At 31.7% G+C, this 72089-nt stretch overlaps 4 protein-coding genes across 16 annotated transcripts; 3 read left to right on the top strand and 1 right to left on the bottom strand.

Moving 5' to 3' along the window:
- Nucleotides 1-4291: 4291 nt before the first annotated feature.
- LOC139525161 (uncharacterized) lies at nt 4292-9758 on the top strand. The gene is made up of 5 exons (XM_071320349.1): nt 4292-4439; nt 5743-5819; nt 8028-8211; nt 8687-8760; nt 9628-9758. The coding sequence occupies exons 2-5, from the start codon at nt 5756-5758 to the stop codon at nt 9756-9758; spliced, it is 453 nt and encodes a 150-aa protein (XP_071176450.1). The 5' UTR covers nt 4292-4439; nt 5743-5755.
- A 10029-nt stretch (nt 9759-19787) lies between these two features.
- Nucleotides 19788-44764, top strand: LOC139524094 (GA-binding protein alpha chain-like). 11 transcript variants are annotated; one of them, XM_071318654.1, is made up of 13 exons: nt 19788-19887; nt 24206-24300; nt 25042-25225; nt 25638-25812; nt 29388-29472; nt 30251-30334; nt 30898-31059; nt 31399-31611; nt 35369-35455; nt 36830-36913; nt 37919-38142; nt 40028-40172; nt 41333-44764. In XM_071318654.1, the coding sequence occupies exons 2-13, from the start codon at nt 24225-24227 to the stop codon at nt 41356-41358; spliced, it is 1545 nt and encodes a 514-aa protein (XP_071174755.1). In that variant the 5' UTR covers nt 19788-19887; nt 24206-24224; the 3' UTR covers nt 41359-44764. The 11 variants fall into 11 exon arrangements, with proteins under 11 accessions (XP_071174755.1, XP_071174761.1, XP_071174758.1 ...); XM_071318660.1 differs by having other exon boundaries at nt 35369-35437; XM_071318657.1 differs by having other exon boundaries at nt 30260-30334.
- Nucleotides 44765-48442: 3678 nt separating this feature from the next.
- LOC139522597 (uncharacterized) lies at nt 48443-54904 on the bottom strand. The gene is made up of 7 exons (XM_071316063.1): nt 54783-54904; nt 54036-54117; nt 53055-53241; nt 50921-50994; nt 50080-50151; nt 49524-49529; nt 48443-48693 (listed from the first exon to the last, which is right to left on the bottom strand). Exons 2-7 carry the CDS (start codon nt 54097-54099, stop codon nt 48443-48445), a joined length of 654 nt encoding a protein of 217 aa, XP_071172164.1. The 5' UTR covers nt 54100-54117; nt 54783-54904.
- A 12340-nt stretch (nt 54905-67244) lies between these two features.
- Nucleotides 67245-70629, top strand: LOC139524059 (uncharacterized protein DDB_G0279899-like). 3 transcript variants are annotated; one of them, XM_071318612.1, is made up of 2 exons: nt 67245-67305; nt 68749-70629. In XM_071318612.1, exon 2 carries the CDS (start codon nt 68783-68785, stop codon nt 69800-69802), a length of 1020 nt encoding a protein of 339 aa, XP_071174713.1. In that variant the 5' UTR covers nt 67245-67305; nt 68749-68782; the 3' UTR covers nt 69803-70629. The 3 variants fall into 3 exon arrangements, with proteins under 3 accessions (XP_071174713.1, XP_071174715.1, XP_071174714.1); XM_071318614.1 differs by having other exon boundaries at nt 67252-67277; XM_071318613.1 differs by having other exon boundaries at nt 67282-67428.
- The last annotated feature ends 1460 nt before the right edge of the window (nt 70630-72089 follow it).

Below are 72089 nucleotides of genomic sequence, written 5' to 3' on the forward strand. Positions count from 1 at the left end.
CTAAGTGCATGCCTCTCGTACACAAAATTTAATTTTATTTCCCAAACAACAAGCCTTATGAAGTAAAAATTGCCAATATAAGAATAATTGCGTATGACAGTCGCATTAAATATCTTTTCTTATACAAGGTACACCTGAGTATGTAGATTATATATTAACAAAAATCACACATCAGTTTCTGAGTAATTTATAAATCAAAAGAAATAATTTGCTGAGCAATCTTCATGAAAATTTTAACATGTAAATAACTTGTTTTTTAAAAATACTTCGTCATCTGTCAATACTTGATGTACGTTAATATATTTACAAATACCACATTATACATAAATTATGTGCTCGGAAATTTTATCACAAGGTTCTTTGATTTTGATTACTGTGAATTAGATATTTACAAATAATAAAGAAACAAAAACATGCCTTATCATACATCATGTTTATGCATTATTTAATTTCAAAAAGGGTATAAATATATGGATTTCTGTCAAACTTCGGTATAATAAACAGATATTGATTAGTTATGAACGTATATCAAGTTTGTTGTCCTTTAGGACAAGTGTGCATGTATAGGATTTACATATTCATGTTTCCTTTTTTTAGAATAGTACAAGCTTGTGTGACAAGTGCACAAAAAACTGTAAAGTACTATTGACATTATAATGGTATAATAGGTATTTGTTTATGCTAACTATATCACGAGGAATATCTTAACTTGCCTTTTCTGTATCATGGAAAAGATCTGGGGCTCGAAATAATAGGCAATGACAACCCGTAACAGTGCAGCAACGTCACACTTAAAATTACTAATATAATGCACACAACTTCATCTATACAACCAAAGTACTATCACAATCTTTTCGATGAGAAAATATATCGTACTTAATTCTAAATTTTATTTCATATTCTCAAACAACAAACTGGTTTATAAAATTTACCAATATAAGAATAATGGCATTTCATTTGAGATACTGATTAAATCAGCGCAAATATCAGCCTGCCTTCAGTATCAAATTTTAATTTTGTATAAAATTAGAACATAGCAAATGTCAATATATATAACAGGTTTGTAATCTACTACGTCATCTGTCAATACTTGGTGTAAGTTAATATATTTACTGTTGCAAAACACCATACATAAGAAGTGAAATCACAAATATACTGAACTCCGAGGAAAATTCAATCGGAAAGTCCCGAATCAAATGGCAAAATCAAATGACAAAACACATCAAATGAATGGACAACAACTGTCATTTTCCTGACTTGGTACAGGCATTTTCAAATGTAGAAAGTGGTGGGTTGAACCTGGTTATATAGCGCTATGACAGTCGTATACAATTCCGTTATATTTACAACGATGAGTACACAGACATAATATATAAAATAGTCAAAATATGGATACAGTAGTCATCACTGTGTTACCATCTCAAAACAAACAATCAATTACAAAAAACACACAAAAGCATCTATCAAATTAAAAAAAAACGCGTTCATTGCTTCGTGTGTCTGACGTCATAAAAATGTAAACGTCAACTAGGAAAAAATTTTGTCGTTCAATGTGTATTCAAAACATTTATAATTTCACATGGAGAATGGTATACAGGGTTAACAAATCAAAAGTTGTGTTAGAATTAATTTCAGAAATAGACCGAGATTTAAAATTGTCCAGAAGATTTTTATATAATTTTTAAGAATCCACATATCGTTAAAACCACTACTCGAGACAATTATATGCTCGGATATTTTATCACAAGGTTCCTTGATTTTGATTAATTAGATTTTTACACGTAAAAAAGAAATAAAAACATTCCTTCTCATACGTCATGTTTATGTTTATTTTTAAGGATATATATTTAGATTTCTTCGGTATGATAAAACAATATATTGACTAGTTATGAAAGTATAGCAAGTTCTTCGAACTTTCGGAATAACGTGTACTTTTATGATTTTCATATTCAATTATTCTATTTTTAGAATAGCATCAGGTTGTTTGACAAGTTCCAAAAAAACATGTAACGTACTATTGACATTAAGCGATTAAAATTATTTAAATAAAAACATGTAAAATACTCCTACGTTTTATATATACTTATCGGATATCCAATATTCTAATTTGATTTCACTTTTAGTCGTTGTATGGTCACATGATGGTTTTAACACAACTTCAACGTCTGTTTATGATTTAGGATTTGCAAGTACCTTGGCCTTATAACCATCACCAAAGAACTACCTGTCGTCGAAATTCACATTTGGTGCAGTAAAATTAAAAAAACACAAAGAACGATTGCCAAAGTAAAAACAAAATAGGCGCGAAAAATACCATAGGGTCATTGTCATAGATCGAAAATAAACTGCCAACGCCATGGCTAAAAGAGAAAAGACAAAACACACAAATTATAGTACACAAAACACAGCATACAAAACTAAATACTAATCAACACGAACCCCACCAAAATCTGGGGGTAAACTCCGGTTTCCAGAAGAGTGAGCAGATCCAGCTCTGCATGTGGCACCCGTAGTGTTGCTTATAGTATTTTTCTAAATTTAAAAAGGGAAAGTCAATAAAAACTGACAAAACCAAACAAAATCAACTAATAATTTAATTTTGGTTGTAACGCGTCTTCTGATTACCTGAAGTTATTTTGGTATGAGCCCATAGACATAATTTAGTCATGTTTCCGTGACGTTATCATTGTTTTTTCATGGTTTTCTCCGGTTTAAAATGGAATTTAGAATTAAATTATAAGAGATGACTGTAATATTTTTTCTCCTTTTCGAAATAACATAAAAAAACTGGTGCACACTGTTAAATAACCCGCTACGCGCGTTATTCAGTGTGCACTAAATTTTTTATGTTATTTCTTCATAGACAGAAAAAAATATTACAGTCATTCCTTAATTGGTACGAGTGGAAAACAGCTGTCACATTCTTGATTTAGCACAGACATTTTTCGAAGAAAATGGCTTATTTAACACGGTTTTATAGCTAGATTAAATGCATATTTTTCTATTTCATAAGGTATAAATTTTCCTTACGCAGACTTTTTGCTTGTCTAAAATTCTGAAGACTGAATTCGGTAGGTGTAATCATATTTCCAGCACCATTGTGTACTCCTTCTCATTATTCATAAAACAAAACAAAAAGACGTTGTTTAGGATTTTTTCGTATATATATAGTAAATTATAACACTAAAAAGTGTTGGTCACTGTATTAGTCTGTATTGTTTTAATATAATAAAGAAGATGTGGTATGATTGCGAATGAGACAACTCTCCAAAAAAAGACAAAAATGACACAGAAATTAACAACTATAGGTCACCGTTCGGCCTTCAACAATAAGCAAAGCCAATACCGCATAGTCAGCTATAAAAGGCCCCGAAATGACAATGTAAAACCATTCAAGCGAGAAAACTTACGGTGTAAATTAAGTCTGTTATCTAATTAAAGTAACGTAGCAGGAGTAGTATTAAAAAGGCTAAACAATCTACATGAATATAGACATTGATATACAACTAATTCATAAAAGTACGGTATGATTCTAATGTCACTTTCCTAATCAGTCAAAACTCTGTGTATGTTGATATTCTTTATGTTCACTTCTGTTTTTAGTGAAATCCATTTTACATAGCTCTAATTTTGTAATTTTGTCTTTCATTTTTGCTTAATATATGCTTTTTCTATATACATTTTTGTACCTTAAAGCTTGTTGTGTTTCTTCGTTACATATGACGTGGCTTTGTACTTATACATTCCGTCATTGTGTTATTGTGTTACGGTCATTTTTTGTATCCTTGTCCTTATTTTTTGGTAAAATGGTTGTTTGCATTCCTTTTTTAATTTTTCTTTGTTACTCAATTGTTTGTTATTAAAGTGATTATTAAGATTAAAACTCAATGTTGAATGTTGTACCTCATTATTTTTAAATTTTTATCTATAATGCCTGTGTGTTGTGTTCACACATCGTTGTCAATCTAACGGAATTTTTATGCAACTGTAATACAAGTGAGACAGTTCGCGTGCTATATCAGAAAATTCCTGTCACAATTGTTATCCATTCAATGATGTGCCTGAGCTTTTAATTATTTTTTATTACGGACTCCTGGTTTGAATTTTCCTCAAGCTCGTTATTTTTTTTCTTTTTTTTTCTATCATATGCTTGTTAAATTTGATACAACGTGATTTTAGTAAAAAAAAATCAAGGACATATGTTTTTCCTACATCATATGCATGTTTAAACGATTAACTGTTTACCAAGTGCAAGTGTACTTTAATTTATTCTAAGACGGTACAACTTCCGTGTAGGCTGAATTAAAGTACGGCTGCTGTACGGCTGCTACTAAGAAACGCATAAAAAGAAAATTTCTTTTTATATTATTTATACATCTGTTTTCTAGGAGGAACTTCCTTTCGAGAGCGACGAAAACAGACTTGTTTGTAGTTTTAAGGTAACACAAAAATAATTTAGATGTTCTCGCTTGAGAGTTATTTTTTATCATCTTTTATAACAATTTTGAGAAAGTTTGGAGCCCATTCAGTCAATTGTTCATTCATATTTTGAATCAATTTCTGCCCTTGATATTGGTGACAAATTTGAAGAAAAACCAATATATATCTACTTTGTTACTACAAATGTACTGCTTTGTGAAACATTAGAAATACATCTTCAAAATGTAAAGAGGCATTTACTGTAAACCAACTTATTTTCGCGGATACTTTATTTCGCGTTAAGTCCTTTCATACCAATTCCGCAGCGATTTCATTTCGCTATTATTAAATTTACTTGATGAAGTTCAAAAGGGAAAGATCCAAGTTTAACAAATTCGCGACGATTTATATTCGCGTAATTTTTCGACTAGCGAAAGTCGCGAAAATTAGTTGGTTTACAGTATTTTGTGCAGTTTCATTTGATTATTGTTTGTCATCGGGTTGATACCACTGTTTGTAGTTTGTTTGTCTCCAAAGGGTATAACATGCCCAATGCTGAGTATGGCGATAAACATACCAACATTTGTCTATTGAAATTTCCATTGTAAAACTGCAGTCTTTATGTACTTGTCCTTAATCAGGAGCATTTTACAGCCACACGTACGTTACGGATTTTTCTTAATTTGAAAATAAACTTATCATAGATACCAGGACTAAATTTAGTATATACGCCAGACGTGCGTTTCGTCTACAAAAGACTCATCAGTGACGCTCGAATACAAAAAAGTTAGAAAAGCCAAATAAAGTACGAAGTTGATGAGCATTGACGACCAAAATTCCTAAAAGTTTAGCCAAATACAGCTAAGGTAATCTATGCCTGAGGTAGAAAAGCCTTAGTATATAAAGCCTGAAGACCGTGTGGTTGCTTTGAATTGTAATTGTTTACATCCATTTGGTTGAAAATCACACCCCATTTTCCTATTTTTTATATTAAGAAATCATTTGAATTTGCGGAATGTATCTTTCTTCTGTTCTCTTACTTAATTTCTAAGTATTGTATTGATTTTAGTCCATTTCGATTGATATTAGCTTTCCTACGTTTCTAATAGGTTTTGTATTGGCTGAAGTAAAATTTGTATCGTTTAATGTTTCGTAGTAAACTTGTGTTTTATACAATAGTATGCTCTAAGAGGATTGATCGGTAAGAATTGTGGAAATGAAAATAAGCGGAATATACACTTAGGTAAAGGTCTCAGCCACTTTTAAGTTGGTCATCGGAATCATTTTTACATCATGACAAAATTTCATTATGCATTTTTTCAGCTAAACAGTTGCAATGGGTTTCCAACTTCCTTTGATTTTGTTGGTCACGGCTGGTGTTGTTCTTACCCGTTATGCAGGTAGGTTCCTTTGTCCAAATGTTCACTACTTATTGTTTTATGATAATGTGTGAGATTAGGTATGATTGACACTAAGACAGCTGTCAACAAGAAACCAAAGTAAGTGTATGTAAGAAACTATCTGTCACATTTCGGTACAAACTTCAAGCCTTAAAATAATGATTTAAACATTATCTTAATATACTTAAATTGATCGACCAGTTATAAAGAACCTTCGATCAATTGTAATCCAATATAACCATTTGCACTATATACATAGATAAAGGAAGATGTGGTGTGAGTGCCAATGAGACAACTCTCCATCCAAATAACAATTTAAAAAAGTAAACCATTATAGGTTAAAGTACGGCCTTCAACACGGAGCCTTGGCTCACACCAAACAACAAGCTATAAAGGGCCCCAAAATTACTAGTATAAAACCATTCAAACGGGAAAACCAACGGTCTAATCTATATAAACAAAACGAGAAACGAGAAACACGTATATATTACATAAACAAACGACAACTACTGTACATCAGATTCCTGACTTAGGACAGGTGCAAACATTTGCAGCGGGATTAAACGTTTTAATGGATCCAAACCTTCTCCCTTTTTCCGAAACAATAGCATAACATCACAACATAGAAAAACATACGATAAAATATCAATTGGCAGACTTAACTCAATCATACCATACATATACATAAAATTTATTGATAAAAGAAAAGATGCAGCGTTGTCGGACAATACGAAATGTATTTTCTTTAGGATACCCAAAATGCACCTATTTTGACATTGTTTTCAACTACGTTTTTTTTTACGGTTCGGACAAAAGTAAACATTCTGTGGTTATTTTTTAGACGTATTCTTATTTACTATATAGTTGATTATTAGTTACCAATTTAATTTTGAACCATATTGAATCATAGAAAAATGGGTTTAATCGACCTCCAAATGAATCATGATCTATTCTGTAATGAGGAGTAAGCAAATTGTATCCATGCTGAAATTTACATCCCTATAAATCGAATAACAGATGTTCTATTTATTTAGTCAAAGATAAAGGACAATTAGACATTAATCCATGCTAAGTATTTATTCTTAAAGAGATAGATGCTTGTAACATATTTTATTTGCACATTTTTTTAAGATGACTTTTTGTGAACGTTGCATGGCGATGTTTCGATAGAGTTAACCTTTTCCAGTGTGCTTCATCTGTTGAAATATATACTGTGACCGTTTCTTTTGTATATTTAAATTTATCGCTATTTTACGAAATTTTCCTGTGATCTAGTTGACTGATAATTTCTTTTTTCATTGGAGTCGGATATTTTGAAAATTATTGCTAGAAATTAAGAGAGCACGTGGCGTGGCAAATGAAATTGACGAAATTGACAACGTCGTCAAAAGTAAAATAGCGATAAACAGAGTATCGTTGGTCATCGCAACGATAGTCTATAAAAATATACCTATAGTAAAACATTATGGTAAAAGACATGTTTAATGTCAAATCATTAATATACAAACGTTTTCGTCGCAAAAAAACTTTTGGCAGCTATTTTTGTTGAATATGTGCACATTAGATACTTTGACGTTACATACTTAACAAACGATTATTTTTCACCAAAAGTAGTTTGAGATTGTTCTTAACAGCCAGATTTTAGTCATAGAAAAAAATACACATACGTTTGCTCGTAAAGGTCATATATATTCATTAAGGAGTATTAATAAACAAAAATAAATGAGATATGTAGATACTGTTAAGCCAGGAATTATTAGCAATATACAATCTACAAATTTCCGGTATGATATATAAAAAAAATGGATTACTCATTGATTTTTGAGTGTTGTTAAAAAAGGTAAAACAAGAAAAGCGTTTCTGGCGCACAAAATATATTGCGTTATGTTTTTGTTTTCATTATAGGTTGATATTCCCTTCATTTTTATTTCATGTTGAAAACTGTCAGGCGCAAAAATCAACCTATGTAATATCAACCTTCTTGAAGACATATCGCCTTTTAATTCTTTCTACCTTCCAGTTTACTCCCTATCTACCAACACAAGCCAAACCTAACAACAGACTTACCTATATACTCCACATATCTTCGTTACATTGCTGTATTATGACATCAAATTGATGTCCTGTCATAGTGGAAGATATAAGCAAGCAAATTCGAGGGAATTGTGCAAATATCATAGACATATCAGGCGTTATTTTCATTCATAGATAAGATACCACGATGCAGATATCCGTGTGTATGGAGGAATAAACCACTATTGGATGAAAAGGATAGTGTATGGTTTATCAATACCCCTACCATAGGTTTTTACACAAACTTATCTAGACCAATAGGAGATCAGACATCACCTACTGAATGTATTATGAAACATGGACCTTTCTTTCTAGAAAGGTAAGTTTGAATCAAACAGAAAAGAAAGGGAAATGCCATTCTGATATTTGAAATACAGATCACTGTAGAAGGTAGAAAAAACATCGATATCTGTAAACCCTGGTCAGATGATAGGTACGCATTTGTATTCAAAATAATCTCAAAATATATATAAAAAAAGATATTAATAAAGGTATGATTTTATGTGAGTTATTATAAGCTATTTAAAGCAAAAAAAAATAAAAAAAATAACGGGTGGTTTTATGTACAATAAAGTAATCGAAAATCAATTATTATAGACAGCGACCTTCGAACACCAATCAATAACAGGCTTCTTACTTGGTACATACGTTTAAGAAATTGAATTTTATAGATACTTCATTTTATCAAATGTATAAGGCATTATGCCCTTGTGTTTTAAAATCTGTTCTATGAAATATTTGAAGATAAAGAATATACTGCAAAATAACACTTATTACAATTCTATTTCCGATAGAGAGTATGGAAAGTTCTCGTGCTTCAAATCTATGACAATATCGGATACTGAGTGGTACTTCTACTTCAGCGAAGGTAAAGGCTTATTTTGTCATAGTGTGCTCCTGTCACCAGATATTTGTCATACCGAAATTTTTTTTTAAATCGAATCTCTTTTGGGGGATTATACTAAGAATAAAGAATGAAAAAGCTGAATGTGTCAAAGAGACAAGAGCCTGACCAAAGTACAAGAAAAACCAACTCAATGCATCCAATGGGTCTTCAAAACAGCGAGAATATTCTGCATTAGCTAGCCACTAATCCCATAATGAAACTTTAGAAAAATGTATATTGTGTATACATCAATGATACAACATCAATACATGCTAAACAAAGCCACAGTAACAGCGCTTTCATTATTGGACTTTATCTTTATCCCAAAGTCACAGTGTGGCTTTCAGAAAGAAATCTCACTGCAATTCTTAGACGGCTCGTATTACTGGTTGAGCGGATGTCTTTAAACAATAATTCAGTTAGACTTTTAACACCAGAAAATTGAGAACGATAAAAACATACTGGAAAAAAGAACATATTTAGTTCCTACCAAATGATGTAATAACGTAAACTCAGTTGAGTATAAATCAGCGAGATGGACGCTTCAAACTCCAAAACTAACAATTGAACCATCATTTTTAAAATCAACATAAGACTAACAAAGGGCACTAAACAAAAGGACAATGATTAAGTGACTACTTGTGGTTACTGACATGCCAATCCTGGATCTCAATTAAATTGATCGAACAATTATGACTTTATCTTACGAAACTACCATCCCCCCTGCCTTAATCAGACGAAAAGAATACAAGTCGTATCATTTCAAAACAATATTGATATCACCATCTTAAATGATGAAACTCTTAGAAAACATCTGTTAATTAATTAGAATGAATCTTGATTTTGCAGAAAGCGACACTCTGAAGTCTTTTTGTGAGCTTTGTGATGGTTCAAAATTTGAAGGGCCATTTTATTCTTCAGGTAAGAAATTACGGTATCATAATAACTATTTATTTTTGGCTCTAAAACTTATTTATTAATAATTATTGCTGAGATATTATAAAAGTTTTCAAATTTGTCAAAGGCTACAATGGTTCTAAAACACAGCTTTTTTTAGTCTGTTTTCAACACAAGTCTTAAAATATGTAGGTAAAACAAATTAAACATTGCGAGCGCCACATCTAATAACTGCCATAATAAAACAGCCAAGCTCATGTAATTTAATCTTCGTTTGAATCAGTTTATGACATAAGCTTATCACATAAGCAACACGACGGGTGCCACATGAGGAGCAGGATCTGCTTACCCTTCCGGAGCACCTGAGATCACCCCTAGTTTGTGGTGGGGTTCGTGTTGTTTATTCTTTAGTTTTCTATGTTGTGTCATGTGTACTATTGTTTGTCTGTTTGTCTTTTTCATTTTTAGCCATGGCGTTGTCAGTTTGTTTTAGATTTATGAGTTTGGCTGTCCCTTTGGTATCTTTCGTCCCTCTTTTATGTATTTATAGTCTATACACTATAACTTAAAGTTTCTAATCAAAACGAACCTCATATTACATTTCAAATCAATAGAATTATCTAGCAAAGCTAGCATACAAGTATTAAGAAAATGATATGTTTGGTTGGTGGCGTTGCATCATTTGAATATGACCGTGCTAATACACTGACTACATGTATTGTGAAGAAAATAAAGTGCAAGGCTTTGGTCATCGCAAAAATAATGTACTTGTATTGATACACGTCTGCATCAATTCTAACAGGTAATTAATTTATATTTTATGCTCTGAAAACTTTGTATGAATGTATATATGTGACAAATGTTTCGAATAATCGTCTTTGTTATTTATCATAACAGCTCAAAGTGAGTATCCTTTATTCATATTAGCTTAATACATCATTTCTGGCTATTGCTGTTTATGATTTGCATTTGCTTAGTTTACTTTTACTTTTTGAAATGATGATGCATATACTATTCAAAGCGATAAAGGTTGTAGTAAATTAAGAAATGCTACTTTTTTTGTTTAAATACAAAAAGTTTCGTTAAAATTAGTATTACATAGTTATAAGTCTTTTGTATGTTTTCCAACTACTGGGCCGATGCCACATAATAGGAGAAATTACATTTTTTTTTTTAGAAATGTTGAATACAAAGGTTTTTTTCCAACAGGTATATAGTGTCTAATGTTCCTTTTGCACAAAATCAAGTCTGGTATTTGTTTTATATAAAATTGAGAATGGAAATGGGAAATGTGTAAAAAAGACAACAACCGGACCATAGAGCAAACAAAATTCAAAGCAAAAGATACTGACTGTGAGGAATGGTTTACTAGTTTATAAATTTTCTGTTGATTACTTCGTCTTTTTTTGTCTATGTTAGGGAGCTACTATTTCATTTAGGGAGTAAGGTGCTAGGATAAAATGAATTGTCCTGCATGTCTGTTAGTTATAATTTCTGCCTGCTTTTTAACACTCTATTCGGTCCTGCTTTTTTTTTTATAGTTTATACTGACTTTTCTTTTTACATAAATTGTTATCCTACATTTTGTTTACATAAATTGTCATCCTGCCAATTTTTTTACTCAAAAGTCCTGTCCTGCGTTCTTTCAAATTGCATCCTATCCCCCACATAAAATTCAAATTGTAGCTCCCTCATAGTAGAATTTTGGCGATAAAATTAATATGTTTCATGTCCCGTCAACGATTTTTATTTTTCATGTTTTAGATCAGCAGTCGAACCTTGACCGAACTCGACCAATAGGTTGCAACTTGCCGTCAATATGTCCAATAACCAACGAAAAACAAGTTAAATGTCCAGATTCTGAGCCATATGATAATGGGCGAAACTGCAAAGTACAAAGGTCAAACAGACGTTATAGGTATAACAGACAACAGCGATATGGCAAACATATGCAACTTGATAACTATGGATATAGGACAAGTGGAGCTTATTAACTATCTAAGAAATAAAGATATTATAGCATAGTTTTTTGTACTTTTTCCCCTCTTTTCAAACCAGACGGTAGTAGTTTCTAGAACCTTAACATAATCAGTGCGTTCGTGTTGATCAATCTTTAGTGTTCTATGTTGTGTTGGTGAATGGTTTGTCTTGAGTCGTTTTTGCCAGTCATTGCTAGTCTGTTCTCTAATTTTTAGTTTGAAATATCATTTGTATATTTGGCCGCTTTATTAGTCCTTATGTTCAGCCCCAACTTGTGTTGTTGTTGTCTGCATTTAATTATGAGAAGTTAAAAAAGAGGCAAAAATACCGAACTCGGAGTAAAATCTGTGTATTGGTTTCTTGGTCATTATTCGTCTGGTTGTCTTTTGGTCATGTGAAATTTTGCCATTGGTACTTACGATTAAACTAATGATGTAACACGGGCAAGAAGATATGAAGAAACATACACGTAATTCTAAAAATTATAAAAGTTTATGTCAAACGATCTCCGAGTACTGATATGTTTTAGGGAGAAATGAATTAACGGACGGAAGGTGATCATTATCACATATTGCTATTTTTGTACGTTCATTTAAAATTAATCAATCTGATGTAAAATAAAACATAATCAAATCAACTTCCATCCATCCCTTGTTTTCTTCGGAATTTTCTTAGAAACTTAGTTTCTTGAAATATTGTTGCAAGCTTTATGTTATAATGTAATACCGTTTGTTGAGTTATCCCATCCAGAGATCATCATCATGTATCAACCAACGAACGACCGAAAACAGCTGTTTTATTCTTTACAATTATATTCTAATATAAAGATGATGGGTAAAACTTGGTTGTTGAGCTCAGGCAGAATTATTGATTTTACGCATATATGACGGTTGATTTGATTTATATTTATTTTGAAGCAATTGTTGAAAAAAACCAAAAACTAGCATTATTAATAAACATTACAATAATAGTGGTCCAAATTCATGTAAACATCAAAAAATATGTTTATACAGTATATACAAAACAACTAAGTAAGATAACCAAAACACAAAAAATCATTTTTTTGTATTTAAATTAGGCCGTCAGTTTTCTCGATTAAATTGTTTAAAATTTGTCATGTAGGGGCCTTTTATAGCTGAATATGCGGTATGGACTTTGCTCATTATTGAAGGCCGTATGGTTACCTATAATTGTTAATTTATATGTCACCTGGGCTCTTGTGGAGGGTTCTCATTGGCACTCATGCCACATTAGGTTGAAGGGTCGGGATCTCTCTAACACGTTTAACCCCGCCTTATTCTGTATGTATGTGCCTGTCCCAAGTCAGGAGCCTGTAATTTAGTCATAGTCGTTTGTTTATGTGTTACATATTTGTTTTTCGAACATTTTTTGTGGATAAATTAGGCTTTAAGTTTTCTCGTTTGAATAGTTTTACATTTGTCATTTCGAGGCCTTTCATAGCTGACTATGCAGTATGGGCTTTGCTCATTGTTGATGGCCGCACGGTGACCTATAGTTGTTAATTTCTGTTTTATTTTAATCTCTTATGAAGAGTTGCCGCATTGGCAATTATACAAGATCTTCATTTTATATATATATACAAATAAACTAAATAAAGACGTCAACAACATATGTTGTAGGCACAGTAGAATACATTACATGTGCATAAGTTGTAATAAATTGTCTTGTCTTGTCTTGTCTTGACTATAAAATGATAAAATAGTCAAATAGTCAACAAATAGACAATTGTTCATTTTCGATAAAGTACAGTTTGAGAAAAATATAAAAGTATGTGACGTCATGATTCACACTGGTGTAAGATTTAAACACATTTATACCCACATGCAAGTTTACAGGTATTACATTTCATTTCATATTTCTTCCATAAATTATATGCTAGTCAATTTATTCAGAATATAAACACGGTAAACAATTTTATGAACTATTTCATGCTGCGTTCACACGTTAATTGATTTCGATTCGAATTATATCAGTATGTTTTTGATTTTACTTTTTGCACACATCTATTAAGTTAGGCAACTGAATTGTACAGCACTGTTTAAGGTCAGGAAGGGGGTTGAGCTCTCTTAAAAAATCTTTAACTTTTCCCCCATCTTTATGTGTTTGTTGAGGTGTTTCATGTTTGATACATTTAATTTGTTTTTCATAAATTGTTTAATTATGAATAAGAACGCTAGGTTTCTCGTTTGAATTATTTCATATTTTATTCATGTCTTAGCTATACTTCTATTTGGTATTGTTTTTCAATGTCGAAGGCCGTATGGTGACTTATAACTGCTGATATCTACGAATTCAAATTGGCTTATAGTTGTCCCATTGGCAATCATACCACATTTCCTTAACTTTAATATAATAAGTATTTTTGGTTTAGTTTGAACAAGCATGCTCCCGCCAAAGTTTCTTTATCAATATTAATATTTAATAGACAACACTTGTATTTTACCCATATAATATTGTTAGCTTTTATGATCGTGTTTGTCAGCAATATGGTTTACCGTATACATTTTTAACATGGTTAACAAGACATCTCAAAGATAATTCGGTCAAGTATTGTTCTAATTGATATAATAGTTTCAGAGTATTAGACTAAGTTCTGTTAAATTTAACGAACGACGGACGCCAAGTGATGATATGACTCACAACATAAAGCTATATGGACAAAGTGAGCTAAAAAAATGACAAAAAAAAAACACGGGTGTTACTTATGTTATTGTGTCTTTATTTCATAATGTATACATTAAGCTCTGTTTTTTCTATATCCGTGGCAATCGAGTCTACAATCCCGTTGCTGTCTGTTATAAAGTCTGATTGTGGACCTTAATATTTTGCAGTTTCTTCCAGTATCAAATGGTTCAGAATTTGGACAACGATTATGGTAGTTACTACGTCTTGGTCAAATAGACGGCAAATTACAACCAATTGGTCGAGACCTATCAAGTACCAACTGTTAATCTAAAAGCATTATAATATAGCACACGATTTGAGAAGAGTAAACACTGTATTGCAATATGTATAGAAATTGTAGTTTTCATTTGAATATGGTTGAAGCTATAAAATTATATCAGTAAGAAAATTTAAGATATTTAGGTAAAATACAAAGTATACCAATGTTAAGTACAATGTTATTGGTTACTTAAAATGTGTGTTCATGAATAGCTTGATATTCAAACTGAGCGGTACGAAAATGGTCCACAGTGTAAGAGTTACAACAACTTACTTTACATAATTAAAGGTGACGCTAAGATCATTATTAATTGAAGACAGTGTGTTTAGACGGAACAGTTGTCTATCAATGACAGTTGTATGATAAGTAATAAATATTTTTTTGTTATTGGTGTAGATGCGCCGTTGTCATTAAGATTTCAATTCTGAATCGTGCTTTTGTGCTTTTTGGTAAAATTGTTTCTTTTAAATTGTAATACAATGATGACTACTGTACCTATAATTTGACTATTTTATGTATTATGCCTGTTTTGTTCACGCATCGTTGTAAATATAACGAACTTGATAATACTGTCGTACAAGTGAGAGGTTTAGCGCTTTAAAACAAGGTTCAATCTACCATTTTCTACATTTGAAAATACCTGTACCAAGTCATGAATATGACAGTTGTTGTCCATTCGTTTTTGATGTGTTTTGTCATTTGATTTTGCCATGTGATTAGGGACTTTCCGATTGAATTTTCCTCTGACTTCAGTATTTTTGTGATTTTACTTTTCACTTATTGACAATGTATGTGCATTTTCATCCATCATTACACTCAAATCATATTTTTTCGTATATCTAACATGTTTTGCCCATTCCATGAATACCCAATTGCCATGGATCCCTTATATGTCTGAGCATGTTTTTTTACGTGCCGACAACATTCTACCCCTTTTTCAAAGGATCACATAAACGTCATTATTCCGACCATGAAACAGTTACGTGTTTGTAGATATGTTTACAGTTAAAGAACATTCATTGCTGGAACTATTTTTTTGTGGCTAGTTACACAACAATGAAATTTTAACATTGATTTGAATCTTAAACGGAAACAAATGTGCTGTATTTGTCAACATGAAACGCTTCACTGCGTTGAAATTGGCTGTTAGTATTTTTTTCCCTATAAAAATCACAGGATGATAACACTAGATCAATTAAAATTGTTAGTAAAAGCTATTTGAAATTGCATGTAATTTAGATATTTATATCACTAAAATTAATAAATATATAATACTCACTTCCAGCTGTAAGGATACAATACAATGAAATTAGTACAAATGTCCATACAAAAAAAAAATAAGTAGTATAAAGTTTTTTTCTATTGTGGACTCGGTTTTACAAAACAAATTAAGATTGATCGTAAGCATACTGAATAGTTCATGACTTACAATCAATCTTAGTCGTAAGCTTCTTGTGAAACCGAGTCCTAGTGTATTCCAAAAAAGGCAAGAGGCACTAAAACTTATTATCACCATGTTAAAATTATTTAAACAATTTCATGCATATAAAATGGTAAATGTAATTTTGCCTTTCACTCAACAATTTATTACTATTTTGTTTGTGTATTAAAGATTGTCTTTCAATATAACAATTTATTACCAGCTGGTATATGCCGGTTTCCTTCTACCACAACATAAAACACATTATTTTTCTTTTATCAAATAAGACTTTCAAATATGTTATTTTTTATGTTTTTGTTCTAAAACGCGATTTTCACTTTTGCAATATTCAGAAATATCCTGATTGATTTATATAAAAAAAATCAAAATGTGATTTTCAATCATTGTGGGTATAACCTTATCGCATTTTTAGCAATAATAAAAACATCGCAATAATTTTTTAATTGACAGTATTGTGTGAGAGAAAATAATCAATATATCTGAATGGGGTACAAAAAACTCGTCGATCACTAATAGTGAACAGTTAGTACCCAAGTATACCGTTGTGTATCCAGTAATAAAATTGGAGATTATGCAATATTGTCTTTTTTTATTTTATATGTAAACATGATCAAAATGAGAATAACTGATTTTTTAAATTTTCTTCTATTGTGAATGATGTAGAGGTTTATTTAAGATTCATAGTAATGTTGTTCTGTGAATTTCTACTTCTTCAGTTAGACATTCCAAATAAATATATTGACATAAGAAAATGATATATTTATACTGTTTCTCTACTGAAACTGCTATTTATGTTTGTACTCTTTTATTCGCTGTCTATGATTACTGAAGTGAATGTCAGATATTCAACGTAGACAATGATAAGGACAAGAAAGTGACCTATGATGTTTACAGTAATTTATATGGAAACGGTAATTCAGATTTGTATTAGTGTGGTGTTTTCGCCATAGTTATATTAAGGAAATAACATGTGTAATTCTCAACCAAGCTTTCCAAAAATCTAAAAAAACTGTAAGGAAAAATATGCTTACATAGCATATATTTAATTCTAGTGTATAAGTTTAAAAAAGGAAGTAATAGAATAACATCACGCGTTCTTACCTGTAAGATAAAATGGCCCTGTAAATTTTAGACCATCACACAACTCACAAAAAGGTAGCAGAGTATCGCTTGCTGTAAAATCAAAAAATCATTTTAAATGAATAATTAGTGGCTTTACATTATGATGTATTTCTTTTATGAATTAGAAAATATGTTGAAATACAAACGTCAAAATTATTCAATCGCGTAGTGGAATGAAGTATTTGTGGATTCTTATAAATTCTATAGAGCTTTTGGGACTATTTTAAATCTCGGTCTATTTCTGAAATTAATTCTTACATACTTTTGATTTTTTAACCCTGTATGCTAACATTGCTCATGTGAAATTTTATAATTGTTTGTATAAACATTGAACGACAAAAATATGTGACGTATAAAATTTTCTGACGACAGACACGAGAAGCAATGAATGTGTTTGTAGATAGATGTTTTTGTGTTAGTTCACGCATCATTGTAAATATATTGGAATTTGATTCGACTGTCAACAAAGTGAGAGGTTTAGCGCTATAAAACCAGGTTTAATCCACCATTTTCTACATTTGAGGAATATGACAGTTCATTTCCATTCGTTTTTTATGTGTTTTGCCATTCTGATTTTGCCATGTGATTAGGGACTTTCCGATTTTATTTTCCTCTCAGTTCAGTATTTTTGTGATTTTACTTTTTTTTTTAATATGTGTTTCATTTACTTAGACGTTATTTTGCCTTCAGTTTTGTTTTATGTCTGTAAATATTTGGTGACTTCATTGTTGCGTCACCTTACTAAATACTCGTTTAATATCTTTTTTGTTGCGTTGAACCTCGATATGCAAGTGCCTTTTTGAAAATTTGATTCGAAGGAAATAAGAGAATAAATAAATCTCATAATAATCTAGGATATTAAACATTATTTTGGTATCAAACTCACATGTTCTATCATATATAATAATCTATGAAAGAAACAAACTTTACCTGGGCCTACGTGAAAGAACCAGTCGGTATTATTTATGGCCACCAACTTGAAACAAGAATATTGTCCAAATTCTCTATCAGAAAAAAAACCCAACAAATTAGTAAATTATCGTGTTCTACAGCTACCTCAACATATAAGAACATTTCAAAATGTTTGCTATCAAAGGTATCAGGATTATAATTTAGTACGCCAGACGCGCGTTTGTTTACATAAGACTCATCAGTGACGAGTCACGCTTAGACCCCAAATGAGACCCACCTCACACTAGAGCTATACAATAGTACATATATTATTGTAAACAACCTTGCTAGTCTCGTGATACAAGTCATGTGTATAGGAGAACGTGATTTCGAACCCTACAGTCCTGAATATATGTTAAGAGTCATATTTGCATTCCGCTAGCCTGGGGGCTCTGTCGTATACTCTTTCATACATGATTTTTTAGCTGTAGTAAAGCAATGGTTCAAGTTTCTTAAATTTCAGAACACAAACTTTTAATTTACGAAGGAAGTTTTAATACACCTTGTGAAGGTTTTGTTATCTTTCTGTATATACGGCAATAGCTTTTTAAAGTCTTAAGTTTAATTCAATTTCTGTGTCAATGTCAAAGCCGGAGCGGTATAATGGTTGATGCAAATCTAAATCGCTAAAGATGCCATCCAAACATTTCTTTATAGTTACATGGTAGATAACATGATTTTTGTCTGCTTAACGCCGACCAGCAGTGGAAAATGTCAGATGAATTTCAACTACAAGTCTTATATAATCTTCCTGTGTCTTTGTCGAGTTGAATGGATTTCTTTAGTTCATCTATGTTATATTGATTTCACTTGAATGACTCCTAGATAGCTGTCTTGGACAGTTAGTGTTGCCCACATGATCTCGCACTCTACATTAAGTAATAATGAGGTCACTTATAGCGACTATGAACACTAGTACTTCTCCCTCGCCTAACTTACAATCTTTCTTGTACGTGTAGTTTTCAGGGAACACAGCGCTATAGTATAGACATGTGTTTCAATTTGTGTATCACCATGATCACTGCCTGAATAGTCTTTCCTGGTGGCAGAATCTTTGATAAAAGAAGACCCTTTATAAATTCGTTTTTGAATCAAAGTGTTTTCTTAATTTAGTAATATATATGTTTTTCTGTTTAAAAACTAATCTAGCTTAATTAAGAACTGCTTGCAGTTTTCAAAGTTTGGCTTACTATTTCAGCGTTGCATCACTCTTAAATTAGAAGACTGCGTTTTTGGTAACTCGACTAGACCTGAGACTATATTATACTGACTAGGGGTCTGACTAGTCTCAGACTAGACCTATGATTTTCAAACATAAACCTTTTCAAATGTTTGTATTGGCAGTCGAAGTTTGAATTTTTTTAATACTTTATTTCAGTTACTTGAGATGTTTAATCTGCATTTTGATTTTTAATTAAAAAAAAATAGCTAGATCTTACTTTTTCTCTATAAATTAAAGCAAACCCTCAGAGACCCTCAGATTTCCATTATTATTTTTCATTAAGGTCCAGAATCTTCAAACTCTGCAACATTGTCTTTTTTACTTCTTCATTGTTGAATTTACTTATAGTTCAGTTGTAGTTTTTTTCTCGCATAATAATCATCGTTGTTTCGTTTCATAATATTTTACAATATTCCGAAATATTGTGTGACCTTTGATTACGTATTCAAAAATTTGATCACGTGGTCAAGAGGAAGACTTGTCTTTGTCTGCCATTTCCGTTTCAGTGAAATTTCCGGTCAAAAACTTTGGGTAAAACAACTTTACACTTCTTTAATATGTTATATAAAGTGAATTTTGAAGTCCAGTCATCAACTCTATCTCATCATTTATAATATTTTGTTTTAGGATTACAGTTTTACAGCGTGTCAAACAAAAGGTAACTGTAAAAGCAATGCTTGACCAAACAGGATGTTGAGCGTGGTCTGGCTTTCCGGAAGTTTTGATTAAATTAATGGTTTGCGCTGTAGCAGACAATCATTTCCTCTTCCGATTTGAAGTTCTAAAATTTTTATGAATTTATCCTAGAACAACTGCGTTTTCATAGATTTCAAATCATGTTGTACAAGATGTCCGCCATGTTGAACATCAAACGGCGTAGCCGTAGGTTTCAAACGGGCACATGTTCAACATTTTCATATGTAAGATTGAGTTTTATTCTTAATTACAAATAGTGAAAATACACAACCTGATGATGCTGATGTTTTCTTTATTTCCTCCCTAACCATCCAGAAGTTGATACAGGGGAAATATATGGTAGAATTTCAATCTGTTATTAATAAATGTATTGTGAAAATTCATGGATGGTATCAGCAAGATTCAAACGAATTATGCATGTAACCTGGTCGATTCGTAACTATAAAAATATGTTGATTTGTAACTGAGATGTTTCGTACCTGGTGTAATTATATATGGTTATAAAGTGTTAGTTTAAATGAAACAGTTAAAGTTATTATTTATAAATGATCAAATTGTTCATCGTGGGTCTCATTGGGGTCTAAGCGTGATGCAGGATTGCCGATTTTTTGTACGCGTGAAACGTGAAAGTCAAATTATTGTGTCGTGAAAACGGGAAATGAGGTCTTGCGGGACCTGGGAAATGACAAAAAAATGAGAATTGCCTACGCACATAGTGTAAGCGGGATACGGGAATCTAACAAAACAGTAAGCGGGATCAGATCGGAACCCCCTAATACACCTTATCGCTATTTGTCCGCCATTACTGGATATCACACAGGTTCCCGTAAAATTTTGACGTCATAAAACAAAATATCTGACGACACAATGGAAAAGTGATTGTTGTATGCGTCAAAAGTTCAAGCGGCCAGGTCGACCGGCCGATAAGGCTAATAGCGATAAGGTGTATGAGACCCCATTCATCTAATAAGGATGGGTCTTTTCACCACAGCACACCACTGAACACCACCGAACACCCAAAAAAATATCAACCACTAAGAAAATCAGTGATTTTATACAATAAAACGATAAAATCAATCAAATTACATATAATTTAAAAAAAAATTAAATTTTTATGTGCATCATTTTTATGAAAAAGTTGATAATCAATATAATCAATATACAGAAAACCTTCTACGGATTCATCACTGTTTGTGTGGATAACATTGTGTGTGAAGAATCATTTGACATCTATTAACTCGGACTTTTATACTAATATATTAAATATTTAAATTTTGTTCATGATTTTAACATTGTCTCTTTTCTTGTTATTGCCATATTGGTAAAACTATTTTATAAAAGAAGAAGTAAAATGAAGAAAACAAGAAGGCCAAAAAAAAATATATGTCTGTATCCTGCTGCCAAGGCAAATAAATCAGGGTCGGTAGGTCAGGATTTTTTTTTTAATTTTTGCACTCCCTGTCAGATTTGCAGTCAGTTAAATGTCATGTTTGGTTAGGGTCCTGTACCCCAAAATTATTTAATCTCTTTAAAGAAGCTGTCATTTAATTATCCTTCCAGTGCCGACATTTTTTAACCTTAATTGTAGCACATTTGTGCTGGGAGCAGCCATGTTGAGTGTTTGGGCTTAGTAAGATATGGATCTGGATCGAATAAAAAGATCTAGGGTCTGGGGTTTTGTGTCAGGTTCGTTCGTGAACAGGAAACAGACATATATTTTTTTTTGCCTTATTTGAGGTGTCCAGTGGTGGACGTTTTAGTTAATATTATAGACTTTCTTTGTCTGTTCAATGTTGATATTTGGTCTCTTAATCTTAAAATTCGTAGAATTGATAACTTAAATATTATATGTAGGTCACATTTACAAAAAAAAAAGATGTAAAAATTAATTTTTGGGTTGTTTCGGCGGTGTGCGGTGGTGTTTGGTGGTGAAAAGACCTACCAATCTAATAATAACAATATTGTAATGTTTTTAATTTAAAACTTTCTTATATCTTTTTAATTATTGGCTAATTGGTCATTACGCTGGTGACAGCTTTGATGTTTTTATGACATCTTATTACAGGTCATAAAAAGTAATTAAAGTAGGTGTAAAATGATTAAGTTGATTAATGGCACATGACCTATAGAACACGACCTAAAAATAATTATTTTTCTACTTTTTTCTAACTTTTACATGCAATCGCATAATCCTCCTCCTTTTTCACCCAAGCTGGGGACTGGCATTGGGGGAGTTAATTTTTGTTTTTTTTTGTTTTTAGAACACTTCACATGCTTAAGCTTTACCTAGTCCGAGATTACTCTGACGTCCAAGGGCTGTTTTGCCAGACAAGCTGGGGCGGTGGGACGTCAGAGCTCGTCCCATATCAAAAAGTAAATATTTGCCCACCCAAAATATTTTGTACTACATAAATAGGTTATTATTAAAGAAAGACAACTCTTACTTCCAATCTTTATGGACCTAATGTTTCTTGAATGAGTGATTTGGAAAATCACTTATCATGCTTATCAAATGCTTATTTAAGTATAAAGTCCCCTAACTGAAATAAATTATCATGACCATGTACAATGTAAAAAGAAATCTTAAACAGGGCTTTCCATTGAAGCCGGTAGTCGGCGGAAATCCGCCGCTTACGGTGGCTTCAAGTGCCGGCTACTTCACTGACAAAAATATAAATTCAAAAAGAAAAAAATATCTTTTTCAAATGTTTACAGGCAGCCGAGAGACGTATATTGTCGCAAAGTCGCGGTCACGATAAACAAGGATGAAAAGTCAGTGTTTACCTTGGGCTAAATATAGTTCACATGAATTCAGGTCACTGATTGGTTGTCTGTTTAAAGTCGGAATGCATCGTTTCTTTTCAAAGATAACAAGAGAGACGTTCCGGTGGTAATTGAAAGATAACAATAGAGACGTTCCGATGGCCTTAACTCGTTGGCTTTTTTTTGGCTTTTAAAACGTGAAGACAATCAGATAGGATGACAATCTTATGTTATGGAATAATATTAGTCAAATTAAAGAAAGTGTAGTAGATCATATTGTTCAGAATCTGGAAAACAGTATCTTTTAAAGTTCATTTTTCAAAGCCCACGTGGTGTTCAGAGAATCAAGCCAAGGTCAAAAACGAAAGTAGAATATTGTCGACTCGACCAAAAATAAATAACATTTCCAAATGATTTATGTACATGATGTATCCGACTTATTGAACAGTTTACAAAAAAAAGAGAAAATCAGAGGATATATCAATGCTTGAGAAATAATTGTATGATTTAAAACGCGTAACAGTCTTTAGAGAGAAAAGGGGGGTCATTTGTTTACAAATGCACGTAGTAATATGCAAAATAAATCGATCAAGATTTCTAACAAAATGGATGATTATTTAAATAAAACTCCTTTAAAAGTAAATGAATTTTAAGCATAAGGTAATGAAAATTAAAAACTAACATAAAAAAAAAATGAAATTTCTTTAAGTTTTTTTTTCTGTCTTTAATTTCATACATAAAAAATGGTCATTTGAAAGATTAAATTAGGTGCCAGGAGATTGCGAGAATGCAGGATTTTGCTCTATTTATGCCAGGGCTTAAGGGGGCCTTCAGCGGCCCCAGAACCCCTGCCGTAAGGCACCAAGCTTAAGCTTGGTGGGCGTCCGGCTTCGCCGAACGCATGTTATAGCCGCCTATAATTTTAATTGAGCCTTCAATTTCAATGGAAAGCCCTGCTTAAACAACATCGTAACTTCTTGGAGCAGGGAAGATTTTGATATATTTTATATTGGAATCTGATGGAATCTCATTAATATTAATTTTTGTCAAGGGAGATTACAAAGAATATATTTAAGGAATAGATGTAATATTTATTTGTCTATGAAGAAATACGTAACATAAAAAATGTGGTGCACACTGAATACGCAGGTTACTTAAAGTGTGCCCCACAATTTTTTATGTTATTTCGAATATGCTGAAAAAATATTAGTCATTTTTTATAATTTAATTCTTAATTCCATTTTAAACCGGAGTAAATTATGAAAAACGTTGATGACGTCACGGTCACATGACAAAATTATGTCTCTGGACTGATAAACAAAACGATGTCAGCCTATCAGAAGACACTGACATTAAATTATATATAAATAGTTCTTTATTTTTATTTCAGCCGATAAGAAGAGTTTACGATGGAAGAAAATGGAGAAGGAGATGGGAACAATACTATTACGGTCACCATGACAGATGATGGTTATATATCAATGTGTAAGTTCATTACCATGTTGTAGTAAAAAATAACCAAAACAACCTCTATATATTTCCCCTTGACTTGGTATCTTCCCCAATTTTTTTCTAGCTCACCTTTCCATGAGCTTATGCTATCATTTCATGTCCATTGTTCAAACCTTGTTTACAATGTTTATGATAATCTTTTCTCTTAAACCACTATATAAAATCAAATGTACCAATTTCAACCAAATGTTAACTGAATGATCCAAAAGGTATATTACTTTTGTTCCTGCCAACCAACCAACAGTGCCATCATGGCTAATAATAGGACATTAATATAATGGTAAATGCATTTATTGTGTTGCATTTTGAATGCTCAGCCTGTCAAGATCTGTGTATACATGTACATGTACCTTCATATATATATATAATGTCATAATTGTATTCCCAAATAATAGTTGATTACAAGTACTTAAACATGTTAAAGTTAAAAAGGTTATGTTAAAACACACTTGTCGCTAATTTACAAAGAATTTACAAATTAAGAGTCTTAACAAAATATTTATTGAATAAAATGTATGTAAGATGTTTTTTTATACAGTGGCGGCTCCAGAAATTTTCATAAGTGGGAACCCACTGACTGCCTAAGAGGGGACCTGCTTCCGTCACACTTCAGTGATTCCCTATATACATTGTAACCAACCAAAATTTTTATAAAAAGGGGGGGGGGCACTATATTGCCCTCTGTTATATACAATTTTACCTGTATTGTTTCAGCAATGAAAAGACCACATGAAGATGACGAGAATGCAATAGAAGAAGAACCTGTCGCCAAACAGCTACACTTGGATGAAAATGATGGAAATATTGTTGAAGTGCAGGTTGGGCAAGAGGAATTACAACTGGAAGAAACAATACATCAAGAAGAACAGCCTCAGGCAGAAATTATAACAACCGATGGGTAAACTTCTTGTTTTATATGTAAATCTGTTACAGTTGTGAACTATACCACCATTAACATTTAAATTGTTAGCAACCTTGACTGCATTCTGTCGAGCCTTCAAAGTAACTAAGTTTTGTCAGTGCAGAATGGTTCTGATTTAGGCTTGCTGGGATAATTATATAAATAGATTATAGATTCGTACATTAGTTGTGATACGATATCTCATCTACTCAAATACAGTTTTAGAATTACAATGAATAAAGAAGGTGAGGTTTGGGTAAGCATTTTAACTTCAATGCTCTGCAAAAAAATGCTGTCTTTTTTCTTAAAGATAAAACATAATCAACTGGCGGGGAAAATATAAATCGGCTAAGAATTGAAGAAGTATGTGTATATCAAACATCTTTATCATCAATTTTTTATTTTTCAGTGTTGTATATGAAGAAGAGGTTATACAACATCAAGGAACAGCTCCACAATACCAGAACCTGATCATACAACATATGGACATCGCTGAACCCCTGGCTACTCTAAAAACTCTCCTGGAAATGAGATTACAATGTTCACTCTCAGACCATCAATTCTATCTCCAGGACGCCATACAAGTAAGGAGATATGTGTTTATACTGAGATTTAATATTTACATGTAATAGTAAAAAAAAAGTGTAAGAAATCAAATTGAAAAATCATTGAGTTGCAGGGGGAATTGAACAAAAAATGTCAATGATAAAAGAGATTGTTCACCTATAACTCATAATTTTGGCTCTAAATATCTGATTTTTGTCAAATCAAAAATTTGCTAAAAATCAGAGGAAATCATATGCTCAAATGTGCAATAGTTTGGCAGCTAAAAGAAGATTTTCACCAAATGCATCACTTTATAACGAGGTGAATTTTGTAGTTATGACATTTTTTGCAGAGTTCTGAAAAATTTATGATGGTTTTCTGCACAAATATTTTTGCGCAAATATTCTTTATTTACCATATATATATTCTTTACTTTTCAACAGAAATATTAGTTGGGGAGGGGTAGCGCCACATATAAAATCATGAAATAAGGTTGAATCAGTTGAAAATTCTAAAGAGAATGGATGAAAATGAAGTCTTTTCCATGTTAAGTCAATATCTATATAAATACAAAGCAGAAACAACTTTTGATTAATGAACTTTCAAATATCATACATTTTGCAACACATTAGATTTACTTACATAATGAAAGTTTTAAAAAAGCACCAATTAAGGGCCGATTATTGGGGTTTCTGACCCTACTCCTTTTTGTCATGCAAGTATATACATGCATTAAACTGCACAATAGAACGTCGGGTATGAAGATATTTTACAAAAAAATGACATTAAAGTATTCATTTTTACTGGAATAGCACAATAGTTTATATAGCCAAATGTGACATACATGTACAGTACCATTCAAAAATATCGATTCGATTTCGTTTTTTTCCGATTTCTGTGTTTCTCGGAATCACACCGAGTACCGCGGATTTCACTCCTAAAATCCTCCAAAGATTCTCTCCCAACACCGCGTGGCTGTTAATTGGTTTATTGCCCATCGGAAGTACTAAAAATTAACGACGCGTGACAACATAATCTGATTACCCAGATAATTTACCTATGAACATTTAATCGATCTTGGTTGCACAGATGTGCTTTAAAATCACGATATTAAAATTGAAAATGTTTTCCTTTCTTTGGTAGATAAAGATGTGACAATATCATTTAGAATAAGATAATTATTATCTTATATGTTTTTGTCCTATGTCATTATCTTTGAAAAAAAACGTACATACGAAAAAGTATGAAGAAAATACTTGTTATTTTGTGTTTCTATTACAATCCCGTCAGGTCATACATTGTGTTCTTTCTTTCAACAAAGACGATTTTGCCACAATTAGTATCTTTTATAACTTATTCAATAAGCAATATCGGCGCATTAATTGTTCATTATTTAAAAAATCAACTGGCTAATAAAATCATGTTTTTTTCGGTAACGCGATTCATCGGATCATCAAGTAAACTTAATTTAGTGAGCAATGTAAAATATTATGTTTCACAACCTCGGTACATTTATCATGTTTATACAGACTAGAATAATTTAAATTACGAACAGGAACTGTAAAATGACAGCTCTGTTGAACAAAGGAAATAACTTCAAGTTATATTGATAGCGCTCGCCATTTTCGCATTTTACAGAACGGGTTTCAAATTGACGAAAGTATTTATATCAATTTCGTCATTTAAATTTGGAAAGTGTAAAACTATTTTCACTTTAAAGTACTATATTTCTACCGGTCTTCATGTGTTTGACAAGTTTATGGCGCTCAATCAGTATACGTTTACAATAGATGTTAAAAGTTGTGATGATAAGTAATCCGCTTATCGCTATCCGATAGGTCACTAATCCTTTAATTAATATCAAACCTCAAAATTGCCCATCATAATATTCTATTCCAGTTAAATCAGTCATCATTTTATTTTCAAAATTTCCCAAACGCCTACAAATTGGCAGTTCTTTATCGTATTATTGTCATTTGAATACAATTGATCACAATTATTCACCCCGGACAATTTCCATCATAATTTCAATATTTCATCAACCGTAATTTATATTATTGACCATGGACCTATAACTAATGTTCAGGCTACTTCCTTTTTTGAAAGATAAAACATTAACATTCAAATAGTTAAAGATGTGTTCTCGTTTATTCGGATAAGAATTATATTTTTCCGATTAATCAATTGTAAAAGGACCTTCTGGAGCCTCAATACGATTGCACAAAAATGTCGTTCTGCAATTTTAGAAACCTTGAATGGACTTTCCCACGGTCGGCTAGAAAGGTCACCTGAGTTTACTAGTACGCGATATTTTTTCCCGCCCTTTAAAAAACCTGTGCTGTGGATAACATTGATGTTAACTATTTTTAGCATTTAACATTGTTAAGTAAGTCAAGTTCAAGTTCAACCCAAACTGTTGATAACTGAGATGTGTATCGTGGAATTGTCATCGCACGGCAAATAATTGTTTTAAAATCTTTTGTTTAAAATACACAAATTTACATTCATTGTGCGAAAGTTAATATTATACAAAGACGAATTAATGCAGCTGTAGAAGTATTCCTGTTGTAACCGAAATGTATTATTATCCTACTGTACTGCCAACAAATCGTAAAACGAAAATGCCGTAATTATCAAGCATAACGAATGGTGAATAATATTTTCCTATTTACTTGAATATACAAAACTTTCAAACACGTAATTTTATAATTTTCTTTAAACTGCTCAGATTAATTTAGCGAAAGTTTCCGGTTATTTTTACACAAGTATGTTCATTTCGTAAATAAAATATTAATTTACTGGTGAAGACATCGAGGTTGAAATTAAGTAGTTTTCATTTTTTATAAAACTTAAATACAATTGAAAGAATTAACAACAACATTTTGCTTTTAAATCTTTTATTCATTCCAGCAATTAGATAATCGTAAAAAGAAAATGCCGTAGATTTACACAATTATTACGGGGCTATTATTTTGCCTAATGAATGGTGAATACATTTTCCTTTTTACTTGCATATATAATTTTTTTAGACATATAATTTTTAAATAAAGACTTTAACTTTGAAGTAGAATATTTGGTTTTTCACATATTCCGCTATATTTTATAATCGTTTTTTTTTAAAGCAAGTACATTAAGGTTAAGATATTTTTAGATGGGCTAACAAAAAATACGAAAATATTTTGACTAGTTTTTATTACCACAAATGAAATTTAATTAGTATAAAAGACATTTAAAATTATACACCTGTTTGACACTTAAACTGGTACAGTAGACCGGAAATATAATTCTTTCTTACTTCAACCTTTACCTGTCAGGTAATCCAATTACCCATTCAGTCTTGTGCCGGTAGAGATCAAAGTAGGATAAGGGCAATTAATTCCTCGGTGTAGAGAGTGAGCTCGTTATCACAATAAACAATAAACCTGATTTTGGGAGAGATTACTCCCAAATTCCTCCCAACATTTTGGGAGGAATATCAGAGTTTTTCGGAGTGGCTCCGACATTTTCCTCGGTGTAGGGTGTGGGAGAGTTGGTCCTCTTGAAGGGTACTGTATCTTTCTATAAAGGTATAAATCTTCAAATAGCTGACTCATGCATGATTCTTATTTTTCAGCTTGATACAACCAAAAGTTTAGTAGATCAGTGTGTCCAAGGAGAAGGCATGGTACAAATTAATTTAGAAATAAAATCACAACCAGGTAGGTCCACATTGTGTTGATTAATTGTCAAAATCGTGTAAATTTCTAAAACCAGACAATGGAATTCCAGTTTAGGTTTTGTTTTGACAGGCTATTTGATTTTGTATTTCTGACCTGTAAAAGAAAAAAAATGATTTTTATTTGCATTGCTATAAGTCTAGAATGGAATATAAAAAAAATGAAAATGAACAATGGACAACACTTGATCAGTAAATTTATTTTGTATTTGTAACCAAATGCTGTCCATTTGGAAAGCTATAGTTTGTTCTATAAAATAAAGTCCCTTGCAGGGAAGACACTTTGTTTAACAACCACTTATAGATTATTTCATAAAAGCCATAGAATTTTCAACCTTCCAAATAAATAGATGAAAATTAAGCTGTAAAATACACAAGAGTTGATGATTAGCTTGACCTTTAGAATAATCTAGTTTTTGACTTGCACACCAATGGAAATACACAATTATGGCTGCAACAAGCTCACCTGTTAGAAGAAGATGTCTATTGTAAAAGAAATTACTTTTTGTTGATTAGCATTTTCTAGTTGATGGTTTTCACCTGGATATATTGACAACAAATTATAAAATGTTTCAATATTTTAATCATCAGAATAAATTCATTACTGAAGTGACAATAGCCATGATAACAGAGAGGATTAAGATGATCACTATAGATCAAATGCACCTCACTTTTTCACGATTTTTATAACGATCAAAGTTTTTGGACCAAAAGATGATTCCTGAAATTTATGGAATAAATGGTTTTTAAAAATGCTTTAGACTTTGCAGGTGTAAAACCGAAGATAAACATTGTTGACATACTAAAACCTGCTGATGAAGTAGAGCCACAACAAATTGTAGAAGGTAAGAATTGTTCTATAAATACAGGATAAAACACATCAGTCTTTTTATGGAGCTAAAAATTCAAAATACTAATAGATGAGTATATTAAAGAATGGAGGTTTTGGGAATATGTTAATGAGATAGCAATCCAAAGATAAATTGATCAAAACATATTTAGATGCAACATATAGTCTTCAACAATAGACAGATGGGCAAATTTTAATGTTGGCACACAAGATGTTTAAAGTACTTTAGGATCAACCAAAATATATCCATCATATCTGCTATAGATGGAAAATAGCAAATTCCATTGCAGCAAAAAGTTTACAAGGTATATTCCCATACTGCTTTTCTTTTAATTGTAAATATATAGATAATAAAGTATAAAATGTAGATATACATGAAACAATATCTATTTATAAATTGAAAAAAGTTCAACATATTTATCTTTTTTAAATTATTAGTGTAAACTCACAATTATCAGGAACCTTATTTTGAATCAACCTTAATTTCTAAAGATAAAAACTTAAAAGATTCCAACACAGATTTCGGAAGATATGAATTTGTATACAATGTTTTCACAGAACCCCCACCGCCGCCACCACCTCCAGTGCAGACCATAACACCACATAAGAAACAACAGACAAAAGTCGTCATTCCATTACCAGAGGAGTCAGAAAATGTTACACGGTGGATTGTGGATCAGAACTTTAGACGGGAGCAGGAAAGATTAAAGATTCCATTTGGTAAGACATTTTGATATCAACTTTCAGCATTTTTATACTAAAATCTTTCAGGAGTTGTCTTTCTTAGAATATATTCAGTGGCTTTTATTTTCAAATTCTGTTTACAAATGTTACAATAATTAATATAAATATTTTAGTAAATACAATTATGTAAATATTTTATTAATACAATAATGTAAATATTTTAGTAAATAATATAATATAAGTATTTTAGTCAATAATATAATAGAAATATTTTATATAATGATTTATTTAAAGTATATTGAAATGTTAAAGTTTTATCCTGCTTTTAAGTTCATTGCATTGCCTCTGTGATATGTATTTTCTTTATCTCTGCAGATCCTAATCAGTGGAGTGAATTGCATGTTCGACATTGGATAGACTGGGCAATCAAGGAATTCCATTTAGATGGAGTTGCTGCAGAAAGCTTCCATATAAATGGCAGACAGTTGTGTGAAATGACCCATCCAGAATTTGTCAAATTGATACCTTTTGACAGAGGAGATATATTTTGGACACATCTTGAGTTGTTGAGGAAGTGTAAATTTGTTGGTAAGAAAATTGTTACAAGGAAATGATTGATGCTAATAAGTTTTCTGTCTGTAATTGATCTCTACAGCTTTTAGAAGGGTATCATCTCTATATACAGTGGCGTAGCTTGCATGTATGCTCAGATGCTCAAGCATCCACATCATTTTGAGAAAAAAAATAATTAAAAAATAAATATATATATATAATTGCATATGTTGTGTCTGGATGTAGGGTGAGGATGAGGATATGTGAACATCGTCCAATCAATTCCAAAGCAGTATACGTGGTCTTTCCTTTAAGATCATAAATAGTTTATGTAAACAAGATGAATAAATCGCAGAAAAGTGCTGTCAACTTTTTCGTAAAAAGTCTACGTCTGAGCGCGTCGTCGGCAACGACAAGCGCAGAGGATGATAATGCGTATACCTGCAGACATGTTTGGTCTGAGATTGAACCAAGCGGAGCGATGACATAGCAACGTTACTAGTTAACAATTCAGGAATGTAGTAAACTGTCATTTTATTGTAGATTTAAATTAACTTTTTATATTGAAAAATATCTTTCTTATATCAATAATGTTAGTCTGTTAACAAAATTACGTAGTGGAACATTAAAGTTAAATATTGAAGTAGGTCGTTATAATAATATTTCTAGAGAAAATCGTTTATGTGAATGTTGTAAAATGTGTGTTATTGAAGATGAATATCATTTTGTTCTTGTTTGTCCAGCTTATAGATCTGTACGAACCCAATTTTTACCAAAGTATTATTGTTCTTGGCCTAATGATCGAAAACTACTAAATATACTACAAGCTTCTAGTAAGTCTCTTACGATTAAATTATGTAATTATGTAAAAGCTGCATGGAATATACGATCAAATATAGTCTCATAACTTTATATGTCATGTCATTGAATTATACTATTGTTCTCTGCTGTCTATTCATGTTTTATATTATGTAATATATGTTGTTAATTTTGCCATAGCATGTCTATGCTTCTGCAATAAAGATTCATTCATTCATTCAACGAACACATCATTGCCTGATATCGTTTCCTGTGACATTAAATACGACTATTATTTATTATGAAGTGTGATCATTTCTGGGCTAATAAATACCCGTTTCAAACTTGGTACAATGTTAACTTTATTTTCAAAAGAAGAGTTCAAAAGTTCCCGTAGTGCACATATGAATCTATTCTAATATACAAGGGCAGTTACTAAAAAAAAGCTTTTTCTTTCTTTCTTTTTTTAATTTAATATCTAGAGAGAAATAAAAGCTTCAGGCCAAATGCAATGGTATATCAATTATGATTTATATTTCAAAGGGGGCATAGTTGGTTAAATTATTTGATCAGGACTTATTTTCACGAGTGTCAAAGACATTGCTGATGATATAAATTTCACAAAAATCTGGCAACACATGACGGACGCCCGGCATTTCTGTCCCCTGCAACGCGTTAAGACAAGTAATAAAAAAAATCCCATGTGGAGGCTGAAATTCCGGGAAAGGGGAGTATCACTTCAGAGCCTATATTTCGAAGTTCCATATACAAAAGGGCCTTTGTAATGGGTCCATTATGAGATTTCATATTTCAATTGGATGTGAAACTTAAACATCTAATGATGGTAATTACGAGAAAACAACAAAATTCTGTTAGAAACTTATATTTGATGTGTATTTTGAAATTAAACAAAAATCTAGCCATTGTCGGATTGTAGCGGGAGTACACATGTATACAGGAAAAACGTCTGAAAAAAAATTCAGTGCATAAAAGGTCCTAAAAAAATTTTCGCCTCACTCCGCTCGGCGAACAGTTTCGCATCCACATCATTTCAACCCTGGCTACGCCGTTGATATATATAAACAAAATAACATAATATTGAAAATGGCTGTATCCTATTGTTTCAAAACAAGTGAGGGATTCTTTTGTATTTAATGATAGCTTATTTAGTTTAACTGGGATATTGTGACCATTATCTTTCTGTTTTTATGTCTCACAACTTGTTAAAAACTCTAGTTATCTCTGTGTTTACAGTTTATATTGGAATTTTTAAAGAAAATAATAAAAAAAAGTTGTAATCTGTACTAAAACGAAACATAGATGAGTTAAAGACAAATGAAAGATGCTGAAGATAAAAATAACACTTAAAATTTTTATTGTGTCTGTAAAAGCTTACATGGATATATATTCATCAGAAATGCTACAACATTACTTGTCTTTTTATGCCCCACCTACGATAGTAGAGGGGCATTATGTTTTCTGGTCTGTGCGTCCGTCAGTCCTTCCCTCCGTTCGTTCAGGTTAAAGTTTTTGGTCAAGGTAGTTTTTGATGAAGTTGAAGTCCAATCAACTTCAAACTTAGTACACATGTTCCCTTTGATATGAGCTTTCTAATTTAATTGCCAAATTAGACTTTTGACCCCAATTTCACGGTCCATCATACCTGTCAACTCACCCGTTTTTTGCGGGTGACACCCGTTATTTTCACCTCTCACCCGGGAGTTTTTCTTTACCCGGCGGGTCCCGGGAATTTCTAACATTACCCGTTTCACCCGGATTTCTGACCGGAATTGTTTCTGGTATTTAGAAGCAATACGACCTTCGGTTTTATCGGTCTTTTTCAATGTAACCAAAAGTCAAAATGTAGGACTGTTATGAGCTACGTAACGATATTAGTAAAAGGAAAAAGTATTCATGTTCATACAGTAAATGTTGGGAATCGGAATTTAAATGGGTTAAACCAAGTGAAAGGAGCCAGAATGATGCTTATTGCACACTTTGTAATTCACATATCAATGTTAGCGCAGGGGCAAGAAATGATCTTGTCAGACATTCTAAAACAATGACTCATTCAAAGTTGGAAAAATCTCAGGCAGAATCTAAGGGCATGGCATCTTTCTTCACAAAGACCAAAAGTGTTTTGGCTGATAAAGTAACTAATGCAGAAACTTTATTTTCGTACTTTGTGGCTGAGCACAAATTTTCCTTTGCAGTAACTGACCATTTCACAAAATTGTGTGAATTAATGTTCTCTGACAGTGAAATAGCTTCAGGTTATTCCTGTGGAAAAACTAAAACCACCCAAATAGTAAAGAGGGCCCTTTCAGTTGAAAATAACAAAGTGGTAGTTGAAAACAAGCCAAGATTTTTTGTTTTGTCAAAACTTGCTAAAACATTACTGGTTTTACCAAACAGCAATGCAGACAGTGAGAGGGCATTTTCTTTAGTAAAGAAAATAGCTACAGAGTTTAGGGCTGATCTTAATAAGGATACACTGTGTGCTCTTCTTTCTTGTAAAATGAATACACATTTGCATTGCTATGAACTGAAACCAAGTGCAGTTCTTTTAAAGAATGCCAAGTCTGCTACTATGGAATATAACAATAGTCTGAAATAAACTTGTATACATGTTCTAACTGTTTCATATACATATTGACTATATAAATTATATGTAAACATATTTTTGTTCTTCAATTGAGCCCGCAAAATGTCGTACGCGTTATGACCTGAGATTTTTTTTCTCAATGCAGGTCATGACCTGACTTTTCATTTTCAGAGGTTGACAGGTATGGGTCCATTGAACATAGAAAATGATAATGCGAGTGGGGCATCCGTGTACTATGGACACATTCAGGTTTTTTCAAACTTGTGTTTGTTAGCTGCTTTAAGCTTGCTTTGTGCTGACTGGTTTTATCCATATTTCTAAAACAATTGAAATTTTCTTGGCAGATCTAATTACATATTATATATTAACATTATTTTTTGTTTGTTGCAGCTGTTATGCAGACACCAACACCACATGCTATAACAACAATAACAGTATCAACATCTGGACAACAGGATGGTATGTTGAATCTGACAGGTGAAAAATACAAATAAATTGTTGATGTGACAATTGCATGAAAAAATTGTGTATTGTTTTCTTTAACTATTGTGCAAAAATCTTTAGATCTTCTTCAACTTTGTACTTTATTTGGCCTTTTAACATCTTTTATTCAAGCATCACTAATGAGTCTTTTGTAGATGAATTTTGTGTCTGGTGTACACAATTTGAATCCAGTAATCAACGAGTTTACTTGATGGCTCATGAAACAGTATTATTTCTGATTGCTTTTTTCAGATCTTTGATTTTGACTTTTAATAGTTTTATGGTATTTGTTTTAACATTTATCGTGTAAAAGTCGACATGGGCTGGATTTTACCTTATTTCGATGAACCAATGTTGTTGCAAAAATAAATCATCAATATTTCTGGGTTACAATTAATTAACTTTGTTTTATTCTTAACCCTTTCACCGATTGCTGCCCAGACAGAAGCTACTCTGAGACGATGGCTTCCCTGGCTACTATTACTCAAGTGGGAGATCTTCATAATAAATGTCAATAAAAACTTATTTGTGTATTTATTTCATGCACTAACATCATGTTCACAGTTTTGTTCATGTTGTGATAATTTTTTCTTCATAAAATATTCAAATTTTCAAATTTTCGGCATTATCTAGGTGAAATTCTCAAAATTCTGCTCTTGGACCCCAAATCGTAATTTTTTAACCCAAAACGGCCAAATTTTGAAAAAATTTATGAGGCTGTAGAAATTCCTCACACTGAACGATGTCCATTCCAAGTGTTTTGTACATAAAACGACATTTTATGTCAAAAAAGTATACTAGTTTGGCTTCAATTCTTCCATATTCTTTCAAAAAAAATGTTCCCTCATTTCAAATTCTCGTAAATTCCGTAAATTTCGTCTGATTTTGACACGGTTTTCAACAAACAGAAGCGCCATGTTTACACTTTCATCCGGGTATTCATCAAAGAAAGATAACTCATGTTTGCACTGTTTTGAGCGGGAAATATAAAAGATGTATTCCGATCCCGGTAAAACGGGACTCATCGTCAGCTGTCTGAAGCGTGAATCCCGGTAAACCGGGACTCATCGGCGAAAGGGTTAAGACAATAATAGCAACCTTAAGGATTATCAAAGAATAAAATACTGAGCATTTCTATCATGTTTTGAGTAGAGTACAAATTAATTTAGAACTTTTAGTGACATCACTCATAGATTAAACCTTTTGCGCTATCAACATCTTTATAAACAAGGAGATATATGGTCTGACAGTGACTATATCACAAATGAATATAACATGTATAAGGGCCATACAATTTGAATGCACAAATAGCACTGCTGCAGTTCATATGAGAATAACAAATACATTTCTTGATTTTGCATTTTGTAGGAAGACTTAAACATTTAAAACAACACAGACCAAGATCTCCCAGAATTACTGGTGATGAAAGATTGTCTCATGGAAACAGAACAGGTAGACTATTGAATAATTATTACTTCACTCATCATGGCATTCAAAATATTCTTTGATATTTCTGGATAGCCAATCTTCAGTTTGAGATCAAATAAAATTGAGTTGCTAAATTTCTGTGTTAAGATAAATTGTAAAAAGACAACAACATATATGTACATACAAATACAGCTAGTGCAGTGTAAGTTCAGTTTGATGTACTTTATGCCCCACCTGATAGTAGACGGGCATTATGTTTTCTGGTTTGTGTGTCCATTCGTCTGTCCGTTCATTCATCCGTCTGTTCTTCCCCCTTCAGGTTAAAGTTTTTGGTCAAGGTAGTTTTTGATGAAGATGAAGTCCAATCAACTTGAAACTTAGTAAACATGTTCCCTATGACATGGTCTTCCTAATTTTAATGCCAAATTATAGATTTTACCCCTTTTTCACAGTCCACTGAACATGGAAAATGATAGTGCAGATGGGGCATCCGTGTACTATGGAGACATTCTTGTTGTATTATGATTGTCAATGAGAAAAGAGGCTTAAGGACAAGGATGTTAGGCCCAAGTTCAACTAGACCACCATCGCACCACTATCTGCACTTTCACACTACAATCGTCAAAATTTTCATTTATTTCACAGGTCCTAGTGCGATCGTGGCCTAGTGGGACTACCGTATTAACAATGATGCAGTTAGTTTCCAACAGTGGGCAAAACCTGTAGTGTATTATGTAGTAAGCTTGAAAAAGTCCCGGAGGGACAAATGTATACAAATTAAAATAGAAAACCCAGTAATGACAGAAAAGCTACCAATATCACAAACTAGATTACAGGCTGATGGTGTGAGACAGACACAAAAAGTATTTGGTGGAGTTAAACATGTTTACGTTAATTGAAGTCTGGTTGAGAGTTGTATCGTTGGCAATCATACCGCATCTTTTTATATTTATATTGCTTAGAATATCTTGATATTGAAGTGATTATTTTAAAAGTCATTCAATTTAAAATATTTCTTTGATTTTCTAGGAAACAATGGACAGATTCAACTGTGGCAGTTTTTATTAGAATTACTAACAGATAAAGACTGTAGGGAAGTGATTCAATGGGTCGGTGATGAAGGAGAATTTAAATTGAATAATCCAGAAATGGTGGCACAGTTGTGGGGGCAGAGGAAAAATAAACCAACTATGAACTATGAGAAACTTAGTAGGGCACTTAGATATTACTATGATGGGGATATGATTGCAAAGGTATTGTGATGCAATTTTAAGATAATTATTTCAGTATTATTCGATTACTCAGTCATTCACAAACTTTTCCCACTATGCTTAGTATTGAGTAGAAAGGGTGTTGTTTCCAATTTCATATTCAATTACATACACAATATTAACTAAAATTTGGAACTTTAAGGTCATTTATTTCCTCTTTCATTGAGGTTAGTAATTTACTAATGATCAAGTGTAACATTAATGTATGTGTTGTGTACAAGTTATCATTTTGTACAAATTATAATTTGTACAAAAATATTGTACAAATTATAATTTGTATTTTGACTTTGTACAAATTATAATTTGTACAAAACGTGCCTGTACAAAATTTGACCAAAATTCACTTATAACTTGTACAACAGTTTTAAATATGAATTTTGGTGAAAAATGCATTGATTCACACGATAGAATTGTATTTAACTGACCACACACTAAACCTAATTAAAAAATACACCGTTTTTACACAACTACAAAAGGCAGATTGATTTTCGAAATTTTTGAGAGAAAAAAAGTAAACAAATAGGATTTTTATACAAATTTTTAATACATAAACTACTTTTTCTTAAAAAAAAAAAGATCATTCAATAGTACTGCTTGATTAGTTCTTACCGTTATTTTGAGGATTTTTGTTTTATTTAGAAACTTTGCAAAAACGATTATAGTTGTAAAATTTGATATTTTGTATCGTGAAAGATCGTGTATAGCATTTTGATGATCGTGAAAAGGATCTCAAAAGATATGTTGCCACTTATTCTTTATTTCAAAAAGTCCATGAAAACAATCATATCTTTCTTTAAACAAGTAATAGTTTATATTTGTAATTGGTACATCAAAAGATTGAATTTATATGACTTATTCAGCTTTATTTTTGATTGTGAAAAGATTGATGGTTCAATGCCATTGGGTCTGATGATTTTATAATACTACACCAACTATAAAATAAAAGTCTGTCTGTCTGTTCTGCATACGTTTTTTGTTGTTTTTTCAAGTTTAGATTGTCTCAACTGATTTCCGTTAAGTTTGATATTTATAAAACAAAGATCCTTGTTGAAAAAAAAACATTGATAAAAAAACGGCAGAAAAACAACTGACATATTCCTGACTTTAGCATAGTCATATTCCTTAACCAAATGGGGTGTTTAATCTCGCTTTCTTTCTTGGATATTTATTTGTCTAAAAGTCCAACTGAAGCAGTGAAATACACATGTTTATTCACAGCAACGGTTCTTGAGCTTCAACGTTCGCTATGTGAAGCAGTTAAAATGCCAGTAAAACAGGTCGTCATCGACTTGAGAGTCAAAAGATGGTTTGTAATACCTGATTCCATAAATCACTAGATCAACTGCTCAAACGAATGATAAAGAACTAATTTTTGATTTTGTAACTTAGGTGTACTGTGTGGTCATTTAATAGCATTTCAATAATGTGTATCAATGCTTTTTTCACCAAAATCCATATGATAAATAATTGTACAAGTTATAAGTGAATTTTTGTCCATTTTTGTACAAATCGTAATTTGTACAAGCACTTTTTGTACAAATTACAATTTGTACAAAGTCAAAATACAAATTATAATTTGTACAATATTTTTGTACAAATTATAATTTGTACAAAATGATAACTTGTACACAACATATGCATTAATAAATCAAGTGGCCAGCTGTTTTAATTATTATATGTTTAGATTGTAGGAAAATTGAAAGTCGGCTGTCAGATTTTATATATAATATTTGTTTTATCCCATATGTAATATCTAGTTTGAGTTATCTCCCATTTTCAGTGAAATTCAAATTTGATAATTTAGGTCAATTATTTTCTATTTTATTTGACTCTTTAAGTTTCAAGTTTTCATAATGATTTTTGACAGGTACATGGAAAAAGATTTGTATACAAGTTTGTTTGTGATCTGAAGATGCTGTTAGGGTATACTGCAGGGGAACTTAATAGACTTGTTACTTTTTGTGCTGAAAGGAAGTTGCAGAGAGTAAGAGAATCATTACGGCCAGGAACATGTAAGTATTAAAGTAGATTAGTTATTTTGTGTGGACATAATATGTATAGGTGAAAGGGATAAAGGCGTTTACTTTTCTACATTGGCTAGAGGTATAGGGGGAGGGTTGAGATCTCACAAACATGTTTAACCCCGCCGCATTTTTGCGCCTGTCCCAAGTCAGGAGCCTCTGGCCTTTGTTAGTCTTGTATTATTTTAAATTTAGTTTCTTGTGTACAATTTGGAAATTAGTATGGCGTTCATTATCACTGAACTAGTATATATTTGTTTAGGGGCCAGTTGAAGGACGCCTCCGTGTACTGGAATTTCTCGCTACATTGAAGACCTGTTGGTGACCTTCTGCTGTTGTTTTTTTTTTTCTCTATGGTCGGGTTGTTGTCTCTTTGGCACATTCCCCATTTCCATTCTCAATTTTATAAAGGGTTTACGTACATAACTCAGCAAGCACTAATCAAATATGTGAAGATGTGAACTTTCATATCTATTCTTGATATTCATTATTGGTATTTGCTATACCATGAATACTTTAAGGACTAAATGATGAATCAAATCAAATCATTAGGAACAATTCTTTTCAATCAATACAAAAATACTAATGAGAATGTTTCTACTGATTGCATATACTACAACAAAACATATCAAAATATTAACAACAAGAATGTGTCCTCAGTACACAAATGCCCCACTCGCACTTTCATTTTCTATGTTCAGTGGACCGTGACATTGGGATAAAAAATATAATTTGGCATTAAAATTAGAAAGATCATATCATAGGGAACATGTGTACTAAGTTTGAAGTTGATTGGACTTCAACTTCATCAAAAACGACCTTGACCAAAAACTTTAACCTGAAGCGGGACAGACGGACGAACGGACGGACGGATGGACGGACAGACGAATGGACGAACGGACGCACAGACCAGAAAACATAATGCCCCTCTACTATTGTAGGTGGGGCATAAAAATTAACAAATCAGTATTTTTTTCTCAAATATCAATCAAAATTGAGGCTGACGTTGAAAAATTTTGATATCTTATTCAGCAAATGAGATTTCTGCTATAGATGAGAAAAAGTAATAAATTTTTCAACATCAATATTAGATTGTAGTTAACACATTAAATTCCATTTAGTAATATATGTATATTTTTTTTTTATTTCAGTACAAATAGCAATGTCAACATCATGATAGCAAAAAGATTGTGATTATCCTCCTGTTCAAATGTTGGACCATCTGTTTGTTCAGTATTTATGTTACTTTGTATAGAATGTGTGTGCAAAATATTATTGACTTCCTTGTCAGGTTGTTTTATGTGAAATTTGTGAACTAATAGTCTTATCTCTTAAAAGGTATTTTGAGTATATAAGTTTAATTTTGGGTTTAATAATCTTGTTGTTGAATACTTGTTACAACATTTGTTTTGAAAAAAAAATTTTGGCAGGCTTTTTTCATGATTTTGTATTTTCTTTTCTAATATCATTTTCTTTAGCAACATGCTTTTCCATGAATGAAAAGGTCAAAAATGTTAAATACAAAACTTTCAGGGTGGTTAGGACAGATTGAGATGAACATTTCATTTCATTTTTACCACAGGCTTATCCCTAAAATTAGGTATTGGTAATATCTGCCAGTTAAATCCACTTTAAGATATTGAACAGAAAAAAAAATGAATCGATTTTTTTTCACTTTTGAACATACAATTCTCACTTATCATATGAAAACAATCTTATTTATAGAAGAAAATGTGTGTAGGTAAAATGTAGTCTTGTGATCTAAAATGCAGCTTAAATATTTGATTTTATATGCATTGTGCTGGTCATATGTACATATATCCTGAATCAGGAATAAAATGTTAGTGCTCAGGGTCTCAACTAATATATGTATTATAAATATTGAACATTGATATGATATGATGAGAATTTTGTCTTTGGCAAAACAATTTTGTTTGTAAAATAAACTAGAAATAGTCAGTCTAGGGCATTACTTTAACAAATAACTTTCAAATAGTTATCAAAGGTACCAGGATTATAATTTAGTACGCCAGACGCGCGTTTCGTCAAAATTACCTATTCATGTTGTAAGCAAGGCTCCTCTTTTAAATATATTATTTATATGAGTGAATTTTGTAAATTTTATTTACTTAGGTGTTCATTCATACAGATTTTATTAGCTGAAAAACTAATTGTCTCATATATCTTGTTATTTTCCCCATGAAATATAAAAGATTATCCTTTTTGAAACACTTTTTGTTGCCTCCCTGATGTACTTACTACTTGTTTTAAGTAATGCCCCTGACTGATAAAAGCATTTTGTATATAGTTGTTTATGCTTTCAAGTATAAACATAAATATGTTTAGTAATTCTGTTGATTGGAACTGGATTTAAAGAAAAACAGTATCAAAGTTTGAATTCTTCTAGTTCCATATATATTTTGGATTGTTTGCATTTGGAGTAAATGGTAAAATAGATTGAATGTATTAATATTTTAAATAATTTTATTAATTACAATGTTTTATTAATTACAATTTATTGAAATAATAAGATTTTGGTGAACAATTTTGCATCTTGATCTTTAAGTGTTAAGGTTAAAAATAGATTAAAGTCCTTTAAGAGTGACCATGTGATAGATACCCTTAGGGGTAGTCAAGGTCTTTTAACACCACTTTAATAGTAGTAATCTATAAGAAGAACTAATAGGAAAACTTATGATGATACTAAAATGAAAAAGATTCAGATTTTTTTATAATGTACAAAGATGTAAGTATTTGTGAAATGATATTCCTGTCTTTGAGTATTTTTATAATGCTTGTACAGTATCTATATTTATAATTGAAACAACCATTGCCTTAATATGTTCATATATGTACATCTGTAGAAAATGTTTACAAGATTGTATATGTATATAAACCAATAGATCATTTCATAACTCATCAGTTCCATGTAATTGAAAAAATACTTTTTGTGGGAGACTGTTGGAATAGTAGAGAACTCAGTATACCTATCTGCAGGGTATTATTATCTGTTTTGAAATCTCAGAAATGTTCAAGATCTCTTGTTTTAAAAAACAAATTTCAATACGTTTCATGCATTTTGTAAATATGTCATTTAATAACGCCATCTAGCTGTAAAAGTCTGTATCTCGCATCAAAACATTCTGTTTTTTAAATATGGTTAAGTAAATACGTTTGTGTGAATGCATTTCAGCCGAATTAAAAAAAAAAAATCCTTTTCAAGTTGAAATGTTGTAATTTTATTTCTGAACTCATCCTATTATGTTTTCAATGATTACTGTAGCATAACAAAAGAAAATAAGAAAACAAAAGAATACATGATTCAGAAACAACTATTTGATGTATCTATGTATAGATGGTTGTAGAAATTGTTATCTTGTTGATATTGCAACTGAATATTAAACTCCTATCTTGACCCAATGTATTACACAAAAGTGGACAGATTCTTACAAAACCGTTTTCCTCAACATCCTTCACTGTGTATTCAACAATATGCATGGCAGTGGTAGGCAAAAAAAATTTGAGAGGCTACAAGCTACCATTCCATAGACTAATCAGAAAAAAATCCTTGAAAAGTGGGTCCATGCAAAACTTCACTTTGGAAGTTGATCAATGTCTTCGAAAGTTAGTGCTGAGGTTGTTTGCAATGGTACAGTCTAAATATGAGTAAACTCCAGTGAAATGCAAATCACGGTGAAAGTGGCTAGTGAAAAAGTGAAGAAAGGTTTAGGTCGGCGACCTGTTAAGAGTATTATTAGAACCGATGATATTAGTCTATTTAAAGCCATTACATTAAAAATTGCATGTTATTTTCTTTTATATGCTTTCAACATTTTTTATTCCATATGCTTGTATTTTCATCCTAGGTACATATGTTTTATATTGACTGCAACATTGAAATCGTATTTTACCCTCAGCATTCTCTCTCTATAGTGCAAAACAGTTATGTTGTAATGTCACCAAATCTATATTTCGTGGTCTCAGTCCTGTGTTAGCATTGAGACTCGTTGCTAGAAATCCAAAATGATAATATTTCTCACATAGACATTCATACCACCTTTTTTTTTTTTTTTACTATTTTCCATGTTATTGTGTTGTTTGAAACAGAATAAGCTACTATATCTTTTTTTTTTTTTTTTTCTAGCACCCCTGATGAGGTAAATCCAGAAAGTGTGTCAGACACATTAAATTTGTAAAGATATTTTAAATCATTCTAAATCTTAAATATGTAAACATATGTCTCTTTTTTAAGTCAAAAATAAAATGCCATCAATCTGTTACCATTAAAAAAAATTTATTAGCTGTGAATATATATATAGCACTGTAATAAAGGAAAATTTCTTTTACTGAGTATATTTGTGATTTTAAATGAACTGAAAAATATGTAGATGTGACCTAGTCCTGTTATTCATTATGTATAGAAGACTTTTTATTAATTTGTTACACTTTATTTTGAGTTATAATGTGCATTTATTACCTTATTGTAGATAATGTCAAAGACCACATTGATTATGCATTGTTTATACACTTGTTGACTTGTATATAGTGAAAACCTTTATAAATTAAAAAATCTTGTACATACATTGAGATTTTAATCATTGACAGCTTTAGAGATTAAGGGGCTGGACCCCTTTTGGGGCTACACATATTGTCAATACATAGCCCTGTTTACATGTTCTACTAATTGCAACATTGCCCTGTTTTGGAGACCCGGTTGTCACAAGTCAAAGATCTAAATCTGGAAATATATAGAACTCCTACAGTAATTAAATGATATTTGTTATGCTGATGTATACATACAGCATTAGCACATCTAAATTTCATGGTTATTATTTTGCCTGTTCCTTCAGTCATGGTGTATTGAATTTGAAACTTTAGGATAGTTAACAGGTCAGTTTAAGTGGTACTACAAATGGTAAGAAAATGATATTAGTTATACTAGTATCATTGGCACATCTCATTTCTATGGAGATTATTAATATAATCCACTCTTGACTTTTTAACTTAAGTATAGTTTGCCTGTTAACATTTGTGATTAAGTCAGTTTTATGGAAAACACTAACGAAAAGTCAATAATGGTTGCAATAGAGGAGCGAAAGATACCAGAAGGACAGTCTAACTCATCAATAGAAAATGAACCGACAACGCCATGGCTAAAAAATGAAAAGGCTAACGAACATATAATAGTACACAAAATACAACATAAAAAACTAAAGACTATGCAACACGAAACCCACCAAAACTGGGGGTGATCTCTGGTGCTCTGCAAGGGAAAGCAGATACTGCTTCACATGTGGCACCTGTCATTTTGCTCATGCTATTACAAACCTGATAAATAGTCTTAATTCGGAAGTCAAATTCATCTATATAACCTTATTAATCCTTTGAATAAATACATTCTTAAAAATGATCAAATTTTTATAACACGGTAGTACAATTTTTACAGGTTGCTTTTATTGGTACTTATCAATAAGAGGATAAGTGTCTTTTACATTGATTTAATTTTTGAAAAAAAACTAAAACATAACAAAATAATTTGCATTATATGTCAGTTATGAGAACACAAAATTCTCTGTCCTGTCGATACTGTTTACTTATAGTTTTAACATTGCACAATGTCAGGCGTTCGTCAGGTTGTTTATGACGTGTTTACATAAAATCTGTTGGAACGTCTACTAATTATTACTTGATTTATTTTGGGAGAACACTATTCATTTATAAGTTGTAAATATTTCTGAACTTGCTTTCAGTAACTGTGAGTACTCTTATATCTATGCTTTGTTAATTTTTCCCTGTGCATCGTTTCGATCTTTTAAGCTTACCCAATTGCAATAGATTTTCAGTTTGTTCTTAACTGATACTACCAAGGAACACTGCCCTTTCCTTGATCTTGATATCTTTATCATTAACGGGAAACCTTATACCAAAATTTATGATAAAAGAGATGATTTGTCATTTCCTATCGTTAATTATCCATTTTTAGATGGTGACGTTCCATTGTCACCATCTTATGGTGTTTATGTATCTCAACTTGTGGGAATCACTCGTGCATGTAACACCGTATTAGAATTTAGCGAGAGAAATTTATGTATCACTGAAAAAATATTACACCAGGATTTTGGATATCACAAAGAAGTCAAAACATATACTTAATTTTATCATCGCTACAAGGACATCATTCGTAAATATAATTCAACATGCAGACATCTTATGCATTCAGGTATTTTACGTCCAATTGTTTTATAGTAATATTCTTTACAAAGCACAAACATGTCATTCACCTCAAAAGCTAACAAAACTTTTAAACAGACTAGTTAAGAAGGGGTATAGTTACGATACTAGTTGTTGTCAGGTCATTAAAGGTACCATATTTTGGCTTTAATATTGATTCACTTATAAGTTATAGGGTATTTGCATTGGAAATAAACACATTTATCCTTAAACAAGTTGTTGGCATATGGGTTATGTTCTTCTCATATATTTTATGATGGTATAATACTAAACACCTAATGGGAGGGATAGTGCTTGATATTAACATGATGAAGCCATAATCTTTCAATCAGTTTAATTGAGGTCTGGAGCTGACACGTCAGTAACTGCTAGTAGTCCTTTGTTGATCTATGTATCATTGTTATTTTGTTTAGTTGCTTTTTGTTACCTATCCTGACATCGGACTCGGACTTCTTTTGAATTGACTTTTACTGTGCGTATTGTTTTACTGTGTGTTTGTTCTACATTGGCTAGAGGTATAGGGGGAGGGTTGAGATCTAAAAAAAACATGTTAAACCCCGCCGCAATTTTGCGCCTGTCCCAAGTCAGGTGACTGGCTTTTTAGTCTTGTATGATTTTTAATTTTTAGTTTCCTCTATATATTTCGGAGTTTAGTATGACGTTCATCATCACTGAACTAGTATCCATTTTGGTTTCGGGTCGAGCTGAAGTACGCCTCCGGGTGCGGGAATTTCTTGCTGCATTGAAGACCCATTGGTGGCATTCGGCTGTTTGGTCAGGTTATTGTCTCTTTGACACATTCCCCATTTCCATTCTCAATTTTATTGTGATGTCACGTCATTGTTCCAGGTTAGGCGAGAATTGAGCGCTTACACAAATGTTTATCCTAGCCACATTCTTTAATTGCCTGTCCCCATTGGGACACTGTAGTTCAGTAGTTGTCGTCGGTTCATTCTTCACGGTTTTGTTTTTTGTAAATTACTTTTTTATTGTTTAGGACCTTAGTTTTCTTATTTGAATAGGGTTATACTTATTCATGTCGAGGCGTTTTTAATACGAAACGACAGTTTGTCTTTTTTCACATAGACGAAGGTCGTGCAGTGACGTATAATTGCATATATATCCACTTTTAAACTCTGGTGATTTGGAAACTTGTCTTATTGGCAATCTTAACAAATCTCATCATTTTAGTAAAGTTGGAAGAGTAAAGTGCTTTGAACATATATGCCCATGATATTTATTTATTTATATCAGTTTCAACATTATAGACCGTACCTGCATTTTACAGCTACAATAATGTTAGCCTTGATGAATATGTTTGTAACCAATATGAATCATCGGGGAAAAAAAAAATAAACAAGAAATCTCAAACGGATTCGGGTAAAATTTCTGTTTAATATTTCTTGTTCCTTTGTTATGGGGATGTATAAGTACCATGTCACGTCCGATCAGTGTGTTGTTAGATAGTTCTGCTTTGTATCAAGTTGATGTGTTAAGCCCTTTTAAACGGATTTGTTTTTATGTTTTATTGTTACACTATTGTCCCAGATTAATAGTAGGATTAGCGCCTACTAACTTTTTGTACTCAGCCCCACTCTGTATGTTCCTGTATCAAGTTAGGAGTCTGTAATTCACTGTTTGTCGTTTATTGCTGTGTACCACGTTTTTTTTAAATCAATATTTTGTACAAAAATCAGGTCGCTTGTTTACTCGTTTAAACTGTTTTACATTTGTCATTTCGGGGCCTTGTATAGCTGACTATGCAGTAAATGCCTTTTTCCCATACTAGGAGGCCGTACGGTGACATATTGATCTCTTGTGGAAAGTTATCACATTGGTTTTCATACCACATTTTTAGTTTTATAGCAGTTTTAAAAGAGTAGTTTTTTTAATTTTTTACGGCCTCAAAGTGATGTAAAATCTCACAAAGTCATTTGGACCTGGTGAGCAAACAAAATGACGAAAAAACACGTGTGTTTGATATGAAATTGTTTCTTTATTTCATAATTTATGCATTAACCTCTAGTTAATTAGTCCGTGTATCCAGAGTAACTATGTCGACTAGGTCTACCATATCGCTGACGTCTACCATACCGCTGATGTCTACCATACCGCTGTCTGTTATACCTGTAACGCCTGATTGACGTTTGTACTTTGCAGTTTCTTCCATCATCAAATGGCTCATAATCTGAACAATGTACTTGTTTGTTGTTGGTTATTGGACATATGGACGGTAAATTGCAACCTATTGGTCGAGATCTATCTCTCATCAACGGTTGATCTAAAAATATTCAAAAAAACACAGAGTGAGAAAATTAAAAAATAATAAGTAGAATACAGAGTATACCGATTTTAAGATGGTTGTTAAAAGGCAATGACAAAAGTGTGAGTGCATGAATAGCTATAAACTCAAATTGTGTGGATTGTGGAGGGATTAGGATACACATGGTAAGCTGCTCTTGTGTTGCATGCATATAAAGCAGCAACTTATTCAGCATAAAAGATGACGTCAAGAACACCATCGATGGAAAACTTTTTTTTTTTAGAAAGGACACTTGTCTTTCAATGATGATGGCATGTTGACTTATATATGTATGTATTGCTTTGTGATTTTATATTTTTGACGAGAGTTTTTCTGTTAATAATATAATACTCAAATCATATTTTCTTATTTACTAGTATTCAATGTGTGTCCTTTCTACAAAGTCTCAACTGGCAACATGTTACAGATGGATCCCTCGGAGCGTTTGATTATTTTTTAACGTGCAGGCAGCATTCTATCGCTTTCTATAAGATTTGACTTCCAAATTCCGACCATGAAGTGGCTACGTGTTTATACATCTGTTCAAATTTAAAACAGTTCTTTATCGCTTGGTACACAACAACGAATTATTGACATTCAAAGTCTGCTGATATTTAGATAGGAAAGGAAAGTTTTGCATTCGTCAACTGGAAACTTTCACTGTGTCGGAAGTGTACGCTAGTATTTATTTTCATATAAAAATCCGAAGATATAGACACTGAAGCAAATACAAATAAAATACAGTATTGTATTTGGAATAGCATGTACTTTAATTATTTGTTGAACTTATATGAAAATAGTATACTCACTTCGAGCTGTAATGATAAAATGAATCATTCAATCAAAATATCAAATGCATTCATACCTAAGGTAAAATGTAAGATACTGATGCGCATTAAACACTAAAAATTGCGCTGTGAATATTTAGTTCTTTTGTGAGACATTTCAAATATTTTCAGTTTTTCATATAAAACGAGTGCCTGTCTTATGATAAGTAACATCATGTTTCCCTACCCATTTTCAGTCTATGATTTCTGGGGGATCAAAGGGGGGGGGGGGGGGCGAATGACAGAGATTCGGCGCAGACAATGATAGCTAAAAACATATAAGTAAGATATGGAATTAGTATTTATTTATTTATTTAGATAGAAACGATAACTCATATTAGAAACATGACATATGCATATATATATATATATAAGTGAAGTGTTTTCCCTTAGTAAAAAAAAAAGAAAATGATAATTCTCAATAAAGGTTTTTTTTTAAATCTTGATAATTTTATGAGGTTAGCTTCTTACACTAATCTAGAATCATAGTAGATAAGGTTTTTTTTGCAAGTAGTAGAACAATATCACGAATACTTACCTGAAAAATAACCTGGTCCTGCAAACTTTGAACCATCACACATCTCACAAAATGGTAACAGAGTCTTGACTCCTGTAAAATCAAAGTTTCTATTTGATCAATTAACTGATGGCTTCATGTGAAAGAGTCTGCTTATTTATAGTCTGTGCAGCCCTCTTTCATATAACGTATCTGGAAACATTGGATAATTTTGTTGTTGTTCCACATTGCAAACACATTTAAAAATATTTTTGAACCAAGATATACTAGAAACTTTTTCTATAAATTCACAATGGATATTATTACCCTTCACATTAAAATGCCATATTTTGATTGGCTAATACGAGGGTGTTAATTTACTATATCACATGGTTGAGTGGGTGACAGTTTTTTTTAATGTTACCCTGTTGTCTAGACCAATGAAAAATCAATGATTTAAAGGACAATGAATTGAATTGACATCATATTATTGAATACGGTGCTCAAGTTTTACGTTTTGGGTCAGATTTAATTAATAAACTGTCAAAATAAAAAATATGCTTAATTTTTTTTCTCTCTTATACCCGTTACGTCGTTATATACGTGACGTCATAGAACTACTTTTAAAATAAAATGAATCTGTAAAAGATAAAAATGATAGGACATTCAGTATAATAAATTAAATAACACATAACTGAGAGGGTGATAGAGAAGATTGGTACCCCTCGAAAAAGCATTGTCAACCTTGGCTTCGCCGCAGTTGACAATGTTTTCTCGGAGTACATCTGCTCTATCATCTTTTCAGCTAGGTGTTATTTATATAATGTTAGAAAGAAACTAGTTTAAAATCAATGTAATGTTTAATGAAATAATTAAAATGTACCTCCGTTGTCGTATTCGACCCAGTCGGTATCAGTTAGGGCCATAAACTTGAAACACCAATATAGTCCAAATTCTCTATTAAAAAGAAAAAAATAAATTAGTAAAAACGTGTTCTACAGCTACTTCAATATTTAACATTTGTTTGCGTATTTGTATATTTGCATCATACATTTGATTAATTGATCGCATTATTGGATGTAAAAGGTGGTACCTAACACTACAGGGAGATAACTCTGTAAAATCTGATAAACGTTTTAATAACGTTGTGTTGTTAAGGGAATATCAAGCTTCTCAATGATCAAAATAAGTGTTTGTCAAACTGCTATATAATCAGTGTAATTTTTCTGATAAAACGGTTGGTTCAAATTTTTTGAAATTTTTATATTTTTGTAAAAGGGTCAAAGTAAATACTTTGACAAAATTTAAAGAAAATTAAACGAGCCAAATTAATTTTAGTTAAAGTGTTGGGTACCACCTTAAGGCATTGGAGCACTATAATAGAAGTATTTTTCATGTTTTTTTGGATATAAAGAACAAAGGATGATGTTTTTATCGGACATACATGGTTCATTCAATTTCCTCTCATCAGTGCAAATGGAGATCTATTGATTGATAATTATAAATTTGGTCTCGCATTTTTTATTTTTTTGTTATAACCACACTCCCTTCCTCTTTTTGTCAAATATGACTGGTCACTGGATTCGTACTGACATTAGCATAAGGACATGTTGTACAGAATCAGCTTAGTCGCATATATCAAATGAAATTTGTATGATTCCTGTCGGTCAGCCTGCAGTTTTCTGTATTGCGTTTCGTGTACTGTTGGTTGTCTTTCGGTCGTGTTTCGAATTTTTACTATTGCATCATCAGTTTGTTTTTAACTTTTATGTGTTTGAATATCTCTGCGGTATCTTTCGGCTTTGAACTACAGTGCTTAGTAAATAAACTCATCATAGATACCAGGCAGGATTGAAATTTTATATTTACGCCAGACGCGCGTTTCGTCTACAAAAGACTCATCAGTGACGCTCGAATAAAAAAATGTTAAAAGGCCAAATAAAGTTCCAAGTTGAAGAGCATTGAGGACCGAAAATTCCTAAAAGTTTTGCCAAATACAGCTACGGTAATCTATTCCTGAGGTAGAAAAGCCTTAGTATTTAAAAAACTTTTGAAAGTTTTGTTAACAATTTATTTATAATTATAAACATACCAATTATAACTCAAGCCAACACAGAAGTGCTGACTACTGGGCTGGTGATACCCTCGGGAAAATAAATCTCCACCAGCAGTGGCATCGACCCAGGGGTTGTAAATAAACTCATCATAGATACCAGGATTGAAATTTTATATTTACGCCAGACGCGCGTTACTGCATGTCTTTTAGAGTAGTTATTTGTGTCATTCGTATTCTTGTTAGTTGCTTTTATGCTCCATGTTAATCATTTGACAAAAGCCCTTTTCCCTAAATTTTACAGTTTGTATGTCCAACTTTCACTTGTAAGGGATAGATATTTTGTGCTCACAAAAAGGATTAATACCACCACATTGATTATTTATGTGACTGTTATTTAGTGGTTATTGTCAAGTTGTAATATTTGATTTGTGTTCCACTTGTTTTAGTATGATTCAGTTATCTGGTAGGTTCATATTATATCATATCGAGGCTATGGATTTTACCAATATTGATGGCTAAATGGACTGAATCGTCTCTATGTATGGCCCAAGATGTGTCTATAGACAGTCTTAGTTTACTTCAATTTGATAAATAAAAAAAACAAACACTATACAACTCTAATAATAGTGAACATCAGAAATGATACACTATTCTATTGTCTATAGGACCGTCCAAGCTGTGATTCGTTTAAACGTTTGTGAACAGTTCCGATATAAAATAATTAATTGCAAGATCTATAAAAGGTTTCAAATTGTGTCAAAAATATTTGCAGTATATGATGTCTGACTCGTTATTTCATTCGTATTAGGCTATAAATAAATAGTACAAAGTGTATAAAATAAATTAAGGTTAGAGAAATCTATAATGTACGGCACAAAATTTACTAAAATTCCAAGATTTAAATCAGATGATCCGGATGGGACCTTTTGCCTCTATGTTTTTATTTTTCGTGCAATCATACCTGAGAATAAAGAAAGGCCCATGTCTCATGATACATTCAGACGGTGATGTCTGTTCACCAATTGGCCGTGATATGTTGGTATATGTAGCAAGGGTCGAGGAAAAGATAATCCATATATTACTACGCTCTTGCAGGATTGGCATGTTTTCCCTAAATTCACACGGAAATAAGCAGCTTGTAGGCTTGGCTATGAAAACAAAGAAACATAATATGAGTTGGAAGGGATATCAGGAGGTTTTCATAACACAACAGCGTATCAATTGCAATACAACTTATTAAACAGGAACAAACGAACAGACTTATAACAGTTTTAATCCTTTTTATGTTTATTATTAACTAATGTTTTGTGCGTATGTGTTTGTCTACTCGTTTCAACTGAATTGGTTAATTGATTACATGTACAAAAAAAAAAAGAATTGGAACGTTAACGAGTACAATACTTTGTAAATAAACTTTTAAAATTTCGAACGATGTGATAAACTATACATCATTTTACTGTTATACAAAAGTAGATAACCAGAACTCAGTCTCATAATAAATTATTAGCACAATTGTACATCAAAAACTTGCGCTGCAATAAATACTGGTTATCAAACTAATTTCTTTAATGTCAATTTGAGGATTTCAAACGATAAATAATTGTGGTATGAATTAAATAAAGGGGACACCTTTTCGGTGACCAGTTTCACATATGCGGGGTTTAAACACCAGATTACACTAAATAGAAATTTCACATATGTTATTGAAGGTATGCAATATTTGGTCAATAAACATTACGGGAAGATTCTGTTTAAATATACAACAAGGCAATACTTTATCAAATGAATTGGTTTTGCTCAGTGTTCAAGATCGTTTAATGATCTACAGTTGTTTATATCTTTGTCCCGTTGGTCTTTGGTAGACACTTTCAATCAGGCTACATCATTTTTACTTTCATTTTTTTTCATACATTACTATTAGAGATTTGCATACAGAACCTACCTTTGTAATATGAATTAACAACACAGACTGTTAACAGCACAAACAATAAGACTTGCAAACACATTGCAATTCAAGTATTTGACTGAAATAAGCACAGTAATATATTATTGTGTAGTAGGCAAATATTGTGAACCCATTTGAAATTGGCCGAGACGCTTATCTCGTGCTGTAGTTTCTGGTCTATCCGAAGTTTTTTTAGGATGTACAAACAACAAGCACTTAAGGGGGTACCCAACATTTTGACTAAAATATATATGATTCGTTTTATTTTCATAAAGTTTTGACAACATATTTACTTTGACCTGTTTATATTACCGCTCAGTCTTTAGTTTTCTATATATGTTGTGATGTGTGCACTGTTGTTTGTCTGTTGACCCTTTTCTTTTCTCTTTTGTCAGTTTATTTTTCGACTTATGAGTTTGAATGTCACTTTGGTATCTTTCGCCTCTCTTTTGAATAGTCCTACTGCTATTTAGATTATCAATGAATTATCTTAATTAAAAATAATAATAATATATAGTAAACACTTAAACAACTCACAACTGACGAAAGAGCTAGTGAGTGTGAAATTTGTCATATAAATTTACCAAAACATGGTTAGTTTCAATTCATTATTTAATGCATTACAAAGGAACACATCCGATGGATAACAAAATATGAGTGAAAAATAAGAACATGAGCACAGTCCTATTCAAGGTACCTGCATGTATTTATGTTTACTTTCAAACCCAAAATTTTTTATCTTACCTTAAGACTACAAATTAGACCTGCTTTTCTTTTTGCAATCAGCTATTCTAATGGTATTAAAACAAATAATGTTTAGTTAATGTATTGAGTACTAATAGTACTGTACACTTCCTCAAAATTGTCATACAATCTGGTGCCATTATTATTAAAAGGCAGTTATTATTACATCATTTTTAAAGTGCATTATATAATTATACAATTACTTTAAACGCTTTACATGTTCAGAGATAAACACAAATTTGTACGTATACTAATCTACAAGCAAAAAACGCGTAAAAGAGGGACGAAAGATACCAAAGGAACAGTCAAATTCATAAATCGAAAATAAACTGACAACGCCATGGCTAAAAATGTAAAAGACAAACAAACAAACAATATTACACATGACTCAACATAGAAAAATAAAGAATAAACAACACGAACCCCACCAAAAACTAGGGATGATCTCAGGTGCTCCGGAAGGGTAAGCAGATCCTGCTCCACATTTGGCACCCGTCGTGTTGCTTATGTGATAACATATCCGGTAAAAAGTCTAATTCGGTAGTCACATTCATGAAAGGGAAGGGGATTGTACAGTGTTGTAATTACGACGTAAGGAACATATCCGATATCATTTGTGAAACGGTTATTCCATAACGGTCAACCAACTCGTGATGGCGTCCGTAAAATTTACGAAGGGATGATTTTAACCACCATTTGGAACTCTTGGTTCCTAGCGTCTAGCTTCCGTGTGAGCAACAACCCTCTATCAAGAAAATCATGATAGGAAATGCAAGCAGGGGAATGTTGTATCAATTGGGAGATATATACCCTGTATGCAGGTGCTGCTGGAATGTTGTTACTTAGAAATGGAAAGGCACAATTGGAAAGCTGAAATCATCTCTTTTGTCGTAAAGTTTTGTTTTCAACCGACCCTCATTGTCAATTTCTAGATGTAAGTCAAGATATGAGGCCGACTTAACTGTATCTGTAGTATCCTTTATCTTTAGTTCGATGGGATAGATGCGTTCCATATAGTCACCAAATTTTGAATTATTTGGTGAAAGAACATCATCTATATAGCGGAAAGTAGAGTTAAAGGATATTGCCAACTTCTTATCTTTCTTTCTAAGAAGTTCCTGTATAAAATGTCAATGAACTAAATTGAATATTGTTACGTAAGTAACATAAAACAAATATATACAGCTTGGATGTTTTACATAAACATAGTCGATTTGTTTCCTGTTTTGTAACACATTTGTTGATAATGACGTTGACTATTACTTGTTTTTGTCTACATAATTTGACGAAAGAGTACAATTTCTTGTTGTTCTTTATAATGATGTATATGCTACTGCAATAGAAATAGGAGTTTTACCTTTTATCAGTTATATTTAAAGAAAATGGCTAGTCTGCAGTTGACTAAATATATTTTTTCCCCAATGAAATCGAAAAAGAATCATTTTATTGGTAAACTACAATATGTATGTTGCAATATATTGGAAATACTGATACGTATAAATAACCATCTTACTTTCTATTTCTACGGGACACTTCTCATAACACAAGTTGAATGTGTATAGTTGTCAAAAGGAATATTTGTGAAATCTTTTCATACAGGATTTGTGCATTGTCAGTTAAAACATATTCTTTATGTCTATTCTTTTTCATGAAAAAACATGCTATATATGTGAGTTATTTCTTTTTGTATCACTGATTGTTCATGTACTCGTTCAACATTAAACTTTTAAAGTTAACGTACTGCTATGACGTGATTGTCAGTTTTCACAAAAATCGCCCAAATAGGTGCTACGGGAAGTTTAAAATTTGAAGTCAGGATCGAGACTTTGAGACGAAAAACAACAAAAAAAGCGTTGTTCCTTTTTTTGTTGTTTTTGCTAATGAAGAATAATTTCTGCTAAAAATATATATATGCATTTTTACATATTATGGAGGAAAGTGAAATTCATATTGTTTTTAAATTGTAAATTTTCTAGGCAACCAAAAAGTAGTTTTTTGGTATAGCTTACATACTTAATGCTCGTTATAATATTTATAGTTTTGTATTCATTGTAAGGATGAAGTTTTCTGTAGAGGCATATGAATTCCAGTAGCGATACTTAATAATGATTTTAACTACATTGTAAGACTAAAAAATAATACTTTTTTAACTAAAGCTTCATGAAATAATGATGCTGGTGATTTTCATTTGTTGGACTCAATCATATTGGCAAATCTTCGCATCTTTGTGACTCTCATTTGTCTGATTTTGTGCCGGGTCTAATAGTAAGTTGCCTATTATTGTCTGGACTACAGTTTATAGCGCATCAAGATCTATCAGCACCAGGAACGTACAAAAAAAAACCATAACACCATAATAGCGGGATCAATAAATATTCTGAGAGCACACCTTATATTAATACACATTGTTTCTTTTGAAAAAGGTCAAAAACATCTTAATACTAACAACAATATAACAAAGAGGAAGATATAATTTGACTGCCATTTAGGCAACTACCCCGCGTAAAACGACTGTTCATGATTTAAGCAGCCTAAATTGAAGGGATAGTGTGTTTTACTGTTTTTTTGCAGGAGCATTTTTTTTAAATCATTAAACAGTTGTTTACTAGTTGATTTGCTTATTGAGTACCAATTACTTTACACCCTCTCGATCTTGTCACACAAGCTGCTAGAATTTAAGAAATAGCCTACACGGAAGTGATATGAAAACATTTAAAAAAAAAAGACTTTCGCCTTTATTGAATAGATTAATAAGAACAAACTATTTAAACACAGAGGACAACGGCTATTTTCTATTAGACCTTTTCAATAACGTTGACACCTACAGTTGAGAACGACTACCACAGGTAAAATGTGAGGGGTAGTCTCAAAAATTGATCATTATTGATTTTATTGCTTTCATTGACAATGATACAACTTTCATACAGTGTCCAAGTGACATGGTTTTTTTTTAATTTATCAAAAAGAAAATGATGGACTTCAAATAAATTTCATCTTTTTAGACGTTGAGCTTCTAGCTGTCCTGGTGGAATTTGGAAAAATGAAAAGAACAAAGCATGTTTTATTGTAGTGGATATTTATAGGTTTCATAACGAGTGAGAATTAGATATCGATTGATATCAGGCTCGTTTATTATTTTGAAATTAAATAACGAGAGTTGATATCAAGCGATATCTAATTCTTACAAGTTGTTAAACCTATTTCTCTTATGGCAAAAAGTTGTATGTGCGTGGCCTATTTGTTGCGAGTTGTGTTGCTACGGCCGTTTTTCTTTGCAACACGTACTGATCTGTATACTTTTTGAACTAATATGGTTTTATTTTATTGTGTTGTATGTTCTTGTGTGAACAGAATACTGTTCCATTGACTCCCAGATATATCTTTTTTTATATTTTTATAGGTTTCATAACGAGTGCACGGGTTCCTTTCTTTATTTCTTCGTCCATGATAAGATTTATATTAGATAATGCAGACGATAAAGCAGACGAAAATCGCGAAAACCGGAAGTAAACAATCAGTTGTCAAGAAAAAAAGTAGTCCCGGCATGACCTTTTCCAGTGAATAATGACCTGATCAACGGCCAATGAAAATATTGGAAATTTACGAGATAAGCCAATCAAATTAACGTAATTTTGATATCACTTTTTCATATCACACTCCGTACGGTGTGATACGAAAAATATCTATTCACGTGAGAGTTAGATAACAGGCCCAAACCATAAGAGAATTAATTAAACAATGTTTTATGTCTGTTGACAAGGGCGGCACATGTTTCCACAATGTCTGTTAGTTTTTTGCCTTGGGTGCCTCCATAATGTACTCAATACTTTGGATCTTTTCAATCACCAATTTGGTCTTCCACTTTAATTCTGTATTCATCAATCACGCGGTAAAGTTTTCTGCTTTTTCTCTTGTTCTGGCTTACGATTAATTTGAGGTGTTTGAAATATAAATTTAATTCCATACGCAGGTATGTACATAAAAATGCAAGTTTAGTTGCTTAAATGTTGTAACATTGAGAGGAGAAGTCAATTATTTTTTTTCAAATTTCATCAAGGAAAAACATCAAATCTAACAAGATATCTTGGAGCTCAGAAGTCCGTCGCTGATAAAAAAAAAAACAAACTTAGATGTGATGATTATGTTCCTTCGACCTTAAAAATCATTATGTGATTATCCCTCCAAAATTGAATATGTACATCGACTAAGGTGAAGATCGCTTAAAACATCAAGTTGGTCGTGTTCACAAGTGTGATACGGACGGACGGAAGTCCAGTAATTATTATTTTCGTAAATTATGAAAATTTCATAAAACCTTTTACACCAACAAATTAATCGTTATTGGCATGCGGCAAACATTTGGTGAAAGACTTACATAATCATAAAATTGAAGGAATGTAGAATGATTGTAATATTTTCTAATCAATTTAACATGAAATGTCGTGTAAATACATACAAAATACGAAGATTATACGACAGAGACGTAAATTTATTCATTTATTTGGTTGATATATATTCTGAAGCTATATAATCAAGACAGTATATAACCGCCAATCCAATATGTTACGCAATGATAACCATGATGGTTTTTGTCTTTGAGACGACCCATCCATTTTACCTGTAAACTGTAGGTTTCATTAGTCGGTTTCGAGAGATGTTGAAAAGATCTATTACTGGTTTTTTTGGCAGAATTCCGTGCGTATTTCATTTTTAATTTTTGTTTCTCACCGTAATTGTACTTGTCAATGGGAAGACAGATGATGCAACAGGAAATGTCTAACAAAAGCCGCATGTATTTCTCATCTGGTTTGTTGATGCTTATTTGTCTCAATCCTAAGTTTCCCAAGAAGCACTTTTTTTGTATTATCAATTGTTTAGACCTTTCGACATGGAATCGTTTGTTTTATTTATATAAAAAAAATAATGTATGTACTGCACAGTTTGTGACGAATGTCTTGAAGTTTGGACTATCACTGGAAAATAAATATGTTTGAAAAGAAGTTAAGGGTAGACAGTTTGATTTGTAACATTCCTTCTACGAACTCCTAAGGGAGTTGTTGTAAGGTTTCTTTAACGTGCAGAGAGACACTCACCCAAAACGAAACATTTGATTTAATGACCCCGGTTTAAATATCTACTTGTCTATAAAAAAGAACACTTCGTAAAGAACTAAATGCTGTTTTAATTACATTATATGACAAACCCATGGACAAGCTTTATCTTTGTCCTGGGTATGTACTAATGTTTCGTTAGACACATCATAAACTATATTAGTTTCTCCATCCACATCATTTACTGAAAATTTATATTTTCCTGTCCCGCTCAAAAATGTAACTGTATTGACAAAAGCATCAGTCACTTTCAACGTTGCATTTTTCCAACAATTTTTATCTGGGGCAATTTCTAATGTTTCTTTGGCAGCAATAAGATGTTTACGAAGAGATTCCTTTTTCTTTCCTCCATTGGTTCCCGCAACACCACAGTAACGCATGACTGCATTTTCTATTATATATTTAGTTATTTCTGAAGTATTAATAATATCATCGATGAATTTCTTATAAATTGTTTCTACTATTTCGACTTTTCCATGGTGTGGATAAGTTTCGTACACTATAAATTGTCTATCCCCACGACCACAATAAATGCACAAGTAGCTATGATCCGTGTCCCTGACTAGAATTTCTGAATTCGCTAAAACGTATGGGTCGTTTTTAGCAATTATGTAATCCACTATACCGGAGAGCATTCTCTGCATAGAAATCATGTCTTTGTAATTATTGGCCCTTCGTCTATAAAATTCCATTACCCGGGTAATCAAACTATCGTTTACTACGTCTATTTGTATTATTTCCATGATTTTTATTCTCTTCACATTCTCAATTAATCTGAAAGAAATGAATATTCTTATCCATAGCAATTTTTTAGAGCATCATTAAAATCAAAAACTAGTTTTCTGATATGAAGTAATGTGTTTTATTTTTAACGAGTTTATACCCATCACACTTAATACTCTAGTAAAAAAAAAAGAGAGGCGAAAGATACTAGAGGAACAGTCAAATCATGGATCGAAAATAAACTGACAACGCCATGGAAAAAAATGAAGAAGACAAACAGACAAATAATAGTACACAAGACATAACATAGAAAACTAAAGAATAATCAACACGAAAGTATACAATAAGAGGATAGTATGTTCAACTTGAAAGATATGTTAACAACCTCAAATTTAAGGGTTGTGTCCCATTTTTGTTATAAGTTACCAGGTGAAACATAGCATTGATATATTTTTTATGTATTCTAAAAGGAACTGAAACGTAATCAGTCATAAATGTAAATCATCCTGAATAATGTCTATCTTTTTTAAGTTCAAGCTTGCATGTAACCTAACAAACTAGTATTATAGTTATAGAAGATCAAAACATATTTAGAAACTGTACTTACATTTAAGGTAAAATGTATAAACTCGAAGTAGTCATAATTTTTGTTAATTAAAAACTTCCGGTCGTGTTGTACAATTGGTTCATTCTTGCGATTGATAGAAATCAATTTCAACCAATACAAAAGAATCATTCAGTAGAATATCTTCAAAGGGTTTCAGATTTCATTTAAAACGTATATAAACATCGTTTATATATTTAAAGACAAACAAGTGAGTTCAACCAGAGTATGCATTAACACTTTTTTTAAAAATTAATAGATGTATGAACATAGATTATGAAATCAATAGAATATGCATATATGAAATCACTGAAATACTATCGCTATCGATATGCGAGAAGTACATTCTTTTCCTTCAAAGTAAAGTGTTCTTGTATTTTTTTATGAATACTTATATAAATAACACACTGGAGAAAAAAAATTGAAATGCGAAACTTTTTAGAAAAACTGTTGAATTAGAATAATAACATGTTAAAATGTACATTATAACGAATTCTTTAATTATTAGGGTGTAACTAGTATAATTTTGCTTTCCCATTATAATGTTGTGTACTGTGTTTATTTTTTTTTCTTACTGTTGTAATGACAGTAAAACAAGTGAAAATAATCAAAATATATAGTTAACATTTGAACGAAACATTATCAAGCACGAAATATACATATCTGAATTTGTTTTTGTCCCTGCTGATAAAGCTGCAAATAATATCATTATTATTTGTCGTAAATTTTATGTTGAGGTTCTACAAAAGGAAATCACGAATTCACCAACATTCCAACTGACTTCATTTTCAGAAAACGACATCTGTAACAAACACAAACTTTTAAAATGCCTGTACCAAGTCAGGAATATGACAGTTCTTGTCCATTCGTTTTTGATGCGTTTTGTTATTTGATTTTGCCATGTGATTATGGACTTTCTGAATTGATTTTCCTCTAAGTTCAGTATTTTTGTGATCTTACTTTTTAGCTACTTCTTTACAAGCAGAACCAAATACAATGAAAGTCCCAACTATGTACTGGCTTCCGAAGCTACACAAAAAACCTTACAAATATAGATTTATTACATCTTCAAGCCATTGTTCCACTATTAAATTGTCTATTCTACTTACTAGTACACTTGGTGCAATAAAAAAACCTGATAATAAATTGTTCAAATAAGGCATTTGAAAAAAGTGGAATTAATTATTTTTGGAGTGTCAAAAACTCGTTGAAAGTACTTGATAAATTGCATGCATATATTGGTGATTTTGAATCTGTTCAAAGTTTTGATTTTTCTCCCCTATATACCACTTTGCCTCATATTCTTATTAAGAAAAAATTCACATCTCTAATTAAATGGGCATTTAAAAAGTCAGAGTACATATGTTCAAACTCTTTGATGTCATTTTTAAGTAGCAATAAACAAAAGAACTGTGTCAATTGGACATGCTTTGATACTATATATGCGCTTGAATTTTTTTACTTGATAACATCTTTGTTCGCTTTGGAGATTCCGTATATCGTCAAGTTATTGGAACTCCAATGGGGACTAACTGTAAACCATTTATTGCGGACCTGTTTTTGTATTGTTATGAGTTGCAATTTATGACTAAAAATTAGCAAAGACCCATCGAAACAACATTTGATACAAAAATTTAACAATACTTTTAGATATTTGGATGATATATTGGCTCTCAGTATGTATACTAAAGAAATTTATCCTGTTGAACTTACTTTAAATAAAGCTAATACTAACAATGACCACTGCCCTTTCCTCGATCGTGATATCTATATCATTAACGGGAAGCTTAATACAAAAAAATATGATAAAAGAGATGATTTTTCATTTCATATCGTTAATTATCCATTTTAGATGGTGACGCCTTTGTCACCATCTTATGGTGTTTATATATCTCAACTTGTACGATTCGCTCGTGTATGTAACAAAGTATTAAATTTTAGCGAGAGAAATTAATGTGTTACTGAAAAATTATTACACCAGGGTTTTCGATATCACAAACTAGTCAAAACATTTACTAAACTTTATCATCGGTATAAGGAAATAATTCGTAAATATAACTCAACATGCAGACTTCTTTTACGTTCAGGTATTTCACATCCAATCTTTTATGGTAATATTCTTTACAAAGCACAAAAATGTCAATATTCACCTCAAAAGTTTACAAAGCCTTTAAATAGACTTATTAAGAAGGGATATAGTTACGATACTGTTGTCAGGTCATTAAATATTGCATATTTTGGCTTTAATATTGATTCACTTATATGGTCTTTGCATCTGAACTAAACACATTTATTTGAAAAACAGTTGTTGGCATGACACGGGTTATGTTCTTCTCATATATTTTATGATAGTATGATACTAAACCCCTAACGGGAGGTATTGTACCTGATATTCATATGATGAAGACATAATCTTTCAATCAGTTTATTTGAGGTCTTGAGCTAGCATGTCAGTTAACTGCTAGTAGTCTGTTGTTATTTATGTATTATTGTCATTTTATTCATTTTCTTTTGTTACATCTTCCGACATCGGACTCGGACTTCTCTTGAACTGAATTTTAATGTGCGTATTGTTATTCGTTTACTTTTCTACATTGGCTAGAGGTATAGGGGGAGGGTTGAGATCTCATAAACATGTTTAACCCCGCCGCAATTTTGCGCCTGTCCCAAGTCAGGAGCCTCTGGCCTTTGTTACTAGTCTTGTATTATTTTTAATTTTAGTTTCTTATGTATAATTCGGAGTTTAGTATGACGTCCATTATCACTGTACTAGTATACATATTTTTTAAGGGGCCCGCTGAAGGACACCTACGGGTGCGGGAGTTTCTCGCTACATTGAAGACCCATTGGTGGCCTTCGGCTGTTGACTGCTCTATGGTAGGGTTGTTGTCGCTTCGACACATTCCACATTTCCTTTCTCAATTTTATATCTGTATAACTTAAAACCAAGGTATCGTGCATTAAAACCAAGCTATTGCTGCAGGCTAAAGATGTTCTTCCTCTGAATATGCAATCGTACATTTTAAATGTTCCTACTTCTTAAATCATGACATAAAAAACATTGGTTACAGCATATTTATTAATGATTAAATCTCGATGATCTGGTAACGATAAACATATACATACCCCTTCTACCATTTACATAGATACATCCCTTTTTCAACGAAATGGCATCGTATACAATTTTAAATGGACACTGCTATAAAAAACGACACACAGCATCTCTTCCGTAAACCTAAAAAAATTACCAAATTGTTCGTTATATCCAAGACATGGTTTGTTCAATTTTGACTGAAGAGACACAAATACTCAATGTTGTAGTTATTTCCCCTTTTGTATTTGAAAAAACTGATCTCTTGAATCTAGAGTATGAATTGTAAGTGATAGAGACACATGGTATTTTAGTTTGAGGTCCTTAGTTCACTAAAATGAAATTGAGGTCAAGGTCAAAGGTCAATGTCTATTCTAAGTTTTGACTGTTCCCTCTTTTTTAATCGCCTTTGTTACTTTTGAAGATATATATAAAAAAAACTAGGGCAAAATGTTTGCTTGATTGTGATGAAGATATGATACATTTGGTCTGAAACAATACAATGCCATCTTATAGGAGTAATTGACCCTGAAATGGTCGCGGTATTAGATCTTTAGAAACAAGTAGCGTCGTATGGTATGTAATTTAACCAGTGGTATCAAATTGTTACTTGCGACACATTTGTTGAGTATGTATTCGCAGTGCAGGTGGTACATGCATAGCAGGAGACGCATATGCTGTCGATGCATTAGGTATCGCTTTCTATTTTTCTATATTGACACATTTGTCTGATTTTATAGTGATTAAGATTATAACACAATTCGGACTACTTTATCCCTATTTCTGACATCTTTACCTATTATGATGGAACTTTATGCGACTGTCATACAATTGAGAGGTTTAGCCAGCTATGAAACCAGGTTTTATGCACATTTATCTAAATAAGAAAATGCTTTTACCAAGTAAAAAATCAGTTGTTATCCATTCGTTTGATGTGTTTTGGACTTTTGATTTTGCCATTTGAAAAGCGACTTTTCGTTTTGAGTTTGCGTCTGTTATTTTGGTTATTTTACTTTTTGAAGTGCATGCGATTCTACTAGTTTTGTCTTGGTTTGTCCTTTTTTAATCGATTTACGGGAATTTACATCGATAAACTGCTATTGCCTTAAGTATTCAGCACAATGTTTTTGATGGATTCGGAAGTAAAATACTATAGCTTTCCATCTGTATATGTAGATCTATAATGGTATACGCTTTACAAATTGTGACTTTGATGGAGAGTCTAATTTGCACTCACCACATCTTCTTATATCTATATAAAATAAATATCAAACGCAAAACAATTTTTTATTTTTATCTTTTTAGTTTTAGTGTTTGAAAGGTGGATCCGGAACAACTTTGTGGCTGATAATTGTTCTAGGAATTTTTATAAATTAACGTTTCAAAAATCATTTCTACTCTTATAGTAATGATTAAAATAAGGATTACAATTATCAAAATTAATATGCTAGTATAATAAACAGAAACTGCTTATCTTTATTCTTTCAAAATGAACATTTCCTTAATAAATGAATATTTAAGGGAAATAAAATATATTTTTAGCCCAAAGTGGAAGATGTGTAATTAAACAAAATTGTTTGGTAACACCCTTTTTCTGCTCTGTGCATGCACATAAAATAACTTAAATCCGACTGTGAACTTTTAAGAAAAAAAAAGATTTAAATAAGTTCAAAATAAAATACATCAATAATGATCCACACATTCTTTTAAAATTGATGAATTGGCTCCAAAACGTATATGTTATGCCACTGCTGGTAGAGATTTATTTCCCCGAGGGTATCACAAGCCCAGTAGTCAGCACTTTTTTGTGCTGACATGAATTATCATTGATATGGTTATATTTATAAATTACCTGTTTACAAAATTTTGAATTTTTGAAATACTAAGGCTTTTCTACCTCGGGTTTAAGATTACCTTAGCTGTATTTGACAAAACCTTTAGGAACTTTAGTCCTTAATGCTCTTCAACGTCGTTCTTTACTTGACCTTTTTAATTTTTTTGGATTCGAGCGTCACTGATGATTCTTTTGTAGACGAAACGCGCGTCTCGCGTATATACAAAATTTAGTCCTGATATACATGATGAGTTTATTATACGTTCATGAAACATGACCTTTCCAAAAGGAAAAACAGAATGAAAAGATGGTTAAAACGGTTCAGGTTTTGATTAAAATAAGGATTAAGCATTCAACCAGTCATACTCGATTGGTAAAAAAGCGGGAAATGTATGAAAAGAGTGAATAGATTTGTGCAAATCGTCCGGGAGACAGCAACATATACACCCAAACAAGAAAACACAAAAACACAAAAATGTGAACATTAAATCTTCAAAACAACATTAGCTCAAGTCCGAATTTAGATAAATTCTGAAATTTGAAGGGGGCATGACAAAAATCTAAAATGATCAAAAGAGGAAAAAACCGAATACATATGGGCAACTGTTGACTATTCATCTAGCGCATGAATAAAAAAGAATCGACTTCATGACCTTATGAATTATTCAAAATACGAATGTATAAAAACATTTTATATCTCGAAACAGTTATTTTTAAAAAAGGAACTGGCGGAAACTGACAACTTTCTTCCTTTTAAAAATAACTGTAGTGATAATGATAATAAGATCTTTGAATTTAATACAATCAATATATATGATACAACGGTTAGATGTCAGACAATGTTTGTTTAGAACAAAATACATTTCATACGCAATTTAAAATCTTGTTTCTTGTTAATTGAACATCTAACACTGATTAATCTTAACCATGATCATAGAACAGCTTCCGTACATCGTCTTTTACATATTTATCTAAACAAATAAACATGTAAGAAGGTTATGAATACGATTAACTAGTTACTAATAATAAGGTTGCATGTGTTAAGTCATGTTTAAAGTGTTTTAAAAATCACCTGAACAAAACATAAGACGGTCAACACTTCAATTTATAAACATCCGGTTGTCTGATAAAGGTAATCGTAATTGTATTTGAATTTGAAGGTGAATATTTAATAATTTGTTTGAAAATGTCTCTTTCATAATTTGTTTTGATTTTCCCCCTAGTATTAAGATGTTTAAGAAGTTTAAGGTACTGGATATTACCAAATTTTAGCTAACGTTCTGGTAAGACCCTGATTTTCTAACCGTCTTTAAATGCTAGTTTTAACAACATAGACAAAACATAAAGTAGATATACCCAAAAATAGCATCTTAAAGATGACAAAGTTAATAATTGTGCATTTATCAAAGACTCTAACGTAGCTTCAATTTAATTTTAAGTTAAATGACAGAAATTAGCTCAATTAATTTTCAAAAATATTTTAAATAGTTATTTAATCAAATAACAGTACACACATTCATAATGAATTTAGTTGCAAAATGCACGAGTACACGAAAACTGAAATATTACTTTATTATTTTTGTATATATTTGAATAAAGAAGAAATATATCGGGTATGTGTCATTGACACAGGAAATAATTGATACATAAAGACATTTCGAGGTCAGCACACGGGAACAAAAGACATATATTTATATAGACAAAAACTAAATAGTCCCGATATTGATAAAATTTTTACAATGAAAATAACTAAACAGTATGATTTATGTTATCATTTAGGTTGCACTCTGCATAAACTATGTTAAAACTTTTTTATTTATTATTTATAACATGTTGATGTAAATGTCCTTTGGTTTTTTGAGTCTTTGTATACTCCTTGATTTTGATTGTTATTGTCTTATCTTTAATGAGTATTTTAAATGTTTCAACCTGATTTATAACACCAATTATCTAAAACAAATTATCTTCATTGTTGGAATTGACAAGAACTTTAGATAATAATAATTTGCATAATTGTTTTATTGTGATATTATAATGGTATAGTCTTTTTATTTATCTTAAAATTCCCTGTACAAATGTGTTACATTTTAATGTTGTGTTTCTGTTGTGTCGTAGTTCTCTTATATTTGATGCGTTTCCCACAGTTTTAGTTTGTAACTCTGCTTTGTTTTTTCTCTATCGATTTATGAATTTCGAATAGCGGTATACTGCTGCTGCCTGTATGTATAGTTACATTACTACTTGTCAAAATCGTCGCAATTAATCATATACAAAAGTGTTACCAACATTGAAGTGAAGCAATAGCTCAATGCTTTCCAACCATGTTTCAAACAAACTCATTAAAATCAACTGTTTGCCAAAAACAAAATTAATAATAACAACAAAAAACAGGTAAGGTTTTGGATTTTCAAACATTTTGGCCTCTAGCATCACTGAAAATACAATAATTGTCGACATGTGCTTCTGGTGTAATAAATAAAAATTGGTACCATTAGTGTTAACGGGATGAAGGTTGTCATGAGAAGGACAAGCCTAACATTCCGGTGGAATTGTCTTCAAATATAGACCCTAATTCATATATACATATATGTTTTTCTTTCTAGTTAAAGTTTGAAAAACGGAAGAAAAATTAAAGGAATGACAATTTGTAAAAAGCACGAGACAGAAGAGGTTCGATTCTACTGTGAGGAATGTAAAGAACTTATATGTGATGATTGTGTCGTAGGAGACCATTCCGTTTGCCTAAAAACTAAAATAGGTGAATATGAACAAAGACAGAAACGATCCTTACAGGAAACATTCAAATCAGCTTCAGAAACCGGAGTACCAAATATAAACAGAATATTGGAACGCATAACAATTGCAAAACAATCTTTCAACTGTTCAGTAGATAAAGAAGTAGAATCTATTTCCTCGAAAACAGAAATCATTATAAAGATCTTCAATGAATTGAAAGAAGAATTGGTTAAAACCTTCGAAGACGCACGTCAAGTTGCCAATGCTAGATATGATACATCTACACAAGAACATACTCAAAGGAAAGATAACATACAAGAAATTGTCGACGAAATCGAGATAAAGGGGTGTAATATATCTACAAGCGATATTGCCATTTACGATTCAAAACTGAATGAACTTCTGAACGAAAACCAGTTTGAAGAAACTTGTCTAAAAATTGAAATTCCAAAGCACCGTTTTCACAAAGAGTATGAAATAAAAGAAAACCTTCGACATATATTAGGCATCTTAGATTATGGGGAATATGATTTACCTTCTCCTATCGAAACACTTTCTAATACGGATGTATACAAACTACCATCAAAAAGAGAAAACGACAAAGAGGATTTAGCTATCGAAAACCCAACAAGAAAATATATAGAACTACAACGATCAGATTCTTTACAGAAAGTTTCGTCCAATGTTGATAATAGAAAAGTGATATATAGCGATGAGAGAGGAAGCGACTTCTACAGCTCAGTCCCGAAAGGTAAAAAGTTCGAAGTAATTGTATCATTCAAACACAAACAAAAGGTATTCCACATTGTTCCGAAAAAGGAATGTCGAAATGCATGGTTAATAGGCTCGGGTATAAGTGATCTTAATTTAAATATCGAATCACCAACATGCGGATATCATCCACAGATGGGAATGTATTAACGGCATGTAGAAGCAATGCGCATGGATTATTGTTAGGGATGGAAAATAGAAAGACACTTAGAAATTTACAAGTGTCTTCTTCCATATTTGGCAAAGCTAAAAATTACAAATTAAATTCCTACATTAACGTCGATTCAAAAAATATAGCTAGCGCATGCGCAAGCACATCTTCAAGTGTGAGCATTCCAAACAATGTAGTTGCAATATGCACATCTTCAATTAAGGGTTCTGACATTATTATATGCCTTAGAGATGACCCAATGTCAGAGAGCAAATTTTTCAGTCCTACAAGTGAGATATTTGTTATTGAGTGGTTTTCCATAGACAAGCAAAAGACAAAAGATATTGTGATTTCTTCCGATGATATCGAAATAAGTAATCCTGTTCACATTTGCGAAAATCGGAATGATGGTGACATATGCATCACATGTTCACCGAAAAACTTGTCATCATGGATTTTACTTTTAGACAAGAACGGAAAGTATAAGATGAGATATCCTTCAAAAAATCAAATTACACCTAAGGAGACTGAAACGAACTCTTTTATTGCGTCTGGATTTCTAAATGATGGGACAATAACAATATTAGATCGAGCAAAACGCTGTCAGCACCTTATAGATAGAGGAGGGAAAGTTTTACAAATAGACATGTATCATGAACAGCCAATCTGCATGGCTGTTGATATGTACGATAATTTGTGGGTCGGGTTTGACAACGAAATTATGCAGCTGATAAATTACAATGACAGATATGAAACATATATCGAAAACAAGGCCTAATGTAATTTGGTTAATATTTCTCTTAAAAATAATAGATAATTTTTGTTTTATTGATGTATTCGATTCAACGGAAATGAACTGTAAAAGCTATTATATAATATAAATATAGGAAGATGTGGCATGAGTGTCCATGAGACAACTCTCCATCCAAGTAACAATTTATAAAAGTAAACCATTATAGGTCAAGGTATAAGATTTTCAGAAAAAAATTAAACATTTATTTTTCATTACAAATTTTATTAATTACCTTAAGTAGTTGTTACTTTATCATATGGTACAAAAATCATTCCAAAAAATCAATTCGTGTTGGCCCTAGGTGGTTTTTAAATGTAGATATTATTGAAAAAGCTCCAAATTATCTCCCTTTGGTGCAAAAATGCCATTTTTGTGCATTTAAATTGAAATATCTCTTTTAACTCATCTGTGACCTATATTTTTTTATTGTTGTTTTTGAATAAGCTGTACATACTTGTAAACTAAATAATATTAAAAGTTAAGCAATTTCTGTATTTCGATATCACCGCTATTTCTCCTATTAGTTCAACAGAAAAAAAGGACATTAACAAAAATGTATGCTTCTTTCGAAGGCAGATTGTGAGTGTAAATGAACGGTGACTCCATTTTTTCGTTTCATTTTTCTATTAAGTATAAGATAAAGTTCATTTATAGAAAAACATAGCGAAATGCTATATTTATTAAAAAAAAATGATTTAAACCCGCGAGCCTCCTTAATGAGAAATGAAATAATTTATATTTGCAATTGGAAATAAATTGGAAACGCTAGATTATAATCAAAGAGTTAAAGAATACAGCTTTTATTTGGTAGATATATAATTCGTCTTTTGATATGAAATATAAATCTTTTGTTGATAGTTTGGTTGTTGAATTAACATTAAAAAATAAAATTGAGAATGAAAATGGGAAATGTGTCAAAGAGACAACAACCCGACCATAGAACAGACAGAAGGTCACCAACAAGTCTTCAATGAAGCGAGAAATTCCCACACCCGGAGGCGTTCTTCAGCTGGCCCCTAAACAAATATATATATACTAGTTCAATGATAATGAACGCCATACTAAACTTCGAATTGTACACAATAAACTAAAAATGATACAAGACTAACAAAGGCCAGAGGCTCCTGACTTGGGACAGGCGCAAAAATGCGGCGGGGTTAAACATGTTCATGAGATCTCTATCCTTCCCCTTCCCCTATACCTATAGCGAATGTGGAAAAGTAAACGCATAACAGTACGCACATTAAAAATCAGTTCAAGAGAAGTCCGAGTCTGATGTCAGAAGATATAACCAAAGAAAATAAACAAAATGACAAGTTAACTGACATGCCAACTCCAGAAGTCAATTAAACTGATTGCAATATTATGTCTTCATCATATGAATATCAGGCACAATCATTCCCGTTAGGGGTTTAGTATGATATCATCATAACATATACGAGAAGAACATAACCCGTGTCATGCCAACAACTGTTTTTTTTTTTTTAAATAAA

The sequence above is a fragment of the Mytilus edulis genome, chromosome 5, assembly GCF_963676685.1.
Source record: "Mytilus edulis chromosome 5, xbMytEdul2.2, whole genome shotgun sequence".
Lineage (NCBI taxonomy): Eukaryota > Metazoa > Mollusca > Bivalvia > Mytilida > Mytilidae > Mytilus > Mytilus edulis.

Excerpts from the sequence above, each read along its gene's own strand:
- LOC139525161 (XM_071320349.1), top strand. The coding sequence starts at position 5,756 with ATGGGTTTCCAACTTCCTTTGATTTTGTTGGTCACGGCTGGTGTTGTT. Across the intron at positions 5,820-8,027 it reads TGTTCTTACCCGTTATGCAG|ATAAGATACCACGATGCAGA; the intron begins GTAGGTTCCTTT and ends TTTCATTCATAG. Across the intron at positions 8,212-8,686 it reads GGACCTTTCTTTCTAGAAAG|AGAGTATGGAAAGTTCTCGT; the intron begins GTAAGTTTGAAT and ends TATTTCCGATAG.
- LOC139524094 (XM_071318654.1), top strand. The coding sequence starts at position 24,225 with ATGGAAGAAAATGGAGAAGGAGATGGGAACAATACTATTACGGTCACC. Across the intron at positions 25,813-29,387 it reads ATCTCCAGGACGCCATACAA|CTTGATACAACCAAAAGTTT; the intron begins GTAAGGAGATAT and ends CTTATTTTTCAG. Across the intron at positions 31,060-31,398 it reads AAGATTAAAGATTCCATTTG|ATCCTAATCAGTGGAGTGAA; the intron begins GTAAGACATTTT and ends TTATCTCTGCAG.
- LOC139522597 (XM_071316063.1), bottom strand. The coding sequence starts at position 54,099 with ATGTGTTTGCAAGTCTTATTGTTTGTGCTGTTAACAGTCTGTGTTGTT. Across the intron at positions 53,242-54,035 it reads TGTTAATTCATATTACAAAG|CCAAGCCTACAAGCTGCTTA; the intron begins GTAGGTTCTGTA and ends TTGTTTTCATAG. Across the intron at positions 50,152-50,920 it reads GGTCGAATACGACAACGGAG|GAGTCAAGACTCTGTTACCA; the intron begins GTACATTTTAAT and ends TTGATTTTACAG.
- LOC139524059 (XM_071318612.1), top strand. The coding sequence starts at position 68,783 with ATGACAATTTGTAAAAAGCACGAGACAGAAGAGGTTCGATTCTACTGT.